The 67,722-nt window shown below is 45.1% G+C and overlaps 2 protein-coding genes and 1 pseudogene across 3 annotated transcripts; 2 read left to right on the forward strand and 1 right to left on the reverse strand.

Annotated features, from left to right (window-relative positions):
- The first annotated feature begins 9,918 nt into the window (after positions 1–9,918).
- On the forward strand, positions 9,919–10,839 carry LOC146351307 (G-protein coupled receptor 55-like). Its single transcript, XM_084845681.1, has one exon. The coding sequence runs from the start codon at positions 9,919–9,921 to the stop codon at positions 10,837–10,839; it is 921 nt and encodes a 306-aa protein (XP_084701807.1).
- Positions 10,840–17,161: 6,322 nt separating this feature from the next.
- ITM2C (integral membrane protein 2C) lies at positions 17,162–60,391 on the reverse strand. 2 transcript variants are annotated; one of them, XR_014789575.1, is made up of 7 exons: positions 60,232–60,391; positions 36,871–37,044; positions 29,296–29,487; positions 27,076–27,186; positions 22,741–22,891; positions 18,882–20,998; positions 17,162–17,872 (listed from the first exon to the last, which is right to left on the reverse strand). XR_014789575.1 is itself a non-coding variant. In XM_084847049.1 (6 exons), the coding sequence occupies exons 1-6, from the start codon at positions 60,343–60,345 to the stop codon at positions 20,907–20,909; spliced, it is 834 nt and encodes a 277-aa protein (XP_084703175.1). In that variant the 5' UTR covers positions 60,346–60,391; the 3' UTR covers positions 17,162–20,906. The 2 variants fall into 2 exon arrangements, 1 of the variants encoding a protein (XP_084703175.1); XM_084847049.1 differs by having other exon boundaries at positions 17,162–20,998.
- A 3,674-nt stretch (positions 60,392–64,065) lies between these two features.
- Positions 64,066–66,174, forward strand: LOC146351309 (protein FAM83H-like; annotated as a pseudogene).
- Positions 66,175–67,722: the final 1,548 nt, after the last annotated feature.

Genomic DNA, 67,722 nt, shown 5'->3' on the forward strand with positions numbered 1-67,722 from the left:
CTGCCTCCACCATGTTTGACAGATGATGTGGTATGCTTTGGATCATGAGCTGTTCCTTTCCTTCTCCATACTTTTCTCTTCCCATCATTCTGGTACAAGTTAATCTTGGTTTCATCAGTCCAAAGAATCTTATTCCAGAACTGGGCAGGCTTTTTTAGGTGTTTGCTGGAAAAGGTTAATCTGGCCTTTCGGTTCTTGAGCGTTACCAGTAGTTTGCACCTTGTTGTGAAGCCTCTGTATTTACATTCATAAAGCCATCTCTTGACTGTAGATGTTGACAATGACATGCCTACCCCTGGAAGAGTGTTGACCTGGCTAGATGTTGTGAAAGGCACCATGAGCAGAATTCTGCGTCATCCACTTTAGTTGTCTTCCGTGGTCTTCCAGGCCTTTTGCTGTTGCTGAGCTTGCCAGTTGATTCCTTCTTTTTCAGGATGTCCCAAACTGTTGTATTGGCCACTCCCACTGTTTTTGCTATCTCTCTGATGGGTTTATTTTGTTTCCTCAGCCTAATGATGGCCTCCGTCACTCGCATGGACACCTCTGTGGACCTCATGTTGGGAGTTCCAGTGAACAGCTACCAAATGCAAATGTGAACTCAGAACCACCTCCAGGCCTTTTATCTGCTTGATTGGTCATGGGGTGCCCAGGGAACAGGCCACACCTGGCCATGCAGCTGCTTGTCAGCCATTTGTTCCATTACTTATGAGCCACCAACGATGGGGGTGTGTGTATGCCACTGGCTGTCCTTCCTGAATGGGTAGTGCCCCACTTTTGTCAAACCCCTTGAATTACAGCTGAAAGTCCTGACTTTGCTCCCATCTGGGTGTGTTTCCTTTCAACTTCAATGTGGTGGTGTACGGAGGCCAACTGCCAAAACAGTTATCCTTGTTCCAATATTTTTGGCCCTGACTGTAGGTAAGTTAAGTATTTCATTATAGTGGAAAACAGCAGAGGAGAAGCAGTATGCATTGATAATCCCCACTGAGGCCTGCCTGACACCAACACTGTCATCTTTTCAGCACCAGGTTAAGACTGCCCTCTACTCCCAGGCATTTCATGGCATATGATGGGGATACATACGTCAGCTGTCTTGAACAGGCCTGTTACTGAAATTTATGGAAATTGTTTTTAGTTATTTAAACTGTTTTTAAATTTTGTATGTTCAACCATTTTTAGATTATGTTTTATTTAATGTTGTAATGTTGTGTAATGTTTTAATGTTGTAGGTTTTTTTTTTCTGAACTGCCCAGAAAAAAAATTGGCTATTGGGCAGTACAGAAATTAAATGAGGTGTCTTTGGAGAGTAAATTTGGAGTAGGTGCTACAAGCTTTAACTGATAATACTGTTGATCATTGGTATAGACCTTTTAATATGCAAATGGTTTAACACCTCTATTGCTGTTGCTCCAGCTTTGCTAATACCTGTCTTGAAACAGAAAGATGGATACTGGATGTAGCAGTCCAGCTTTATATTGTGCGTGTGTGAGAGAGAAACACACAGACACACAGCAAGACCAAGGGATGTGCCTAGCATGGACCAGGAACCCTGAGCACAGACAGGTGCTCTGTGAGCAGTACCAAGGACTAAATGAGGACCTGTATGTCCTTAGCCATGGAGAGATGGCTGTCATTGTCATCTTTGACCATGATGATCACTAGTTTGGAAGTTATGGGGGACTGAATCTAGTCTTCCCATTCCACCATCCCAAACAGAGGACTGGAACTGGTGAAGTTAACAGTGCTGATTATCTAACTGGTGGATAAGGCACTGGCAGTTACACCCACGCATGACTAGATCAGGGTCATCGATTGCACTTTACTTATGCATAAATCCTATTAAAGTAAATGAAATCTGCTCATGCATATCTGAGTGGAGAATTGCAGTCATAACAATTGCTTTAATTTGGGTTATCTATTCTTTGCTTTGCAAGGGTCCATTGAGGCCCTTGCACCACAGCTCTACTGGAGGGACTAGAGAAGGAAATGGCAACCCACTCCAGTATTCTTGCCAAGAAAACCCCATGGAACGTATCACAAGGCTAAAAGATATGACGCCGGAAGATGAGCCCCTCAGGTCGGAAGGTGTCCAATATACTACTGGGGAAGAGCAGAGGGTATTTCCAAGTAGCGCCAGAAAGAGTGAAGCGGTTGGGCCAAAGCCGAAAGGACACTCAGATGTGGATGTGTCTGGTGGTGAAAAGAAAATCCGATGCTGTAAAGAACAATATTGTTTAGGAACCTGGAATGTTAGATCAATGAATCAAGGTAAGCTGGAGGTGGTCAAACATAAGATGGCAAGATTGAACATTGACATCTTGGGAATCAGCGAACTAAAATGGACAGGAATGGGCGAATTTAATTCAGGTGACCATCATATCTACTATTGTGGCCGAGAATCCCTTAGAAGAAATGGAGTAGCACTTATAGTCAACAAAAGGGTGGGAAAAGCAGTACTGGGGTACAATCTTAAAAATGATAGAATGATCTCAGTACGAATCCAAGGCAAACCATTCAAAATCACAGTAATTCAAGTCTATGCCCCAACCGCTGATGCCGAAGAAGCTGAGGTTGATCGGTTCTGTGAAGACCTCCAACACCTTCTAGAACTAACACCAAAAAAAGATGTCCTCTTCATCATAGGGGACTGGAATGCTAAAGTAGGAAGTCAAGAAATCACCGGGATAACAGGCAGGCATGGCCTTGGTGTACAAAATGAAGCAGGAAATGAAGCAGGCTAATAGAGTTTTGCCAAGAGAACACGCTGATCATAGCAAACACTCTTTTCCCACAGCACAAGAGACGACTCTACACATGGACATCACCAGATGGTCAATATCGAAATCAGATTGATTATGTACTTTGCAGCCAAAGATGGAGAAGCTCCATACAGTCAGTAAAAACAAGACCTGGAGCTGACTGTGGCTCAGATCATGAGCTGCTTCTTGCAAAATTTCGGCTGAAATTGAAGAACGTAGGGAAAACTACTAAACCATTCAGGTATGACCTAAATCATATCCCTTATGAATATACAGTGGAGGTGAGGAATAGATTTCAGGGATTAGACCTGATAGACAGAGTGCCTGAGAAACTATGGACGGAGGTCCGTAACATTGTTCAGGAGGCAGCAACGAAATCCATCCCAAAGAAAAAGAAATGCAAGAAAGCCAAGTGGCTGTCTGATGAGGCTTTACAAGTAGCTGAGGAAAGAAGGGAAGCGAAAAGCAAGGGAGAAAGGGGAAGATATATCCAACTGAATGCAGAGTTCCAGAGAATAGCAAGGAGAGACAAGAAGGCCTTCTTAAATGAACAATGCAAGGAAATCGAGGAAAACAACAGAACGGGAAAGACTAGAGACCTTTTCAAGAAAATCGGAGATCTCAAGGGAACGTTTTGTGCAAAGACGGGCATGATAAAGGACAAAGAAGGCAGGGACCTCACAGAAGCAGATGAGATTAAGAAGAGGTGGAAAGAATACACAGAAGAACTATACAGGAAAGATCTTAATGTCCCTGATAGCCATGATAGTGCAGTCACTGAACTTGAGCTGGACATCCTAGAGAGTGAAGTCAAGTGGGCCTTAGGAAGCATTAGTAACAACAAAGCTAGCGGAGATGACAGTCTTCCAGCTGAGCTATTTAAAATCCTAAAAGATGATGCTGTTAAAGTGCTGCATTCAGTATGCCAACAAATTTGGAACACTCAGCAATGGCCGCAAGACTGGAAAAGGTCAGTTTACATTCCAATTCCAAAGAAGGGCAACGCCAAAGAGTGTTCAAACTACCGCACAATTGCGCTCATTTCACATGCCAGCAAGGTGATGCTCAAAATCCTACAAGCTAGGCTTCAGCAGTATGTGAACCGAGAACTACCGGAAGTACAAGCTGGGTTTCGAAGAGGCAGAGAAACTAGAGATCAAATCACCAACATTCGCTGCATCATGGAGAAAGCAAGAGAATTCCAGAAAAACGTCTATTTCTGCTTTATTGACTACGCTAAAGCCTTTGATTGTGTGGATCACAACAAACTGTGGCAAATTCTTAAAGAGATGGGAGTACCAGACCACCTTACCTGTCTCCTGAGAAACCTGCACGAGGGTCAAGAAGCAACAGTAAGAACTGGACATGGAACAACCAAGTGGTTCAAAATTGGGAAAGGAGTATGGCAAGGCTGCATATTGTCACACTGCTTATTTAACTTATATGTAGAGTACATCATGAGAAATGCCGGGTTGGATGAATCAGAGGTCGGAATTAAGATTGCTGGGAGAATTATCAACAACCTCCGATATGCAGACGATACCACCCTAATGGCAGAAAGTGAAGAGGATCTAAAGAGCCTCTTGTTGAGGGTGAAAGAGGAGAGTGCAAAAGCTGGTTTGAAACTCAACATTAAAAAAACGAAGATCATGGCATCTGGCCCTATCACTTCCTGGCATATAGAAGGGGAAGAAATGGAAGCAGTGACAGATTTTACTTTCTTGGGCTCCAAGATCACTGCAGACGGTGACTGTAGCCATGAAATTAAAAGACGCTTGCTCCTTGGGAGGAAAGCTATGGCCAACCTAGACAGCATAGTAAGAAGCAGAGACATCACCTTGCCAACAAAGGTCCGTCTAATCAAAGCTATGGTTTTCCCAGTAGTAATGTATGGCTGTGAGAGCTGGACTATAAGGAAGGCTGAGCACTGAAGAATTGATGCTTTCGAACTGTGGTGCTGGAGAAGACTCTTACGAGTCCCCTGGACTGCAAGGAGGTCAAATCAGTCCATCCTAAAGGAAATCAACCCTGAGTGCTCATTGGAAGGACAGATACTGAAGCTGAAGCTCAAATATTTTGGCCACCTAATGCGAAGAGAAAACTCTCTGGAAAAGACCCTGATGCTGGGAAAGACTGAAGGCAAAAGGAGAAGGGGACGGCAGAGGATGAGATGGCTAGATAGCATCACGGATGCAATGAATATGAAAATGAGCACACTCCGGGAGAGAGCGCAGGACAGGAAGGCCAGGCGTGCTATGGTCCATGGGGTCACGAAGAGTCGGACACGACTGAACGACTGAACAACAAGGGCCATGAGTCACTTAACCTGAACTTGAAGGGTTAATATGTACCTGAGTGAGGTGGAAGGGGATATCTGGGAGATCAGTTCTGCCTTTTCCTTGTCTGGTCCCTCTACTTTCTTATTCTCCTTCCTACTTCCTTCTGCAAGTGATACTGACCATGGGGCTGAAATGAGCCAGCTCACCTTGAGATGTAAGTTTGTTGTATCTCCAGTAAAGTCCGTTGCTAACTCACCACTCAAGTGTGTTTTGTCTACATCTGTGGCTACTGACGGGAAGCTGATTCAGACTTCAAGCTCACCCCATTCAGCAGGGTCCCCCTACTTTCTGTGTAGCATTTTCAGGGGACTGGAGGGGGGCTGCCAAGGGGAGGAGGATATTGGGAAGTGTGCTTCTGCCAGCCCAGTTGGATCCAACCTTATATGTCTTAGCTGAAATATTTTGCTGTCTTCTTTCAGAGCAGTTTCTATAATCTGTTCTCACAGCAAGGAGTTAATCCAATTTATACCCTCCTGCTCCATAGTTAGGAACATATCAGCATGTTCATTTAGTTTTACTTTTTCCACTTTACCAAGTACCCTGAATCTTGTACAAAGTATAAACATGCACAGTTAAAACAAGTCAAAACAACCAGTCTAAGATCCTGAGAGATGCCTGGCTGGATCAGAGCAAGTGTCCATCTAATCCACCCCCTTGTTACCAACAGTAGCCTGTCAGATGCCTCCAGGAAGCACACCACCAGGGCAAATGCCATAGCCCTTCCCCTTTACTTGTCTCTTTGCAATGGGTAATCTGAGTCATAATAACTCTTAACTGGAGGGTCCATTTAGCTATCATGGCTAATAGCCGCAGGTAGCCCTATCCTCTGCAAATTTGTCTAATCCCCTTTTCATGCCATCTGAACCAGGGGCCATCACCACATTTTGTGACAGCAAGTTCTATAGTAAGAACAATTCTGTAAGGATTATGTGAGTCAGTTCTGCATTGAGTAAAGAAGTACTTACTTTTGGCTGTCCTGAACTTGCTGCAAATCAATTTTATTGGATGATCCCAGGTTCTAAATATATGTGAACATAAGAACATAAGAAGAGCCATGCTGGATCAGACCAAGGGTCCATCTAATACAGCATTCTGTTCATATGAAAGAGGGAGAGAGCATCCCTATCCATTTTATCCACAATATGCATATTTTTTAAAGCTTTATCATATTCCCTCTTACCTTAAAACAGGGGTAGGCAGACTTCATGCTTGCAAGGTTTCACTAGAACCTTGAGGTCTATTCACTGGAGCCAGGTGCAAAGTAGTGTCTGGGGTTGGGGGAGGGGGCAGAAATACATTAAGAATTAAAGAACATTATGTCTCTGAGCACTTGTTCAACCTGGGAATTTGTGATCAGTACTAGAACCAAGATGACCAGTTCTTTCACACAAAAATCCAGCCCTGGTTTTCCCTCACTCAAGCATTATTTTTCAGCAACCTTTTGGGGGGGGGGGGCAGTGGGGGCAGAAGGAGCTTTTTAGTTGTTGATGCTATTGGGCAGTTGGGGGTCAGAAACTCTTGTTGATCACCCAGAGATCTACCAGGAGATCCAGATTTACCTTCTGCCCAACCCTGCCTTAAAATCAGAATAAAAACTCAATTTCTTTAGCATGCTTAGGGCCACAAAGCAGGGATGCATTGATTTAGATTCCTGCATTGACCAGGGGGTTGGACTCGATGGTCTTATAGGCTGCTTCCAACCCTACTATTCTATGATTCTAGGGCTTTTTCACAGCAGCCACACACAGTATTGATACCAGGACTCCAATATTTATTACAAGGCTGTCAAACCCACAGCAGGCCTTTTGGTGTTCCCAGTACAGCCCATGTACTTAATTCTCCCATTGATTACACATGCTCCATATATCTTGACATTAGCACTACTAATTTAAATAGAATGAAGGAGAGGCTGATGCTGAAGCATACAGTAGCAGGCTAGGTGGAATTTGACCCTGCTCATCTCATCTCCTAGCTCCAAGTATCTACACACTGTGGCACACTGACTTATACACAGAGTAGAGTCTCTGGGTTGGATACAAAGAACCATGAGCCAATGGAGAGAACACAAAAGCTGGCACTATTCCACAAACACACATGCAAACACTAGAATAGCTAGGGTCTATAGTAGTTCTCAAGCTCGCAGAAGAATTTTTGCAAGAGCTTGCACAAGCAGAACATCGTTTGATTTAGTTTCATTTTTATTGCACAACACTCCATCACACCTCTTCTGTCAGCTTCCTCTTCCTTTGGACCCAGCCCTCTGCTTCCTTCTATATTATTAACTAATCCAATTTCATCTACTTTTCTATCTGCTGGGTTGTCTCTCCCCCACCCTATACGCTACACAAAGTAAGTAACCACTGACATCTTAGAAATATAAAAGACATCAATAGAAACTGACTTCCCTCCATTAGAAAGTTTTCACAATAGAGGGATGTAAACAGCGAGGTCCCTCAAGGACCTGTATCAGAACCAGTGCTTTTTAATTTGTTCAAAAATGATCTGGAGTTGGAGCCAGTAATGAGTTGTCCAAGTTTGCTGAAAACACCAAATTATTAGGGTGATTAGAACAAAAAGGAAAAGGGAAGAGCTCCAAAAGGATTTCTCCAAACTGGGGAATGGGCAGTAAAATTAGGGATGTTGCGAGCGCAGTTCGGGGTTCGGGAATTCATTAAGCAACCCCCGGCCACAACCCCTGAACTGCGCCCGCCGAGACACTGTCTTTGTTCGCCCCCCACTCATGCCCACTCGCACTCCCCAGTGCTCACCACGAACCTGTTTGGTGAGCACCGCTATTTTCACGCCTGTGATTTCTGCATAAAACAGGAAGTTAAAAAAATGTGCATATTCAAGTATGTGCAGTTTGGAGCTGGGAAAGCTAAATATGCGCAATATTAGAGATATAATCCTTCTAATATTGCTCTTATTTAGCTTTCCTAGCTCCAAATGGCGCATATTTGAATATGCACATTTTTTTAACTTCCTGTTTTACACAGAAATCAAAGGCACGAAAATGGCGGTGCTCACCGAACAGGTTCGTGGTGAGCACTGGGGAATTCACCGAACTAGTGGGTGGCTCGAGTGCAGGTTTGGGGGGTGCGAGCAGGGGCGCTGCTTCGGCGAGTGCCTGGAGAACCCGAACTAGGGTGAGTTCTTACATCCCTAATTAAAATGGCAAATGCGGTTCAATGTAAGCAAGTGTAAAATGATGCATATTGGGGCAAAACAAACAAAAAGTCCTCACTTCACATATATGCTGATGAGGTCTGAGCAGGAAAGGGATCTTGGGGCTGTGGTGGATAATTCAGTGACACCACTGACCCAGTGTATGGCTACTGTGAAAAAGACAAATTTCATATGGGGGATCATTAAGAAAGCTATCAAAAATAAAATGGCCAATATCCTAATGCAAATATACAATGCTATATTGTGACTGCACTTGGAATACTACATACAGTCACTGCACCTCAAAAAAGACATTAGAGTTGGAAAAGTTGCAGAAGAGGGCAACCAAAATGATCAACAGGCTGGAGCAGCTCCCCTGTGAGCAAAGGTTACAATGTTTGGGGCTGTTTACCTTAGAAATAAGGGGAGGATGAGGGATTAGAAAATTATGCACGGTATGGAGAGAGTGGGTAGGGAGAAGTTTTTCTTTGTCTCAGTACAAGAACTCAGGGTCATCTCATGAGCTGAAGCTGAATGGTATGAGATTCAGGACAGAGGTACTTCTTCACACAGTACGTACTTAAACTATGGATTTTACTACCACAAAAATGTAGTGATGGCCTCCAACTTAGATGGCTTTAAAAGGGGCTTAGACAAATTAATGACAGTAAGGTTATCAATGGCTATGACGTCCAGGATCAGAGGAAGCATTCCAACTGCTGGGGAACATGAGCAAAAGGGCGCTGTTACACTTAGTCCTCCTTGTGGGCTTTCCAGGGGGATCTGGTTGGACACTATACAAACAGAATGCTGGACTAGATGGGTCTGTGGTCTGATTCAGCAGATCTCTTCTTATAGTCTTATGAATTTGTGGTTGTGGTGAGTTTTGAACTGTTTACTTCCCAACTCACAGTTCATTCTATAAACCATTGTCTGCACTAGCATCCAATAACCTTCACTTCATTAAAAACATGCTAAGCTCCAGAGAGCCCTGTGTTTCCCAAGTCAGATGCAAGCTTATTTCTATTGCTATGTAGCCTTTAGCAATGGCTAAGGCAACAACTCTCAGTGAGCTGGTAGAGCTTCTGTCATGTTCCCAGCAGGACAGAAGACATTTTGCTGCCCTAAGCTGTGAAAGAGATGTGACTGAAGTTTGCTGCAGCCTCCAGCCTCTCCTTTCCTCTGCAGGAGCATGCTGGAGGCTGGACCAGAGGGAAAAAACCATATAAAAGTCAGTGTGAGAGTCATGGGGGGGGGGGCAGTGGCTGCACAAGGTGAGCACTAAGCTGGCAGCACAGGGAACCCGGCAATCAGTGGCGGCGGTGAGTGACCTGGAGGAGGAGCAGTTAGCAGTGCCCAATCCACCAGTCCTTGCAATACCCACCTCATGTGGGCGCCTTGCTTTGCGTAATGGAAGGGCCAGCACTGGTTCCTAGGCAGGGGCTACTGGAAAAGAGATGGCTCAAAAGCCAACAGGAAATGTAGTTGGGAGCCAGAAGATGCATTCAGAAAATTGAGTAGATCCACTGAATAAAACTCTCGAGAATGTGTTACCTGACTACTTGCAGTTCTAAAATGCAGCTGGAAGCTCCACATTTCTGTGTCTGAACTGATTCTTTCCTTGTGTTCTCCCATTTTTAACATAAACTGAGTGGATGGCGACAAGCACCCTTCAAGCCAACTTTTCTACTCAAGCCAGCACTAGCCAGCCCTACCTGCCCATTCCAACTCATGTGGAGCTTCCCACGTTCTTCCTGGGCCTGCTGTTCAATGGAATGGCTGTGTGGTTTGCCTTCTGCAAGATCAAGAAACTGACCGGACCTGTGATCTACATGGTGTCACTTATGGTTTTAGATACCTTGGTGCTCTTTGCTCTTCCCTTTAAGATCATTTCCTATTCTAAGAACACATGGGAATTTGGGGGTGCCTTTTGCTCATTCCTGGAAAGCTTGTACTTTGTGAACATGTATGGGAGCATCCTCATCTCCACATGTATATGTATGGATAGATACATTGCTGTCCTGCACCCGTTTGAAGCAGCGACCCTGAGATCTCCTAGGAAAGCTGCCATAACTTGTGCTATCATCTCAGCCGGGGTGTGGGCAGGAACTGCATATACTTACCAATTCCATGAACAAAAAGACCATAGAGTCTGCTTCTATGGCTTTACTGGAACCATTTGGAAAAACACAATATTGCTCATCACCCTGGAGACAGCCTTTCTTGCCTGCATGACAGGTATGATCTTCTGTACAGTTCAGATCATCATATGCTTGCGTAGGAACCAAGGGGGAGATGATCCTCTCACCATCAAAAGCAAATTGATCAATATCATTGTGGCAAACCTAGCTATGTTTATGGTCTGCTTCACCCCTTTCCACGTGATACTGGTGTTCTATTATCTGGTGAAGAATCATATTCTAAATGATGATCAGGCAATCATTCGCACATTTGTTCAGCTCACCCACTGCTGGGCTAACCTCAAGTGCTTTCTAGATGCAATCAGCTATTATTTTGTCTTCAAGGAGTCTCTAAAACTTTCCTCCACTGAGACAAACACCACTAATGTTGATTAAACCATTTTAAAGGGTTTTTTAGGTGTCATAGTCAGGTCAAAATTGAGATAGGACCATAGGGGCTGTGGCTCAATGTGATAGAGCCCCTGCTTTGCATGCAGAAGGTCCCAGGTTCAATCCCCGGCATCTCCAGGTAGGGCTAGGAAAGAATCCTGCCTGAAACCCTGGAGAGCCGCTGCTGCCAGTCAGTGTCTACAGTACTGGGCTACATGGACCAAAGGTCTGACTCTGTATAAGGCAGCTTCCTATGTTCCTATGACCACCATTCTCCCCTTGGAACAAACTGATTATGGCTGTGTGATGGAAACATCCAGATTTCTGTTGGTCAATAAAAAAAATACGAAATGTCCTGGATTTCCTGGAAATCAAACCAGGAGCCCCATTTAAGAGGGTGCATAGGTGGCAGCCGTTGTACCCCCCCTCCCCCTCCAGTGTTTGAGAATACATGTGACTGATTATTCCTGATATTAGTTGTGTCATTTTGAGGAGGGAACACTTGTTGTTGTTTATTCGGTCAGTCGCTTCCGACTCTTCGTGACTTCATGGACCAGCCCACGCCAGAGCTTCCTGTCGGCCGTCGCCACCCCCAGCTCCCTTGCCTATAATACAAATTCCCTGCTTTTCTGCTAGTAAGATTGACAGCACAACCAATTCAGGCCCAATTTGCTGCCGTTAATCAAACTCTTCCCTAATCTGCAGAGCAAGTTGATAGTAGACAGACTTTACACTTGCAGAGCATTTGTTCTACTCTGAAATAAAACTATGGTGTGGCAGATTCCATTTTCTTTTAGCACACCTGCTTCAGTTTCACAAACACCATGAAGTATAACAATGGCTCTTGGGGATTTTCCAATCAGCTCAGTAGGTGAGCCTGTTGGAAGCCCCCGTTGTCCCCTGGCATGAGGAAATGGCCCAGGCAGTTGAGATGATAGCTCCTGGGCATCCTCTTCTGCTTAGTAGAGCCAAATGAGGTCCCTGCTTTTCAGAGGAGCTGGGAGGGATGAAATGGGCGGGATGACAACCAGCGCCAGCACCAGGTTTTTCAGGTCCCCTGGGCAACGTGCCTTCAGTGGCCCCGCGCCCTCAATGCGTCTGCCTTCTCACTGCCATTGTCGCTAGCTGCTACTGCTGCTCATCACCCTGTGCGTCATCATTGCTACCACTTGCTTGCTTGCTAGGCAGAGGGGCCTGGGCCTCTGACAGGTGCCCAACCATTCCCACCCTTGATGCCAACTATGACGACAATGGCAAAACACTTGCAGCGAATCCAACCAAACACAGGCTGGAACCCATTTGAAGGCCTATTCCATGGCAGTAACGGCAGAAAATCACAGAGTTCACCACCATTGCCTCTGCACTCTCCCACCTCTCCTATGTTCTTCAAATTCCCTCTCAACACTTATTTTCGTGATGCAAAAACCCCTAGTTCCCATACCTTCCCCAATGTGGCACCCTCCAGATGTGTTGGACTGCAACCCCCATCATCCCCAGCCAGCACACCCTACTGCAGCTAAGCCTGTAACCAAACCTACATGCAACTGCTTATTCTTTCCCTGTCCATTTCTGCCTCCACTTCCTGCCCCAGCCACCTTCTGTTTCACCTGCAAATTTTAAAATGCGAGTTCCTCGAGCAGGCAGCCTGCCCTCTCGTACTCTGTCAAGTGCTGCGCATGCAGATTTTTGTTTATATATTTATATCAACAAGATGGAGAAGTGCATCCCCATCCGGGGCTGCGGGTTGTTGCACATCACTTGATGTAGACTGGGGCCAATGTATGGAACGACCAGAGCTGCTTCAGAACCCACATAGATAAGATGTATCGGTGTGCACTGCTAACCAGTGCCACTAGTGGAAAATGAAGTCTTCCTTTGCCGTTTCCCCACTTCTGGGCATGGAACAGCAGCTGAGCTTATCTTGATGACCTCAAACATCAAGCATGCTCTGGCTTCCGGGTCCACTGGGAAGGCTGCACTCCAGCCTCCAAGGAAGAACATCATGTCTAGAGGGAGACCAGCCTGGCCACATCCATCGGCTAAACTTGCAGGGGTGGGCAACTTGTGGCCCTCCACATGTTTTCACCACAAGTCCCATCAGCCCTAGCCAGCATAGCCAATAGTGAGAGATCATGGGAATTGTAGGCCAAAACATCTAGAGGATCACAAGTTGCCCATCCCTGGGCTAAAGAAAGGGCAGCTGCAAGGAGCTTGTTTCCCCACTCCCCGCTCAAAAGAATGCCCAGCTGCTCCAAGTGCCAGCTGCCCTGGGATAGCAGAGCTGATGTGATACACGCTGTGGACCCACCCATCAGCCAGGGAGTAGGCCTACGGGTGTGTGTGTGTGTCATTGCAAGCCACCTTGAGGATTATTCAGTATAAATCTATAGCAGGATAAAAACCTAAATAAAGGGTCAAGGGCGATTAAAATTTAATAGAGCAAATATTCCCCAAGAGAAGCTTCTACATTTCAGAAACTTGTACACAGTATAGAGATCTGACTCCTAGATTGGAGTGCTGAACAGCTCCAAATATTGCCTGCAAGCTTTGGGGGGAAGAATATTTCAAAAGATGTTGGCCTGATCTCCCATATTTTGTTTTTCTTTCCAGCCTTCTCCCTGTTATTGTTCAGTCGTTCAGTCTTCGTGACCCCATGGACCATAGCACGCCAGGCCTTCCTGTCCTCCGCTCTCTCCCGGAGTGTGCTCAAGTTCATATTCATTGCATCGGTGATGCTATCTAGCCATCTCATCCTCTGCCGTCCCCTTCTCCTTTTGCCTTCAGTCTTTCCCAGCATCAGGGTCTTTTCCAGGGAGTTTTCTCTTTGCATTAGGTGGCCAATATTTGATTTGATATCAAAAAATATTTGAGCTTCAGCTTCAGTATCTGTCCTTCCATTGAGCACTCAGGGTTGATTTCCTTTAGGATGGACTGATCGGACCTCCTTGCAGTCCAGGGAACTCATAAGAGTCTTCTCCAGCACCACAGTTCGAAAGCATCAATTCTTCGGCGCTCAGCCTTCCTTATAGTCCAGCTCTCACAGCCATACATTACTACTGGGAAAACCATAGCTTTGATTATATGAACCTTTGTCGGCAAGGTGATGTCTCTGCTTCTTACTATGCTGTCTAGGTTTGCCATAGCTTTCCTCCCAAGGAGCAAGCGTCTTTTAATTTCATGGCTACAGTCACCGTCTGCGGTGATCTTGGAGCCCAAGAAAATAAAATCTGTCACTGCTTCCATTTCTTCCCCTTCTATATGCCAGGAAGTGATGGGGCCAGATGCCATGATTTTCGTTTTTTTAATGTTGAGTTTCAGACTAGGTTTTGCACTCTCCACTTTCACCCTCAATAAGAGGCTCTTTAGATCCTCTTCGCTTTCTCCCATTAGGGTGGTATCATCTGCATATCTGAGGTTGTTGATAATTCTCCCGGCAATCTTAATTCTGACCTGTGATTCATCAATCCTATAAATGTCTACTCAGAAGAAAGACCCACTGAACTCAATTGGCCTTAGTCCCAGTAAGTAGGTATAGACCAGTTTGAATGAGTTGTGGATCAGGTGCAGAACAGCTTGGTTTGAGGGTTTACAAGAAAGAGAAGATTATATTTTCATGCAAATATCATTAATAGGGAAGAGAGTGAACCAGATCCTACCAACAAAGCAGAATTCTTTCAAAGGAAGAAAGGTTTCACCAGTCAGCTTTTAGAAAATGGTGGTGGGGGCAGAGAAACAAAGATCTCAGGATTTTCTTAAACTGGCTTTTGAAGGCTGGGTTGTACATTGGCAGGTAACCAAAACTGGGGGTTCACATCTTATTTTCTTGAAATCAAACTTCTGTTCAGTATGCTTGAAGCACAGCTTTGAGAGAATTCTTAAAGATGGCCTTCTCTCTGTCCCATCAGCCAGGACAGCTAGACTGGTGGGGACAAGGGAGAGGGCCTTCTCTGTGGTGGCCTCCACTCTGTGGAACTCCCTCCCTAGGGAACTCTGCCAGGCCCCCTCTTTAATGAGCTTCTGTTGTGCATTAAAAAAGTTGTTCAGGCAGGCAATTGGGGTGGGTTAGGGTATTTTTTTAGAAATATGGTGTTTTTACTGTAGAATTTTATTGTTTTAAACTGTTTTATTATACACTTTGTACATCGCCCAGAGTTGCTGGGTGACCGGCCAGATGGGCGATTAATAAATTTAATAAATAAAATAAAACAGATTGCTTGCTCTGAACGTTTCTTTGCCACCACACCTTTGCCAGGCAAGGCAGGAAGTTTGGGGGGGACGGGCGGCAGTGGTGGGCGGGAGCCTTATTCTACAAAAGCATGTTATCATGCAAATCCAATAAGTACAAAGTGCACTGGATCAACAGACTGAAAAGTCTATAGATCTGCATCCAGAGAGAGAGCGAGAGAGAAACAAAGATCAACACAGAACTGAATAAAAAGGGAATTGAACAGTTACCGCAACCGTAACCAAGTTTGGCACATAGATGACAGGGAGCCAGGCATGGTAGTGCCAAGCCCAGCTATGGGCACTGAACTATGTCCATGGTACAAGGCACAGGCTGATACAAAGCAGTTGTTGATGCCCAGGGCCAGTGTGGGGGTGGAGTGGGGCGGCAGCACAGCTCTGACCTCTTTCCAGTTGTTAAGTCCAAATCAAGTTCAGATTCTTTTAAAAAGCAATCCCTGCTGAGCTCCAGACCCATAGTGCCCAATTCTTCATCCATCACGAAAGCAGCATAAGGTAGACAGCAGATGTGTGCCACATCACTGTGGGATCACTAAGACGGAGCAGAACAAAGCTGAGATCCCTGGGACAGTCAGGGCTCATAGGGAAACAAAATCTTTCTGGCCCCATTTACTGGTAGCTGATATTGGTCCATGGACAAAGGCAAATATATCAAATTAAAAGTACTCTATAAGGGCTAAACTCCTACCATCAAAAGGCAGCTTAAAAAAAGTCTTAAAGGAAACACAAAAGCAGTGGAATAGTAACCACTGAAAATGCCTTTGCTTGCACCACTAACATATGCTTGATGCTCATAGTCATAAGCCATAACGCAGCACCAATTCAAATGTTTAGAAAGCACATGGGTGACTGTATCACTTCATAATGCAGGTGAAGGGTTGCACAATGCATAAGCAAGAATGTTCTGCTTTGTGTGAACAAATATGCAATCTCCATTTACATTCTGCAGCAGTCTAGTCCGTGGAGGACCATATTATGTACCTTTTTTATTATGATCACATGTGAGAGGACCTTCTGTACCTTCTCTACAGTGGCCCCACGCCTTTGGAACGACTTGCCATTGGAGGTCCACCATGCTCCATCATTGCAGACTTTTAAGAAGGCCTTGAAAACAGATTACTTTACCGTGGCCTTCTCTTGATATGACTGCTGTTGCTGTTCTTGCCGTTGTTGTTGCTGGTTTTATTGCTGGCTTTTATTGTTGCTGGTTTTATTGTTGGCTTTTATTGTTGTTTTTATTGCTATTTTACTTTTAATCGTTTTTATGTATTTTATTGCTGTAAGCTGTCTTGGGAGGGCTTCTGCCCTGTAAGGCCAAGGAATATTCTAAATAAAATACATTTTATGAACTTTTGAAGAGACAAGCTTTACTATACACAGGATGCTAGTAATTTAGGGCTTTATATCTTCAAATGAGCACCTTATATTATGCACTTGTGGTGACCATTTATGCATTTTCTAAGAGGCCAATTTCTCATAATTCCTCCACCTTTTCTGTGGCCAAACTGTCCTGAAGCCTGCAGGAGGTCCCCAGCCACACCCAGCTTCCCCGGTCTTCTCTCTGATCACTGCTCCCTGCCCACACTGTTGAGCCCAACTGTGGCAGTAGTTTACTACTATGGTAGTAGCAAAAGAGATCCACGTACAAATACAATTTTATTTTGGAAATTGTCCATTCCCCTTGCTTCTGTTTTAGATTTAGCCCTGAGGGATTCCAATCCAATGATAGCAATCGTAGACACATGTAACTGCTAAAATGTCATCATTACTGACAGCCATTGATTGATTCAGATCAAGATGTGGACTTCAGTTCTTGGATGGGGAGGAGCGGTGTTCTCTAGCTCACACCCCAAAATCATTTAATTCACATTGTTTACCCTTTATGGTCTAGTGCCCATGTTCTGCACTGGAGCAGTTGAAGAATCAGGGTGAAGACATTAGGATAAATCAAAGCATACCAATAAGCACTATACCTAAGAAACAATTGTCAATATTATTTTTTAAAACTGTTTTTCCAGCTGTTTCTTCTTCGAAACAATATCCTTCAGGAACACACACACACACACACACGAGGCAACTTAAATCAGAATTAAAATATTTTATTATCATTCATTTTTCCTAAAAGGTAAGATTTCTTTCAGACAAAATATATAAAGCATTTAGGGCACAATCCTATGCATATTTAGAAAGAAAAAAGTCCTATAACTCTTAGCATGCCTCAGACAGCCATGTAGGGCTTTTTTCTGCCTAACATAGGATTGCACCCTTAATGGTCCTCCCCACCCTCCCCCACCCCCCCACCCCGAGTATTGATGTTCCAACATTTTCAATCAAGTTTAGTTCCAGCAAAGAACTGGATGTCCTTATGATCCAGGTTTTGCCCAAATTAAATACCAGTTTAAAGCATGCAGAACCAAACAAAGAAAGGCTGGATTTCTAACCTGAAGGCAGGGAGGTAGTGCAGAAGCAAGGCTTAAATTATCAGTCAGATGCAGGGGTCACTAAACAAGCTGTATGATGCCTCTTTCCCTCTAAACCTGTCTCTTCCACTTGAGCAATTCAGGTGAAGTCCTGTTGAATTCAACGGGAATTTGAACAAGGATGCTAACCCAGCAGAGTTTTCATCAATAGGAGATGAAAATGCAATGTTAGGTTAAAGTCATAATGGTGGTCATACATAATGAGCCCCCATGTTATGACTGCTTTAAACACACTGACGCTACATCCACATGGCAAGATGTGTGCACCATTTAGATTAGGGATGAACAACTTATGGCCCTCCAGATATTTTGGCCTACAACTTCCATCAGCCCTAGCCAACATATCCAATGATGAGGGATCATGGGGGTTGTAGGCCAAAATGTCTGGAGGACCACAAATCGTTTAGATAGATTATGACGACATGTCATTTTTCTTTATTGTTTAACACCTAGGCAACATTAGGCACTTTATTATTAACACTGATAGGTCACACCATCTGCCATGCAGGCAAGCTGCTCTTCACCACATTTGGGTGGGTTTGCAATAGCACAGTGACAGATCACTGTCAGCAAAAGCCTCACCACAAGGAAGCAGATGCCACGTGGACTACTTAAATCGGACACTTCGCAGCCATTTCTTCATGCACAGCTGCCGTTTGCCTTGTTCAGAAGTACCAGAAGTTCAAAATGAGATGCAGGCACACTTTTGGAATGGAGCCAGTCCACAGCTCAGATGCTTCTGCAAATGATCAAGATGCATTATGAAGATGCATTATGTTGTACAATTGGTATCTCCACTGTTTTACTGCAGGGTTTAAATAAAGCCCCATCTTTTCTTTCTGCCCTCTTTGGAGAGAATTTGGCTTTGCAGGAAAATTGAGGGAGACCATGCTAAATTGTGCTGATCGCAGCCTCTTGCACCAAGGGGTAACCTTTCATAATTGCAGATGTGCAATGATTGCCTGATGGTGCTTCAAAGACCTTGCCACTCCAGTTTAAAGAGAAGCAATTCAACCTGCTTTTGAAAGTTATTTCGGTTTATTTGCAAGAGTCTGTGTGAACTTCCTAGTCGACAGGAGTGGTAGTGGTCTCATTCCCATGCATCTCTGTCTCTATCATCCCTTGAACCCTACATATCTAGGGGCTTCTATATCACCTGTATCCCATCTACCCCCAGGGGGTTTAGCCAGCATGGCAGGAGCCAATCTATATTTAGAAAATAGTAATTTCTGAGAGAAGATCGCTACAGTTTCCGTGATGGGATGTGTCCTAAGGCATAAATGCATTCCAATTGCAGCTGAGTTTTGTTTTACCTATCTTGGCATATTTAAAAGGACAGAATTCTAAGAATACTGATCACCATCTGCTGTTCCATTTCTCATGTTTAGAAAGGCCTAACAGCTAGAATGGAACGGGAAGAGTCATTCTTTCCTCCATGCATAGGCCCTTGATCCTTTTCTCTTTATTATTATGTATAAGCAAACACAAACCCTGGCCAAACATAAAGGACTGATGATGCTGCACGAAGATCCCAGGTCAGCACTCTGGCTCCTTATTTTTGTCAGGTCTTGCATGGAGTCCTCATCATCATTTCAACTCTACCAACTTTTCCAAGCCAATCTACCCCTGTAAAGCAAGACCTGGGGTGGGGAAATGGGAGTGTGAGGATGACTCGATCAGACTCTTGCATCTGCAATCGTTCGACCATAGCCACCTGCTAAAAGTGAATCCTAAGTGATCTTCTGGAATACTGAATTAAGAACCCAAAAATAAGTCAACCAGTTTTGCAGGGGAAATAGTTGGTCCAACCTCAGTCATCACCAATCCAGCACTAAAAAGAGAAATGTCCTGTGTTTCAGTTGGAGATGTAGAGGAGACAAAACTGAGTTTGTGTTCATCATAACGGCCATGATATCCAGAAAGCATTGTTTTAATTAACACTAATGGAAAGGAGATGACCGGAATAATGTCACAACTTTGGGATCAGACTCCCCGCATTCTGCATATGAAGCCTGTCAGAGTGGAAGAGGCAATTTTTCACAACACTGACCCTGGACTTTCCCAGAAACCCTCTGCATCAGAAGCCCATCTTGCTACCACCTTCCCAGCCTGTGTACTTTGCGCTGCTGTCCTCCAAGTCCAAGAACCACTGCTTCCCCCGCACCAGCAGAGTCAACAGCTGCTGAACAGGCAAGTCCCCTTTAACTGAAAGAGGTCTCTCCACACAGAGGCATCCACCCATATTGAGCTGAAGCCCCACTTAGGTCTTAGTTTGGGGTTGCCTGTTGCTGAAGCAATATCTGAGCCTGCTCATATGAATCTCCAGCCTGAGCTCATGAAAAGCTATCCAGGGTGCTAGCTGAAACTTGATCTTTGCCTTGCCTTGCCCGAAACAAAACTTGGCCTTGCTGGAACCCAAACTCTTACCTAGACCTCTCCTTCACTTGGCCTGGAACCCCATCTGACTTAGAACCCCATCTGGGACAGAACAGATAAACAGTGCATAAGCAAGCACATCTTATTACTGGGATCTACAAACTTAGGTAAAGAATCTATGAAAGAAAACCAGTGAATCAGAACACAATAGCTAGTCCGTTTTGGCCCATTATTTGTGCTGGAAGTGTACTTGGGGATTAAGCTATTCTGACCAATATTGCATGCAGATGGATTGTACATGCACGCCTCACATCGTAGGATTGCATCTATTTCAGAGAAATGAGCAAAATCACAAACAAGCACAACAAAGGCCACATATGTTGCTTTGTAGAATAAATCAGTCTCACAGATCCATGAATTTCTACTTCAGGCTCCAGACATCATCTATCTAGCTGCAACTTCCTCTTCCCTTTAGTGAATTAATTTTATAGTGGATTTTCTGTTAACACTAGATTGATGCATATTAAAGGCTTTTCTATGTGAGGAGGTTCCCTTACAAGGAAGTGGCGCTTGGTACATTCAGCTCCAATGAGAAAGGCTAAAGGCATTCATAACCTTGTGTCTCTTGTGTCTTAATTTTTTTCCTTCTCTCTCCCTTTTCATCCCCACACTCTTCAGAGGGCATCTGAGAAGAGATTATTGTGCCAGTTTTCACAAGGGAAACCCTTTACTTACATTTTTGGGGTTAATGAGTAAATTTAAGCCCAGCAAAGTATTAATGTAAAGAAGCAAATGCAGCACAAAGACATCAAAGGTCCAATGACTGACCACAAGTGACCTGAGAAGTTAGTAATGCGCGAATAGTGGGAGCAAGAAGAAAAGTAAGCCAAATTCTCTCTCAAGAAGAGAACAAGAGCACCTATGCGGATGAGCAGAAGCAAAGCCCGGGAGGTTACATCTAGAGAGCAGCTCTCACAACTTCTGGCAAATTGCTGTGTCGACCACAAAGGTGTTTGCAAAATGGTGGATGTGATGGCACTTCTCAGTGGCTCGTCGATGGATATCTGGAAAAAGGGACCAGAAAAAAAAGCCAGATTAAGCTAGGTACAGAATGGAAGATAGGAAGCTGCCTCATACTGAGACAGACCATTGGTCCATCTACCCCAGTACTGTCAACACCAACTGGCAGTGGCTCTCCAGGGTTTCAGGCACAAGACTTTCCTGCCCTACCTGGAGCTGCCAGGGGTTAAACTCTGGACCTTCTGCATGCAAGGCATGTGCTCTACCACTGAACTATGGCCCATCCCATAGGTTGAAGTTAAACATTTATTTAATATGAACACAAACCTCAAAACCTACTTTCTAACACCAAATGATGCACACAGAATAAAAAGTTAGAATCAGAATACATTGTCAAAATACTACAACTATCACATAAATAATGAGTTAAGCAATAGGGTTAATGTGATCCCAATAACAACAAAAAGAACCTCTAAAAGGTCAAATAAATAATAAAAAGTGAAATGAGTTTCAACACGGAATTTTAAACCTGAAGATGAAGTCCATGGATTGCCCTTTGGTTCATGCTGATTTGCAGAGCAGAATTATTTTTTTGTTCCTCAGTCTCTGCAGCTTATATCAATAGTTTGCCATTTCCTATCAGTGGTTTATAAGGTTTCTTATTTACTTACAATGGAAGACTAAAATAGTTTGCAAACATGAATCCATGATGGCTGAAGGCAGTTTGCAAACCATTTTTTTCTTCTGTCATAGTTGAAAAAGAAACCTGATAAGCCACTGAAAGGAAATGGTGTGTAGTTGAAAATGTTTCTACTGAGCTTAGTATATAGAACTCAGTAAAAAAAATTGTGCCAATTCAAAAATGCAATTTCTGCAAGCCAACTGAGAACTCAAGAGATTTCTGTACAAAAAATAAGACACTGAAGCATCAGGCACTCAAATGATCTGTATCCTTTGAATGTTCCATCTTAGACTAGGCATGCTTATATCTGCATTACGAGAGCTCTTTGCTATGTATTACAGCCATTCCAGTGGACTCAATCCACCAGGAAACCTTCATGTGCAAAAGTCACTGAAATGAATGAGAGCTGTGTGACAGCACAGAACTCTCATTCAGTTTAATCAGGTATGTTGTGAGAATTTCCCAATGGGTTATACCATCAGCCCTAGCCAGCATGGCCAATGTTCAGGAATGCTGGGAGTTGTAGTCCAAAACATCTGAGTGCACCAGGATGGGGAAGGGTGTACTAGATGATCACAGTTTCAGTTCCAGATCTCTAATTAGCAAAACTGGGAAAGGCATCTACATGAGACTAGGGCAGTTGTTGCCAGTGAGAGTAGAACAATGCTAGGCTGGATGGACCAATGTTCTGACTACATATAAGGAAACTTAAGTGCTTCAGTGCTCAGTATAATATTTTCCATACATGCATACAATTTTTCAGATTTTTTTTAAAGTTGCCTGGGTCAATGCATTTATTCTACTGGGAGGAAAAGCTAACTAAAAAAAACATGAGGTGCAATGGACACAGTAATAAATGCAACCATAATAAGATCCTGTACAAATGCATATAGAGGTTCCTGCCATCAATTAATAAAGGTGGAATCAAAGTGATGTAGAGAGTAGTGGCTGTTTTAAAGTCTTGCACCCTTTCAGAACTGCCCATGTACAGTAATCGTCATCGACTGTGTTATTGCAAAAATAAGTGCTGCTCTAAATTCACAGCATAGTCAGATATCGTAGCATAAACAGCAGCAGCAAAAGCAAGAATGAGAATCTTCTTACGTCTCCTTGAAGTCCTACGCTTCAACCTATAGGTCTCTTTGCCATGGCACAGATGATATATAAAGGAGCCAAGCTGGTCCATGTCAGTGACGTATTCTGTCACTATCATCTCCTCCTGGATTATGTACGTACGTGGCAGGTATGCACCCTTCTGAAATAACAGAATTTTCAATTCACTGAGATATCGTGATGAGATTTCAATTGCAAGGGAAAACAATCCCTTCATAGAGCCCGACAGCCATGATTTTCACTCATCCGAAATAATTTCTCTGAACTTCAAAATTCAACACTCATTCATCTCCATCATCCAGGGACTTAATATATGTGAAACACACACGCACACACACACATACACACAGACCACTGAGAGTAGTGGGACACCTGAGATTAGAGATACAGAACAAGTTTATTTTTGTAAGCTTTCTGAAGGCAGTATCTCACTGCAAAGAGGTACTGGGTGATCTCGTCTCAAACAGCCTTAACTGGTCTTTGTAAATCAAAGAGCGAAAGAATGAGCAAAAACAAACTACACAGATCCAGTGAGGTCCTTTCTTCCCTTTAGTGGTCAACTTATGTCAACCTTCTTCAACCTGGTCATGCTAGCTGGGAATCATAGGAGCAGCGGCAGTCCAGCACAACTGGAGGGCAACAGGTTGGGGAGTGCTGACCTAAGTGGCATCCTCGCTCTCTCCCCAGCCTGCATTTCACTTGAAACTGCCTCAGAGCAGGATCCTTTCTTTTTCTTATGTTATTCTATAAAGTGCAGAAGTGGAGGGATAACAGCAATCATCTCGCCAGGTTTCGTGGGTAAAGGTATGCTTGAAACTTACCTCTGTCGTAACCAGCACAATTTATATAATTAAACGTTTTCCTGGCTAAGACTTTAAATGGAAAGCTAAGAGAATCCAACCAAAAGCTTAGCAAATTTTGTTTGCACTCTTTATTTAAAGCTCTCTATTCCCCCAAGAAAACAATAAGAAAACAATAGAATGGGAAAGACTAGAGATCAAGAAAATTGGAGATCTCAAGGGAACGTTTTGTGCAAAGATGGGCATGGTAAAGGACAAAGAAGGCAAGGACCTAACAGAAGCAGATGAGATTAAGAAGAGGTAGAAAGAATACACAGAAGAACTATACAGGAAAGATCTGAATGTCCCTAATAGCCATGGTAGTGTGGTCACTGAACTTGAGCCAGACATCCTGGAGAATGAAGTCAAGTGGGCCTTAGGAAGCATTACTAACAACAAAGCTAGTGGAGATGACAGTATTCCAGCTGAGCTATTTAAGATCCTAAAAGATGATGCTCTTAAAGTGCTGCACTCAATATGCCAACAAATTTGGAACACTCAACAGTGGCCACAAGACTGGAAAAGGTCAGTTTACATTCCAATTCCAAAGAAGGGCAACGCCAAAGAGTGTTCAAACTACTGTACAATTGCGCTCATTTCACATGCCAGCAAGGTTATGCTCAAAATCCTACAGACTAGGCTTCGGCAGTATGTGAACCGAGAACTACCGGAAGTACAAGCTGGGTGATGAGGAGGCAGAAGAACTAGAGATCAAATCGCCAACATTCGCTGCATCATGGAGAAAGCAAGAGAATTCCAGAAAAACGTCTATTTCTGCTTCATTGACTACGCTAAAGCCTTTGATTGTGTGGATCACAACAAACTGTGGCAAATTCTTAAAGTGATGGGAGTACCAGACCACCTTACCTGTCTCCTGAGAAACCTGTACGAGGGCCAAGAAGCAACAGTCAGAACCAGACATGGAACAACCGATTGGTTCAAAATTGGGAAAGGAGTACGACAAGGCTGCATATTGTCACCCTGCTTATTTAACTTATATGCAGAGTACATCATGAGAAATGCCGGGTTGGATGAATCAGAGGTCGGAATTAAGATTGCCGGGAGAATTATCAACAACCTCCGATATGCAGACGATACCACCCTAATGGCAGAAAGCGAAGAGGATCTCAAGAGCCTCTTGTTGAGGGTGAAAGAGGAGAGTGCAAAAGCTGGTTTGAAACTCAACATTAAAAAAACGAAGATCATGGCATCTGGCCCCATCACTTCCTGGCATATAGAAGGGGAAGAATTGGAAGCAGTGACAGATTTTACTTTCTTGGGCTCCAAGATCACCGCAGACGGTGACTGTAGCCATGAAATTAAAAGACGCTTGCTCCTGGGGAGGAAAGCTATGGCCAACCTAGACAGCATAGTAAGAAGCAGAGACATCACCTTGCCGACAAAGGTCCGTCTAATCAAAGCTATGGTTTTCCCAGTAGTAATGTATGGCTGTGAGAGCTGGACTATAAGGAAGGCTGAGCGCCGAAGAATTGATGCTTTCGAACTGTGGTGCTGGAGAAGACTCTTACGAGTGCCCTGGACTGCAAGGAGGTCAAATCAGTCCATCCTAAAGGAAATCAACCCTGACTGCTCATTGGAAGGACAGATAATGAAGCTGAAGCTCCAATATTTTGGCCACCTAATGCGAAGAGAAAACTCCCTGGAAAAGACCCTGATGCTGGGAAAGACTGAAGGCAAAAGGAGAAGGGGACAGCAGAGGATGAGATGGCTAGATAGCATCACGGATGCAATGAATATGAACTTGAGCACGCTCCGGGAGAGAGCGCAGGACAGGAAGGCCTGGCGTGCTATGGTCCATGGGGTCACGAAGAGTCGGACACGACTGAACGACTGAACAACAACAACATCCTTAGAAGCAAAAGAGCAGGGGTTACATTTACATCCCACCCTTCATCCAAGGAGCTCAGGACTGTGTCCATGCCCACCCACCATTTAATCCACCTAATAACCCTGTGATGTAGGCTAGTCTGAAAGACAGTGACTGGCCCAAGGTGACCCAGTGAGCATTTATAGCTCAGTGGGGATTTGAACCAATACAGCACCCTGGCTTGACCAATCTTCAGGAGTATCAATATTATCAGGCATAAAAAGTAACCACAATATTGTTGTTTAATTTGGAATATAACCAGCAGATCCTTTGGGCCTCAATGGGAACCTTGTTCCCCAACTAATATACTAATATCCCCGCTCTTGATGGAGGGGTGAGGGGCGCTACCACTGCAATCCAATCTTTCCAGAAGAGTTATCTGCAAAAGAGCCAAAAATTGCCAGTATAGTTTTAAACCATCAGCAACAGGGAAAGAAGGGCCAAAGACATCAGACATCTAAAGATCATTATGAGCATGGAATCATTTCCATTGGGAAACCTTTAAAGCTATCATGTCCCTGAACTATTAGACCTTATAGGTCTACGGCAAGGCTAAGCCAGCACAGCGTGACGATCAGGACTGGTGTAACAAGATTTTCATAACAGGATGCCAGCAACTCCCACCACAGCCAAAAGCTGCATAGCAGGCATCGCTCAAAAGCTGTGATATGGCACAGAGACAGTTGTTCCCGGGGAGGGGCAACATACTTCTGTTTTTTGTTCAAATCTACGCACCCGATATGTGATAGGAACCTGTTCTACGGGTGTTGGCTGACATCAGCAGAACAGATGCCAGCCAACCCAGTAGGATAAGCTTGACCCTCACACCTCTGAAGAGATGCTGCTCCTGCCACACTTATGCACAACCATATGTCCAAAGGTAGCTACATGTACCTGTAGGCCTGAATTGTAGGCTAGGGGTGAGCAGACTTGAGGCTCCTGCTATTAGAAAGTGAGCAATGTTTTGTTGTTCCACTTGTAAATACTAATGCCATTAAAAAGGAGGGAAACTAGAGTTTCAACTATTTTATTTATTTAAAACATCTGTATCCTGCCCTATATCATTAAGATTTGAGGGCACTGTACAGATAAAATCAATTTAAACAATGAATAATTTAAACAGCTAAAAGCATATTAGACCATTAAACAAGCTATACCAATTAGAAAATCTAAAACAATAAAACAGTGAAAACAGTGTGCAACTGTAGGGAATTCAATTAGCCCGCAAAGGCTTTGATTAAAAGTCGCATTTTAACTTGGCGCTGAAATGAGACCAATATCTGTGCCATTTGGGCCTCCAAGGGGAGGGCATTCCACAACTGGGGTGCCACAGCAGAGAAGGCCCTTAAAAGACCCATTCCAACAAACTATTATTTTACAGTTTTCAAGCATACAAGTCTAGTAATTTTCATTGATTTGATTTATATACATGATTTGCAAAATGCTATAAAAATATACTGTAAATACATACCTGAAGTGACTGCAGTTTCTGTTCCAGGTATTGGGGTGGGGGGTCGGGGGGGGGTAATTAGCCACAGGAGCCAGGTTCATAGAACTTCAGTATTTCAATATAGAGAATAAAAAGTATTACTCACTTACCTTTAAATTAGCCAGCAGCTCTGAGAAATTTTGAGGCGTCATGACAATGGTGGTGTTCAGCTCAATGACATAACATTTATCCTGGACTAGATCATGATAGGCTGTCAGACCCTAAAAACCAAACCAGACAGGATGGGCTCAAAACGGACTCAAGAATTCAAATAGAAAGATCCGTAGACAGATATGCCGGTTTTGGTGAGTGCAGTAGAGGTTTATTCAATCAACCTGGGATTCTTCTGGCCTAAACTGAGTTAGCGCCTCTTGGTACCACATCATGTAACATACGATATTAATGTTCGATGAATCCTCTTCCTGAAATCTCTCTCTTTAGTACAGGGGTGGGGAAAGTTTTTATATTGGGGGATGTAATAGTCTGTCAGGGGTAATCAGTTGGGGCCCATATACTGGCAGTGGACAGAGCAAAACAGGGTGGGAACCCTTTTCTCTCTCCCTCTCTCTTTTTCCGCCATTTCTCTGTCACACCCTTTTTCCTCCCTTTTCTTTCTCTCTCTCTCTGTGCCTTTTTTTGCATGAGAGTACTAGGGAAGAGGCCAAGACCCACAGGGGCAAATGAGAGTTGACACCATAACACAGGTGCCCCAATCTCAATCTTTGCACTTGGAGGTCCACGTCCTGGCTAGGGAAAGAAACGAGCGGGTTCCACTGATGGCTGGGGCTGCAGCACTTTCTGTCTCTCTGCTCTGCAGTTTCTCAAGGCAATGGGAGAAAGGTGTGGAGGAGAAAGAGGCCTATATTACTAAGGCCAGTCACAGCCATTGACCTGACAACCCCAAAGGAGTGCCTCACTCTTCCCAAAGACACACACGCACCGCTGCTGCTGCATGTCAGCCCTCTCTTCTTTCCTCCCAGCTGCCATTAAGTACACGTGCTGAGCAGACTGGGGGCGGGGGCAGCGGGGAGGCAAGCGGGCACATGTGCAAGCTTAGAGGCCTGACCATAGAGCACAGTGGCCAGAATGTCTTTCCAAGGGCGTTTCACCACTCTAGCTCCCGTACTTGTGGTAGGGCTTCCAAGCTCGTGCATGTGCAAGTCCACCTGTCTCTCTGCCTTGTTCTCTTCATGGCAGCCACCAGTCTTCTGAGGAGAACCAGAGAGAAAGAGAGAGAGAGAGAGAGAGAATGGGAAGGCAGGATGTTCGCTGTGGCAGAGGTGGAGTGAGCCACTGAGGAGGGAATAGGGCTGAGGAGACAGGGCAGGGTTAGGAGGAGAGGACACAGGCCAGATAGGAAGGTGCAGCGGGTCAGGCACCACCAGTTGGGTCCAGCTCAGAGGTCAGCAATTCCCCATCCCTGCTCGAGTACAACCCTCTGTTATATGCTGGTTCTTCTGGAGGAAGTGGGCTGTACAGGAGACCCTTTCTACATCACAAAGTCTAAGGCAGGCTTCTCCAACCTGGGTCCCTGTAGATGTTGTGGACCACAACTACTATCATCCCTGACTATTCACTAGGCTAGCTGGGGCAGATGGGAACTTCAGTCCAAAACATCTGGATGAGCCCAGGCCAGGGGAGGCTCCTTTAAAGGAATAAGTCTCTTTTTACCCACCTATGGAAGAAGGTTTTCCAGCACTCCATAGCAGGACATGCACAGTTGGACCCCACAGCATGTGCTACATATCATCCCTCAAGTTAATTGGAATTTTTGATACGTTAAGGCAACCCTTTGTACAACTACATATAGTTCAGTAAAACAAGGAAGGGGGAGGAGCAGAATTAGGGCCCTGGTTCACATGGCATGATTTCCTTCAACTGTCCCATCTCAGAATGCATTTGAAGGAATAGCTACACTGAAAGTGCTGCCTGTGCTTTCTGTCTCTTTGCCTAGCACTCATCATTGCAGGGAAAGTTCTGAAGACATGACCGCTCTAGGTCCCTTCAGCAGGGTTTCCTAAATGTTCTTATCTGAATGTATATTTCAGGCGTATATTGTTAGTTTGTTCCTTTGCCGGCTATGGAGCTGCAGTACCAACTTATTGTGCTTCCCTGAGAACTATCATTGGTTCCTGTTCTGTTGGCCTTTAGACAGTGTGTGAAGATGCATCTTTTCAATTTAGCCTTTGTGATTATGTAACTATTAACTGTTTCTACGATTGACTGTATTTTGCATCAAGATGTGACCCCCAGTGGCTACTGGAGTCTTCCTGGCCCAGCCTTTTCTCTGTAGCCATCACAGTATCTGTAGCCCCTTTCCAATTCCTTACCCGCTGAAAATCATGGATAATATCTGCAGGATCACTTTCCCCAAAGTGGGGCGTTGAGACGTTAATCCGTTCATAATCCTCCTCGAAGTTAATCCTCACATCTTCGTGCAGTTTCAGTTCTGCAGTTAATTCTGAGTCAAAATCATCTTCAAAGGTAACGTCACACTCCCACTCTATGTAATCTAAGTCAGTCTGTGAAACATTAAATAAAAGGGTAGTGAGAAACGCTGCGCATTACACCATTGTGGCCTTACTTGCAAGACTTAAGAGAAAAAGCTCTTGCGCAGGATTAGGAACACAGGAAGCTCCATTATACTGTGTCACACACTTGGTCCGTTTAGGCCAGTATTCTCTTAGACCTTACGGATGCAAAAGACAAGCCTGAAAGTGGGTGGACATACCAGGTGAAACCTCAAAGGAGGAATGAAGCAGGACTGTGGTTAGTGCTCTGTATAGCATTTCAGCACTCCTGAGGACTAGCAGAATAAATTGTAACAAAATTCTGTGCTATTTTACTAAAGTTTAAATTTATAACAGGTCACAGAATTCAAGTTTTCCTAGCACAATTTTTTTTAAAGTCACTAGGCACTGTTAAGCTCTAGACTGCAGCCAATGGGTTGGATCATGACTAAGGGTGCAATCCTATGCATGTTTAGACAGAAAAAAGGCCTACAATTCCCAGTGTGCTGGGAATACTAGGCCTTTTTTCTGTCTAAACATGCATAGAATTGTGCCCTAAGTTAGTCACACTTTATTTCCACTGTCATCAGTGGGACTTAAGTTAACTAACTTGTCTCATTAATTTCAACAGGACTAAAGCATGATTAACTTAGTTTGGAGGATCCAACCCAAAGTCTCTTTATTGGCTCACTGTCTGTTGGCATAGGCCCACTAATACAAGCCTGCAATTTGACCATCACGTCTTGTGTTGCCACAAACAGTCTCCAAGATTTTGCTAGTCAGCATGTTTGAGGCATTGGCTGCTTTCTATCTAGAGCACCTGAAAATACTTGCATTTGCAACAAACCATGCTCTACGGAGACAAAGCACACATAACATACAAATACCCATCACAAACATTGCCTCAACGTTTTTCTTAAATGAAAACCACAGGAGCCTGCAAATTTTGGCTACCAAATGAGCGGTAGGAATGCTTAAGCCTTTCCCCAGCATCTCTTTTTCTGCTCACCCCCAGCTGTTTTCCCCCCTGCATATTGCCAAATGAGCAATTAACCTTGTAAACATGCATCTGGGATCCCATGGTAGGGGAAATCAGCTTGCAAAGAGAATGTAAGTGCAAGAAACAGCCCCTTCCTCAAAATGGCAGACTCCAAAAGCTGCTTTTCTTGTAAATCAACTATTGGGACTTCATTACATACAGTTGTGTAAGGTGTGCAGAGCACCCCCAGTGTGACCAAGGAAATGCTGTCTTTCTATTCCATCTGAGAAGAATTCTGTGTAACTCACAAGCAGGCTTATGCTTTCTCCAAAGCAGTTTGTGGAATAAGAAGCACCATCTTACCTATTTTTCTTATCTCCTGTTCTCTGGAACCACCTGTCTACATCTCAAGTGTCAGCCTCTCAACTGTTTAGTTAAGATATCACTTCACGGAAGACTTTTCACACAGCCCTCCCAAGGGTATAAATACAGAGCAAACCTGTCTCTGGCAAGCAAAAAGAAAGCCATTGCTCAAGAGGCCAATGGCCAAGTACTCGGAAAATGAAAATGGCACATCAATGTTGTAGCTGAGAAATGTATCGTGCAAAGAAACCTATATGAGAGGCGAGTGCTGAATGGATAAGTGCTGTTAGCCAAATATATCTTGGACTCCACTCTGTATTCTCATAAAATTATTTATTAGGAGCAATTTAGAAGGCAGATTACTGTTAACAAGAAATCATAGTATAGGGATGAAGAACCTCAGGCTTGGGGGCAAAATCCAGCTCCCTGGGATTCCCCAGAGGGCCACGCCCCATACCCTGGCCCCACCGCCTTTCTCCCAGCCACCAATCAATTGGTGGCTTCCTGGCTGTTGTGCAGTTTTCTCCCCATTCTAAAAGGTTGAATGAATGAATGAATTCATGAATCCTTTATTTACGATCATCTGACTGCCAGCAAAAGATACAAAAGTACACAACAATAAAATATATTGATCTACATCATAAAATTAAGTCACAGTGCCATAGAGGAGTTAGTTAAAACAGCAACGTTCAAAAATTTAGCAACTTGCTCGGTGATTAATCTGTTGGATCCTTCGAGTAAGATACACATAAGAGATTCTAAAGACTGACCTGGAAAAGACTGAGTAACTGGAAGTACCAAGGCATTTCTAACCCCCCGATACTAACAGCGATTAAACAAAACATGTATTACAGATTCCACTTCAACACTGTTACAAGGACAACATCTCTCATTTACCAGTGTTTTGGAATATCTTTCAGCTAAAGGTTTAGAGGGTAAAACATTAAGCCAGGCCACAGAGAATGCTTTCCTATATTTAGGAATTGATAGTCAGTTTAAATAAACTATTCTGTCTTTGGAGAAGGAGTCTGGCAAACCTAAAAATCGGGGGGAACATTCTAAAAGGTTGAAATGCTTCTCCTAAGAGCAGTACAAGCTTTAAGCTAAAATACAGTGGTATCTTGGCCCCAGCCCGTTTTGCCTTTGGCCCTGCCCACCACTGGAACGCAGCCCCCCGAGAGCTTCTCCCAAATAGAATTTAGCCCTCGGGCTGAAAGCGGTTCTGCACCCTTGACATGCTAGACTGATATAGGACAGTCCCCTCCACATGTGTATCTTATATGTAAAGAGGGACATCAGACGGCACCTTCTGCCCCCCTCCCCCAAATTCAGGCCTTGGACAGAATGTCAGGAAGGGGAGCCTCTATGCCCACACCACTCTGTCCATGTAGGGTGCCCGTGCCAGCAGGAACCAGAATTGCACAGCATTTCTCCCGGCAGGGAGAGCCAACACGCACACAGCTGTACATGCGCAGTCCCCACTTCTCAGATGTCCCACTCAACACGCAGACATAAAGGTTGCTGAGCTGCCTGCGATGCGCACAGATACTGGAAGGCAGGGCCAGGCGGCAAGGACCCGCTGCCTCCTCCTCCACATATTGTACATTTGCAAAGCCCGCCTTCTTACGCTCTGATGGGGGATTCTAGCCTGCGAATCAGCAGTACATTGCAGAAGGAAGCATCGTTCCCAAGAAAGAGGTTTGAAAACCCCTTCTTCCTTAGCTCAGTCTCCCCCAGCCTGTCTGGTTCCCACAGAGAGGCTATCAGTTTCCTTAGCTGCAGTCATGTCGTTCAAGGTTGAAACTTGCAGCTCGTCAGGAGTGTTCAACTCCACTGGCCTACGCCCCTTTGTGAAACCTTATATCCTGTTGTGAAACAATATATCCTTTATAACTGGAGATGGCAGGGATTGAACCTGGGACCTTCTGCGTGCCGAACACGTGCCCTACATGCTGAGCTCCAGCCCCTCAACCTCACTGCTTGCTTGTAAGCTTGAGGAAACACCGCGCTGACCACTACCGGAGAATGAACGCTAGACCAGCAAAATCTTTGTTTGACCCAACACAGTGATTCTTACATTCCCATGAAAGGAAATTGGTGGTATGTACAGTGGGAGGGGTAGCGCATTGTTACAAGCCTAGCAAGTACTGCAGCGGAAGGCAGAGAAAGCGCATTGGAAAAGGAGACAAAGGGGGCTAATTCAAGATGCGCCTCTGAAGAGCAGACAGAGAAGTAGTAAGATGATGAGACACACAAGGAGATGTAGCTGGAAATGAAAGGGGGATGGATGGATGGATGGATGGATTTACTAACTGCATTTTCAACCCGTTTTCAGACAATTATTGTCTCCCAAAGCGGCTCACATCAATAAACGAGAGAGAGGCACCCTGCCATCAGGCTTACAAACTAAAATGACAAGCTGCACAAGGAAAGGGGAGGGGAAGGAAAAGGAATAGGAGGGAGATCAGTTTTTCAGGACAAGAACAAGGTAGTGAGCTATAAGCAGGCATGTGGCCCAGGCTGATCTTCCCTTGCTGTTGCTCCTGCATGAACAGTGATTAGCGGCTCTTCTTCCTTCAGCCGATGCGTGGTGCCAGAGCGTTCTTTCCTCGTCCTCCTGCACTCCCAGCAGGGCAACTGGCTGTTAGAGCCAAGTGTTATTTCTGGCAGGGAGGGGGAAGCGAGCCCCTTGCAACTGCTCCTTCCCTGGCTGATGGATGGGCCAGGCTGGTCTCCCCCTTGGCTTGATGTTAGTCCTGGAAAGCGGGGGGGGGGGGTGCAGCCTCCCAGTGGCCCTGGGTCCACTGGCTAATGGCAGAAGCCAAAGTGTGCTTCCCTACTGCCCTCCATCCCAGGGCAACTCTGGAGAAGAAGCCTGAATGTGATGTTGTTGTTGTTGTTCAGTCGTTAAGTCGTGTCCGACCATTCGTGACCCCATGGACCATAGCACGCCAGGCCTTCCTGTCCTCCGCTCTCTCCCGGAGGGTGCTCAAGTTCATATTCATTGCATCGGTGATGCTATCTAGCCATCTCATCCTCTGCCGTCCCCTTCTCCTTTTGCCTTCAATCTTTCCCAGCATCAGGGTCTTTTCCAGGGAGTTTTCTCTTCGCATTAGGTGGCCAAAATATTGGAGCTTCAGCTTCAGTATCTGTCCTTCCAATGAGCACTCAGGGTTGCTTTCCTTTAGGATGGACTGATTTGACCTCCTTGCAGTCCAGGGGACTCGTAAGAGTCTTCTCCAGCACCACAGTTCAAAAGCATCAATTCTTCAGCGCTCAGCCTTCCTTATAGTCCAGCTCTCACAGCCATACATTACTACTGGGAAAACCATAGCTTTGATTATATGAACTTTTGTCGGCAAGGTGATGTCTGAATGTGATGTAGGGAGAGCCAAAAAACCAACTTCCAATTTGATACTAGACAAGCAAGACAAGGGTGGAGAATGAAGTCAAATAGCTACTGAGGATGGAGAGAGAGCCATATGGTGAATCAACGTCCATGGCCTATTACATGCTGGCCCCAAGGACCCCGTAGACCCATCAGAGGCCCGCTGTAATTCATTTGCTAGGCACTCCCAGGATAAAATCTCTTGCATCCGCCGGGACTTAGACTCCAATGTTACAGCAGGTGAATCCGGTGAGGTGTCCAGAGCACACCCTTGCCCAGTTTTCTTGGATGAGTTTCAGTTGGTACAGCTCGAGGATGTTGACAAGGTGCTTGGACTGGTTCGTGCAACCACTTCCACACTGGATTCTTGCCCCTCTTGGCTTATAAAATCTGGCAGGGAAGGAACAGGTGGCTGGGCCAGGGAGGTGATAAATGCCTCCTTGTGAGAGAGAGTGGTCTCGGGCTGCTTCAAAGAAGTGGTGGTGAGACCACACCTAAAGAAAGCTTCCCCGGACCAAGAAAATCAATAATTTTAGGCCAGTGGCAAATGTTCCTTTCTGGGCAAGGTTTTTGAGTAGGTGGTTACCAATCAGCTCCAGACACTCTTGGATGAGACTGATGATCTAGATCCATTTCAGTCGGGGTTCAGGCCAGGTTTTAGCACAGAAACAGGCTTGGTCGCCCTGTATGATGACCTCTGTCGGGAGAGAGACAGGGGGAGTGTGACCTTGTTGATTCTCCTTGATCTCTCACCGGCTTTCAATACCATCAGCCATGGTGTCCTTCTGGGACGATTGTCAGAGCTGGGAGTGGGAGGCCCACTTTGCTCCTACTTGGAGAGCCAGCTCCAGAAAGTGGTGCTTGGGGAACATTGCTTGGCCCCATGGATTCTCCAGTATGGGGTTCCACAGGGGGCGGTTTTGTCCCCCATTCTATTTAACATATATATGAAACCGTTGAGTGCAGTCATCCGGAGTTTTGGAGTGTGTTGTCATTAGTATGCTGATAACACACAGCTGTATTTCTCCTTTTCATTTCTTCAGGTGCGGCTGTGGATGTTCTAAATCGGTGCCTGGCTGCGACAACAGACTGAATGAAGGCTAATAAACTGAAACTCAATCCAGACAAGACTGAGGTGCTCTTAGTGGGTGGTTCTCCTGATCGGATGGAGGGTGCTCAACCTGTTCTGGATGGGATTGCACTCCCTGTGATGGAGCAGGTTCGTAGCTTGGAGGTCCTCTTGGAGCCATCTTTGTCATTTGAGGCTCAAGTAGCCTCAAAGGCATGGAGTGCCTTCTACCAACTTTGGTTGGTGGCCCAGCTATGCCCCTATCTGGACAGGGATAACCTAGGTTCAGCTGTCTATGCTATGGCAACCTCCAAGTTAGATTACTGCAACACAATCTACATGGGGCTGCATTTGAAGACGGTTCGTAAGCTGCAGCTTGTGCACAATTCAGCAGCAAGATTCATAATGGTGACCAGAAGGTCCGAACATATCAGACTGATTCTGGCCCACTTGCACTGGCTGCCCAGTTCAGAGCCCAGGTCAAAGTGCTGGTTTTGACCTATAAAGCCTTAAATGGCTCAGGACCACAGTACCTGACGGAATGCTTCTCCTGGCATGAACCAACCCGTACACTACGCTCTACATCTAAGGTCCTCCTCCGGAAGCCTCCTTGAGAGAGGCTCAGAGGCGGCAACAAAGGAGAGGGCCTTCTCGGTTGTGGCCCCCCATTTTTGGAATAATCTCCCTGATGAGGCCTACCTGGCACCAACATTGTCATCTTTTCGGCGCCAAGTTAAAACTGCCCTCTTCTCTCAGGCATTTGGCAGCATATAAGGAGTCTCTTTGATTGTCTCTGGCCGATTGTTTTAAATTATTTTAGATATATGTTGTTGTTGTGTGTGCTATTTGTTCTATGTCATTACGTGAATGGTTTTATACTTTATCTAATGTATTTTAATGGTTTCTTAATTTTTGTGAACCGCCAAGAGAGCTTTGGCTATGGGGGCGGTATAGAAATATAATAAATGCAATGAAATGCAATGAAACCTTGAGAATCCTGTGGAGGAATTTTAAGACATCAATCTCCGATACTCTCAAGAGCTGGTTTACTCGCAAAACAACAGCTGTGTGGTGGTCTCAAGCCTAGGAAAGAGAAGACACCCCATTGCCACATTCCACAAGGTTATATACTTTTCTTTACATAGCATAAGTACATCTGTGCATGTTCAGAGATTAAAACTGCACAGCAACAGCATAAGCAAGGGAAGCAATTCAGTATACACTAGCCATTTCTTGTAGACAAGTTCATCAGTAAAACAAAAGCACATATTCTTAAGCAACTCACTAACCTCAATTTTTCCAGTTTAGGGTACATCTTGAGCCCCAAACAATTTCTGGTTATCAGTTCTACTCACAAAGCAACTCCTTCTACACTCTCCATGTAACTCTCACTTGGCCTTCATTAGTTCACCATGCTTTGCAACATTTTTATCACACTCTGGTCTTGAGAGAGAGACTTTAGTTCCTGTTTCATATTGCTATACACTTTCTGGTACTTTTCCACACTTCTCCACAAGCCTTTACTCCCGCTTTTCCCAGCCTGGTGCCCTCCACAATCCCAACCACAAAGAACCCTTCACGCTGCATCATACGTACCATGTCTAAGGCAGTAATGGAGTTGGTAACGGAGTCAGTCAGGGAAAAATATCTGGAGACGTACATTGAAGTTAAAATCAGGCCAAGGAGCAGCAGCATCAGGATCATGGCCAAGTAGAAGATGTGACTAAGAAATCTCCTTCTCTGCATCGGCAAAGGCAAGAGCTGCTCCTCCTATTTAAAGCAAAGAGACAGGACTACTAGTCAAAACTGTTTCAAGGGCACTGCAATAAACACTTAAACGGATAAGGATTTCTCCATGTTAGAGGGAATGCAGGCGTTCCAAAAGAACAGGAGTCATCATGGCCATAGAAAGCCAAAACATTCAGAAAGTCTGCTTCCTACAATGAAGAGTGGAACCTTCAGTTTTGACTTGGGGGGGGGGGTGTACATGGATATAATTTTATTTATTATTTCATTTATATCCCGCCTTTTTTCCTTTTGCAAGGAACCCAAGGCAGCTTACATGGCCCTCCTCCTCTCCATTTTATCCTCAGAACAACCCTGTGAGGTGGGTTCGGCTGAGAGTCAGTGACTGGCCCAACGTCACCCAGTGAGCTTCATGGCAGAGGGGGGGCTAGAACCCAGATCTCCCGAGTCCCAGTCCAACACTCTAACTGCTACATTGGCTCTACACTACACTACACACACATATACATATACATATAATACATGCATATAGTGTGTATATATATATCGCGCATGGCAAGCAAACAAACAAAATCTGAAAATACCAATGTCACTACTGGAGTGTGATTAATGTCATGTTTTCTGTTGTGTGAGAACTAGTGGCAGACTGAGCTCTAAACTAGGAAGGCCCCAATTCAAATCCTGCCTATGCTGCAAACTCACTAGATGGCTTTAGGCCAGGCACTCTCTTTCAGCCTCAGCTCCCCTTCAGCAAAAGAGGTATAATACTACTGACTTACCTTTAAGCAGGGATACAGAACTTCAAGCCAGACCTGGTTCTCCTAGGATTCCCCAGATGGCCACACCTCTTCCCCTGGCCCCAACCCCTGGCCTCCAACCACCAATCGTTTGGGGGTTTCATGCAGGTTTTTTTCCCATGCCAAAAGGTTGAAATGTCCCTCGTTTGGGTGACTATTGGCAGCAAGAGGTTTAGGCTAAGAGATGCTGACATTTTTAGCCCTGCCCCTTTTGCCTTCAGCCCTGCCCACTACTGGAATGCAGCCCGTGAGAGCTTCTCTGAGAGGGGATTCGGCCCTCCGGCTGCAAAAGGTTCAACACCCCTGCCTTAAAGTAGTATTGTAAAGGGCCACTGAGATAATGGGTTGCATGTAACAGTGTTGTTCCACCAGCAGAACAGACACTACTAGCTGATTGAATTATTTTCTTCCTTCCTAGTGTTGGATCCTACCTACCTACCTGACACAACCTCGCCTGGCTAGACCTCAGTGTTCTACCTAGACTGGACTCGCCTTCCTTGCTCAGATCTGACCCTGTCAAATGCCACTGGCTTCCCCTGTGGGCTTCCAGTAACCACAGAAGGGGCCAGTGTCAATCCTTGGGGCAGGCAAGAGCCATGCTGAAAACAAATGAAACAGAAGTAGGCTGATCAGATGAAAAGGAGTCTACTGTGTCTTTTATACTTGTGCATAAGACAAAACGTCAGCAAGATACACTTGCCTTCCCCCTACATAAGCTGTACCTGCTAAAATGCCCTCTTCAAGCACACTACATTACAAACTAATACCACGGTTCATTTGATTTAAATCAAACTGATTTAAATCATGATTTAAACTGCTTCTCTGAAGGACTCAATTTTAATGATTTAAATCACAGTTTAAATTACCAGTGAGGAAGATTCTATTTAATCATCATTTTTAGCAGCAGTACATTATTGTTTAATATAACCTTAATACATATTCGGGGATGTAGGTTTCATCAGAAGCTAGGTACACAGTGGAGGACACATGCAGAAGTTTCCAGGAGTCAGGACTGCATGAATATGTTCTGTTCACTTTTGGTTTCACTTCCTATTCTCCACCCCTATCCCTTGCATTTATATCCAGACTCCTCCTTGTTCAGATCTACTCCATCTCCCCAAATTCTCTGTTCATTGACCTTCTCTACCTTTGCACTTAAAGAGAGGCAAGGCAGAGAGAGAGACAACGTGCAAGCATGTACTTCTGTACACCACCTGCAGTGCAGAATAGGACTGATCAGGTTATCTCCCATTTCCATAAACTGCTGCTAACATATTCATAGAATATAATTAGAAGTTGTTTAGAATCATAGAATCATAGAATAGTAGGGTTGGAAGCGGCCTACAAGGCCATCGAGTCCAACCCCCTGCTCAATGCAGGAATCCAAGTCAAAGCATCCCTGACAGATGGCTGTCCAGCCTCGTCTTGAATGCCTCCAGTGTGGGAGAGCCCACCACCTCCTCAGGTAATTGGTTCCGTTGTTGTATTGCTCTAACAGTCAGGACGTTTTTCCTGATGTTCAGCCGGAATCCGGCTGCCTGTAACTTGAGCCCATTATTCCGTGTCCTGCACTCTGGGATGATCAAGAAGAGATCCTGGCCTTCCTCTCTGTGACAACCTTTCAAGTACTTGAACAGCGCTACCATATCTCCCCTCAGTCTTCTCTTCTCAAGGCTAAATATGCCCAGTTCTTTCAGTGTCTCTTCATAGGCTTTGTTTCCAGTCCCCTGATCATCTTCGTTGCCCTCCTCTGAACCCTCTCCAGTTTGTCTGCATCCTTCTTAAAGTGTGGTGCCTAGAACTGGACACAGTACTCCAGATGAGGCCTAGCCAGTGCTGAGTAGAGGGGAACTAGTACTTCCCAGGATTTGGAAGCTATGCTTCTATTAATGCAGCCCAAAAGAGCATTGGCCTTTTTTGCAGCCGCATCACATTGTTGGCTCATCTTCAGCTTGTGATCGACAACAATTCCAAGATCCTTCTCGCTTGTAGTGTTGTTGAGCCACGTATCCCCCATCTTGTAACTGTGCATTTGGTTTCTTTTTCCTAGGTGCAGAACTTGGCATTTATCCCTATTAAATGAATGTCTAATTAGCATTCATTATGATAACTTTGCTCCTTGATGGATCACTGCCTTGTTGTGGCAAAGGGGCTTACGTAACTCAGTGAAGCCATAAGCTATGCCGTGCAGGGCCACCCAAGACGGACAGGTCATGGCAGAGAGTTCTGAAAAAATGTGGTCCACTGGAGAAGGAAATGGCAACCCACTCCAGTATTCCTGCCAAGAAAACCCCATGGAACGTTTCACAAGGCTAAAAGAGATGACGCCGGAAGATGAGCCCCTCAGGTCGGAAGGTGTCCAATATACTACTGGAGAAGAGCAGAAGGAATTTCCAAGTAGCGCCAGAAAGAGTGAAGCGGCTGGGCCAAAGCTGAAAGGACACTCAGCTGTGGATGTGTCTGGTGGTGAAAAGAAAATCCGATGCTGTCAAGAACAATATTGTTTAGGAACCTGGAATGTCAGATCAATGAATCAAGGTAAGCTGGAGGTGGTCAAACATGGGATAGCAAGATTGAACATCGACACCTTGGGAATCAGTGAACTAAAATGGACAGGCATGGGAGAATTTAATTCAGGTGACCATTATATCTACTACTGTGGGCAAGAATCCCTTAGAAGAAATGGAGTAGTACTCATGGTCAATAAAAGGGTGGGAAAAGCAGTACTGGGGTACAATCTCAAAAACGATAGAATGATCTCAGTACGAATCCAAGGCAAACCATTCAACATCACAGTAATTCAAGTCTATGCCCCAACCACTGAGGCTGAAGAAGCTGAGGGTGATCGGTTCTATGAAGACCTACAACACCTTCTAGAACTAACACCAAAAAAAAGATGTCATCAGATGTCATCAATCTTCATCAGAGGGGATTGGAATGCTAAAGTAGGAAGTCAAGAAATCACCGGGATAACAGGCAAGCATGGCCTTGGTGTACAAAATGAAGCAGGACAAAGGCTAATAGAGTTTTGCCAAGAGAACACGCTGATCAAGGCAAACACGCTTTTCCAACAGCACAAGAGGCGACTCTACACATGGACATCACCAGATGGTCAATATCGAAATCAGATTGATTATGTCCTTTGCAGCCAAAGATGGAGAAGCTCCATACAGTCAGTAAAAACAAGACCTGGAGCTGACTGTGGCTCAGATCATGAGCTGCTTCTTGCAAAATTTCGGCTTAAATTGAATAACGTAGGGAAAACCACTAAACCATTCAGGTATGACCTAAATCATATCCCTTATGAATATACAGTGGAGGTGAGGAATAGATTTCAGGGATTAGACCTGATAGACAGAGTGCCTGATGAACTATGGATGGAGGTCAGCAACGAAATCCCTCCCAAAGAAAAAGCAATGCAAGAAAGCAAAGTGGCTGTCTGATGAGGCTTTACAAGTCGCTGAGGAAAGAAGGGAAGCGAAAAGCAAGGGAGAAAGGGGAAGATATATCCAACTGAATGCAGAGTTCCAGAGAATAGCAAGGAGAGACAAGAAGGCCTTCTTAAATGTACAATGCAAAGAAATCGAGGAAAACAATAGAACGGGAAAGACTAGAGACCTTTTCAAGAAAATCGGAGATCTCAAAGGAACGTTTTGTGCAGAGACAGGCATGATAAAGGACAAAGAAGGCAGGGACCTCACAGAAGCAGATGAGATTAAGAAGAGGTGGAAAGAATACACAGAAGAACTATACAGGAAAGATCGGAATGTCCCTAATAGCCATGGTAGTGCGGTCACTGAACTTGAGCCAGACATCCTAGAGAGTGAAGTCAAGTGGGCCTTAGGAAGCATTTCTAACAACAAAGCTAGCGGAGATGACAGTATTCCAGCTGAGCTATTTAAGATCCTAAAAGATGATGCTGTTAAAGTGCTGCACTCAATATGCCAACAAATTTGGAACACTCAACAATGGCCACAAGACTGGAAAAGGTCAGTTTACATTCCGATTCCAAAGAACGGCAACGCCAAAGAGTGTTCAAACTACCGTACAATTGCGCTCATTTCACATGCCAGCAAGGTGATGCTCAAAATCCTACAAGCTAGGCTTCAGCAGTATGTGAACCGAGAACTACGGGAAGTACAAGCTGGGTTTCGAAGAGGCAGAGGAACTAGAGATCAAATCGCCAACATTCGCTGGATCATGGAGAAAGCAAGAGAATTCCAGAAAAAACGTCTATATCTGCTTCATTGACTACACTAAACCTTTGATTGTGTGGATCACAATTGATTGTGTGCATCACAACAAACTGTGGCAAATTCTTAAAGAGATAGGAGTACCAGACCACCTTACCTGTCTCCTGAGAAGCCTGCATGAGGGTCAAGAAGCAACAGTAAGAACCAGACATGGAACAACCAATTGGTTCAAAATCGGGAAAGAAGTACGACAAGGCTATATATTGTCGCCCTGTTTATTTAATTTTTATGCAGAGTACACCATGAGAAATACCGGGTTGGATGAATCACAGGTCGGAATTAAGATTGCTGGGAGAATTATCAACAACCTCCGATATGCAGACGATACCACCCTAATGGCAAAAAGCGAAGAGGATCTAAAGAGCCTCTTGTTGAGGGTGAAAGTGGAGAGCGCAAAAGCTGGTTTGAAACTCAACATTAGAAAAACTAATATCATGGCATCTGGCCCCATCACTTCCTGGCATATAGAAGGGGAAGAAATGGAGCAGTGACAGATTTTATTTTCTTGGGCTCCAAGATCACTGCAGACAATGACTGTAGCCATGAAATTAAAAGACACTTGCTCCTTGGGAGGAAAGCTATGGCAAACCTAGACAGCATAGTAAGAAGCAGACATCACCTTGCCGATAAAAGTTCGTATAATCAAAGCTATGGTTTTCCCAGTAGTAATGTATGGCTGTGAGAGCTGGACTATAAGGAAGGCTGAGCGCCAAAGAATTGATGCTTTTGAACTGTGGTGCTGAAGAAGACTCTTACGAGTCCCCTGGACTGCAAGGAGGTCAAATCAGTCCATCCTAAAGGAAATCAAGCCTGACTGCTAATTGGAAGGACAGATACTGAAGCTGAAGCTCAAATATTTTGGCTACCTAATGCGAAGAGAAAACTCCCTGGAAAAGTCCCTGATGCTGGGAAAGATTGAAGGCAAAAGGAGAAGGGGACGGCAGAGGGTGAGATGGCTAGATAGCATCACTAATGCAATGAATATGAACTTGAGCACACTCCGGGAGAGAGCGCAGGACAGGAAGGCCTGGCGTGCTATGGTCCATGGGGTCACGAAGAGTCGGACACAACTTAACGACTGAACAACAACAACAATGATATCTTTGACCTAGGCTCTTTTTTTTAGTAATTGTTTTAAGAAAATTTTGAAATCTGATTTAAATTTTTAAAAAATCTGATCTAAATTTTAAAAATCTGATTTTTAATTAAAAAAAAATGATTTTTATCAACCCTGGTTAATATTATACCACTCCAATTAACGTGGCCAAAGAATCCTGAAAACCACAGTTTGGCAAGATGCTGATAATTCTCTTTGGGAAATCACTGCACGTGTTTAAAGAACTACAATTCTCAGGATTTCCTGGAAAGGAGAAAGGATTGTTAAGACGGGTTAAATCCATAGCATGGATAAGACCTAACCACCATTAAGGATATAGGAATCCTGTTCTCCCTTGCAACTGGCCACAGAAGAAAGAAGCGGGAGCAAAATGAATTGACGTATTTTATATTAAAAAATGTGATTATTTATGCAGCACTAACATTGTGCACAGCACTATCCTGAGTAGCGTAAGCACCCAACATCAACAACTCAGGTAGTTCCCAAAGAGCTTACATGTGAATTTTGACAGTGAGAGAGAGAACAGATGGAGGGAGGGTGACAAAGAAAGGGGATGGATCTATGGAAATTCATGCATATCTCATATTTTCAGTTGGGGATGATGACTGTCTCAATAATGCATTGAGATGGCATGAGAGAATTAAAAGAGGCACAAAATCCATCTCACTCATGCTAAGCTGGCTGAATTTTGTGGAGTCATGATAGCAGGGGCAATTGCCCCCAGAAAATGTTGGGGTGACAGAGTGCTCTGATAGCACACTGCCTCAAAACTCTTCCAAGCAGCTGCTAATTCCCCACCCCCCACCTCCAAATTCCCCCAGACAACATGATACAATGATATACTATCACTCTGACAGGGGGAGAACGGGTCACTGCCCTGCAATATTCAGGTACTCCAGCCTTCCTCAACCTGGTGCCCTCCAGATGTTTTGGGCTACAACTCCCAGTATTCCTGAACATTGGCCATGCTGGCTGGGGTTTATGGGAGTTGAAGTCCAAAACATTTGGAGGGCACCAGAGTGGTGAAGGCTGAAGTATTCTGGGCCTTTTCAGCGAGAGGGAAAAATCCCCATCTCAGAAATGCAAACTGGGCATTAAATTCTTCTGTGCAGCATAGTTGGTTCACAATAACTACAGTTCCTAGGCCTTGGCAGTGCTTATTAGCAACATTAAAGGAAACATTTCCATTTAATTACTTTGGGGAACAGTTAGCACTAGGTTAGTCACAGTCATAACCCTGTTTAATTTGAAAACAACCTAAAAGAGAAGAAAACAGAAGAACAACTGCATAGGAATGTCCCAGCTATAAAGGCATAAATTTCTTGGCGGTACCTCACATGCCTGGTTTGGTATTTTCACTTGAGCAAGAAGTTAGGGAGCAGAAACATGTTATAGGGGGTTTGCACAACCTCTACCTGCATAGATGTGATGTTTCTGCAAGGCACTTTGCAGATGAAGATGCTTGTAATTGATTTGATTTGGATGCTGCCATCCAAACCTTGTTGATTCTCTTGGACCTCTCATGAACCTTTTAACATATTATTTATTGAAAACATCAGTAATTACACAGACATCAATTTAACTTTTCTTTGTAACCATGTTCACATGATGCCCTGTTACAAAAATCAGCAAAGTACATATAACAGCATCTAAAACATATCCAGGATTTGTCTTCCTTAATTCACACAGACATAATTTGCTATTTTTGACATTACTGCATAACCTTGCAATTTGCCGGTGTTTGATACCTTATTGTTTCCAGTATTTAGCGCATAATATTTTAGCTGCTACAATTATAAAATTTAGTGGCAGGACTTGGGTGTAACAAGAAATCATTTTTTCTACTACAAAAAAGTATTGTGGTAAGCCTAGGACCTGCACAATTCCCCCTGGCCTCCCCCTTCACATGAAACAGAAGGGGACTGAAAGCCCGTTTCTAGTTTTGAATCAAGTTCAGTTTCCCATTATGTCTAGATTTGGGAAACCATGGTGTACTCTAATTGTAGTTACTGCAAACAAAACAAACAAACTGTGGTTTCATATCCTGTTTTGTTGACTAACTTCTAATTTAACTTTGTATGCTGCCTCAGACATTTGTGGAAAAAAAGACAAATACATTTTAGACAAACAACTGGTATCCGGTGCATGACATTACATCACTGTCCCAATGCCAATGAGATCAGCGTACAAAACGATAATGTTAATTCAACGTTGTAACATCAGGCACACCATCTAGTAATACAGCAAAGGGACACTGCAAATAGCTAGCCTCTGAATGATAGCACCTAAGCCAGGGGTAGGCAACGTGGCCCCTGTGGGCGCCAATGTGCCCCTGGACAGTTTTCTTGGCACCCATCAAGGTGTCCTAGCCCTCCCACTCTTTAAAAAAACAACAGCACACATTTTCTTACCACCAACTGGGATTGTTGTGAAATATGTTTCAGTTGGTGCTGAAAACAGTGGATTCAAAGGAATCGTTTAGTGTCGGGGCTCACCTCTGCCTTGAACTCAGTCTTAAGAACATAAGAAGAGCCATGCTAGATCAGACCAAGGGTCCATCTAGTCTAGCATTCTTCACACAGTGGCCAACCAGCTGTTGACAGGAAACCCACAAGCAGGGCATGAGTGAAATAGCACCTTCCCGCCCTGTGACATTTATTAACCTTGTCCAGTGCAGGTGAAATGTTTTCTATTACCCTTCTGCTTTATGATGAGTTTGAGAAGCACTGGTTTGTTGCATGCCAGATTTTGATTTTGAAATTAGCATTCTGTATATGCCTTTCTGGAGCAGACTGGGCACTTTGAGCTGACTACCACATTATTGGATTGTATATCCCAGTATCCTGTCTGCCAACTGGGACAGATTGAAGATGCCTTCAGAACATGTTTCCTGCACATCAGCCAGTGAGCCTGTTGTCACCCTCCTTCCAGGGCCACTAGCTCGCTCTGCTCCCCCCACCCCCTCACTGATCTGTGGCGTGTTAATGGCAAGACACTTGGCCACAAGCCAAATCGTACAGCTTGCCTTGTTTATCAACGTGTTGTTTTTCTTCTATGCCTCCTGGTCGAGCACATGCTTTTATTCTGCTGGATTCTTTATGTTATAATATAAGCCTATTACAAATAAGGTAGTTTAATTTCTTCATCCAGTGTACCCAAAGCCATGCACCGGATGGTTTAGGACAGGCATAGGCAACCTTTTTGGGCTGTGGGCACATTTGGCAATTTGAGAAACTGTCCTGGGCATCACCACAAAATGGCTGCCATGGGAGGTATGGGAAAGGACAGATAACCTGCCCGAAAGGCAAGTAAGGGGAGTGTGTCGTCCCTGCAGGGGACGTTGAACTCTTAGGTTAGAGGTGCCAAGATAGTGATAAATCAGACTCAAAGGTTTGCTTACAAGGAGACTTTACTGAGTAACTTACAGCACACAGGCATACCCAATGGTTGGATCAGACAGCTTCTCTGAACCCCGAACCACTGGGTACAATGGGTCTTATATTCTACAAGTTAGCAATAAGCAGCAAGCGCCCCTAGCATTCATTCTCAGCATCAACCAACAGCACTTGGTTCTCAAGCATAGCCACCTGCAGCTTTAAGGTAAACAACCTCTGCTTCTCAGGCTCATCAGTGCTAAGACATACTCCTCATTAGCGAGGAATGTTCTGAGAAGGCTGTTATCGGCCTTTTGACTCATCTGCACATGCTCAGAGGCTTACTAGCATGGGAAATGCACCACTAATGAACGTAAGCAAGCATTATGGATTTCTAGGCCTCTCTAACACTATAAATGACTTGGCTACGCTCCTGGGGCCAATACAGGGAGACATGATAGAGGTGTACAAAACTGTGCATGGTGTGGAGAATGTAGATAGGGAGACATTTTTCTCAATCTCAACACTAGACCCAATGGGGTCATCCCATGAAGCTGATTGGTGGGAGATTCAGGACAGATAAAAGAAAATATTTCTTCACACACCGCATAAACTATGGACTCTGCTACCATGGGATGTAGCGATGGCCATCAACTTGGTTTGGCTTTAAAAGGGGGTTGGACAAATTCCTGGAGGAGAAGGCTATCAACGGGTACTGGTCCTGATGGCTATATGCTACCTCCAGCCTCTGATACTGGAGGTACATATGCCTATGGGCGCCAGTTGCTGGGGAACGTGAGCAGGAGGCTGCTATTGCGGTCATATCCTGCTAGTGGGTTTCCCACAGGCACCTGGTGGGTGAAAAGAATGCTGCATTAGATAGACTCGTGGTCTGACCTAGGATGGTTCTTATGTTCTTATTGCACAGACACATAGGCACACCAGACGTTTTTCAGAGCAGGCGTGCTTCCAGTGGGGTGGCTCTTATCCTGCCATCACCCTGCCTCGTTAATGGAATGTTATGGGAGATCCAGGTGTTGTTGTCTTCCATTTGTAACCCTCCCATGTATTCCCACCACCTCTTCAGTCTTTTTTCTTTCCACAAGGAGAATAAGATGGAATGCATGCATAATGTTCTTTGATTGGTCGCATTAGGAATCCTCTATCTGGAAGCGTCCCAGATCTTTCTTCCCACCCACCCACCCCTTAGAAAAGATGCTAAACTTTAAACTTCTAGGAGAAAATAAGGATGGAATTATTTTCAGTATTAATCTGAAATAGATCTACAGTGAGTCTCTCCCAAGACGTTTTGCTGCTTGAGGTGGAGGACCAAATCCGCACACCCTGCCCCAAAAGTCAAGGTGCATACTACTCGAGGCCAATACAGTTATTTTAGCACCTGGGGCAAAAAATCCCACAAGCGCCTATTCCCCACCCACCCAGCCTGCCTGGCCCAGCAGTAAAAATACAGTAAAACAAATTAAATAACTAACAATTTGCTGCCTTTTCATGACACTGCAAATCAGCTACCTGAAGTAGCCACTTCACTCTGCCTAATAGTACGGCCAGCCCACAACTCTGACCATAATCATGGGAGAAAAGGAACTGCAAAGACCCTGTAAGAGGAGGGGAACTCAATGTTGTCCTCTGGCTAGTTAAGGAAGAGATGCTGTATTCCCAGGTTTTAAAAAAGGATGCTTGTGGAGAAGGGCTATAAATGACAACAAGACCTCCTCATGTGGTAGGTAGTTGAGTGAGTGTGTGTGTGTGTGTGTGTGTGTGTATGCATGTGTACTGAGGGGGATCGGGGGGGGGGACAGCTGTAATTTATACAGTAGAGGACAGAAGGTAAATAAGCGATGTCCCCGCTTACTTTTGCTTAACACTATCTGAACCAGGACAGGTTTGAAAGATTACATATTTCATCTGATGTAGAAAAGAGGAAATCAACACTGTTTAATCCCACAACAGTACATCCATGTTCAGTCCAGCCAGAGAGGAGCCCATTCCTTCTCCCCCCGCCACAAAGCCCCCACTGTCTCTTTAGCTTTCAAAGAGTGCTCCATGTGTTTCATTTATCAGCTGCTCCCACACCAGATCAAAACAAAACTTTCCCCAAATAAGGAGAAAAGGACATTCAGACCTTCAAATCTTATCACATTTTAGTCATCTATATGATGACATTCAATTACACAGAGAGAAGAGCATCATTATTTATGACCTCCCCCTGAAGTCTTCCAATTTCTCTTCTACTGGGACCTCAAGGCTCTTTTCCCATGTATTTATTTCTTCTACTACAATTGGCAATTCCCAAAGGACACATCCATTGCACCAAGACTGCAATATGAAAATTCTCTGAACAAAAATATGCTCACATGTGGGCATGTGAAGTATTTGGCTGATTCTTTTCCTTTCTACTCTGGACTGAGAGTTTTGTATGCAATGCTGGTTAAGAGAGTCCCCTGCCTGAAAAAAACTAATGGTTTTGGGCAGAGGCGTTGCTACGGTCTTAAAAGATCCGGGGCACAGGCCCATAACACAAATTTGCATATATATATATATTTATACACACACACAAGTCTAAGCACAAGTCTAATATATGTGTGTGTGTGTGTGTGTGTGTGATGCGTGCATGCAGTGTGCTTGCGTGTGTGTATAGATTACATACATACATACATAAGAAGTGTGCACTGACCCCCCACGCCACTTCAGCTCAGACTCAACTCACTTCAACCCCGATTTAACATTTTGGAAAACATCCCACTTCTGCTCGGGCCAATTTGTAGTTGGACCACTTCAGCTCAGCACCAAACCTGAGTCAAGGTTTAGAAAAATGAGTCTTTATGCTTTCTGTTGAGTACCATGGGAAATTAGAAAAAAAACCTGTAACTTTTTTCTCTTGGTCAGAAATGGATAATTTCAGGCAGAGTAGCCCCCTTGAAGGGGATTACACCTGCCCAATGTCAGAAAAATAGGTGCAGGGCTTATATTTTGATTTTCTTTTAAAGGAAACTGCCAATAACATTTTAATTCCTTGGAAGAACTGGATAAAAAAATTCAGGATTCATTGCCCCATCAGAGGAGATCATGTCTGCCAAATTTCACAATGATAGCCACAAGGGTTTTTGTGCAAGGGTGGCCTTGACATTTTGAGGTCTCCAAAAGTGGACATACTTATCTCCCTATGTTCCTTGTGGACCATTGTTCTGAAAATTACAGACAGCCTACAGTTGTCCCTAAGTAAGAAACCAGCAAAGTTTCAGAAGGATAGGTCCAGCAGTTCATGTGGAAGGGGAGTTCTCCAGTTTGGGGGAGGGAGTGATTTGCTTTCTCTTCCATTAACCCCTTCCCCAATAGTTTTTGGGTAAATTTGTATGAAAATGCACAGGTCATTAGAGGTGTCCCCCAGGCAAGAAACCTGCAAAGTTTCTGAAGGATATATATGCATTCTAATTTAGAATGACTAGAATTTATTTACATTTCACCAATGTTAGCATCAGGGGAACATGGGTGGGAAGGTGCTATTGCACTCATATCCTGCTTGTGGGTCTCCTATGGGCATCTGGTTGGCCACTGTGTGAACAGAATGCTGGACTAGATGGAGCTTGGTCTGATGCAGCATGGCTCTTCTTATGTTCTTAAATAGAGATTTCCTCTGAGCATGTGCAGAATGTTCTTCTTTCACCACTGAGCACTTGCATTCTCCCCCTACCAATTCCATTCCCCTCCATGCAACCATCCCTCCTCATCCTACCATCCTCCAGCAACTTTTCATAAAAACAGATGTCTTGTTTTGTGCAACTCCTCTCTATGCACAAGCTCTCATTGTATCTTCCTCCCCATAACTTCACTTGTGCCAAGACTTCACTAGGATTCAGCCAATGAGTCTGTTTTCAAAACTAGGGCTCAGTTATGGAGAAACCCTGAGCATGCACTAGGTGCCTTTCCCTCACCACTGTAGCTAGAGTTCATGCAAAAAACAAAACAAAACCCACAAATGACAAAACATGCATAGGACTGAGCTGAAAGGGCAGTCAATTAATTAGACAGAATTGGGTAGGCACTGTATTAAACCTGCAGGATCATGCTCACAACTCAGGACTTATTAGGGAACAATATCAAGATGATTCCTGAAGTGACAGACATGTCCACAACTTCAGCAGCACTGCACGAATTTTTGTGATGTACAAAGCATGGCTGGGTTTCTTTTCCCCAAAATGTGTTTTCCTTTGCCCAAATAAAGATTCTGTAGCAGAAATGGAGTGTCTCCCACAAGACATGGCCACTTATTTTGCAAGTGATATATACTATTTTGATTGTTCAGACCATGTTAACAATAACAGGTAGGAAAGAGAAAGGGGTGGGTGCTAACAGCTCATTCATCCTAGCCTAAGAGGCAGTTGTTTTTAATATGGCTAGCAGGAAGGGCGAGGGTGTGAAGCTATTTGCAGCTCTATCCCACCTGCTAATGCAAAAGCAATTTAAGGCAACAGTTAGGCTTGAAAATAACCATTTACTTGGTCACATGCAGCAGAATGAGATGGCAGAGTCTTGAGGTAGTAGAATGAACTACACTGCTTCAGACTGCAGGTCAGGAAGAGCGGGAGGGTCATCTTCTTGAATGATCCCTGTGTAAAAGGTTTCCCTGTAAGTAGAAAACTAGTACATTAGGATGCAGTCCAGCTATCTCCCTGTTGTACTAGCTTTCTACTTTCAGGAAATGGATAAGGTGTTAGCGGGAGTATTCAAAGATGCAGTCTGTCACTGTATTCTGAAGCAGTACATTCTACTGCATCAGGAACTCTACCATTTCAATTCCTCTGCATGTTTAAATGGCTTCTTCTATCTCACCTGGCCCTCCCTAGCGCCCAAGAATCTTGCTGGCACCTAGGGTCTAGGTTTTTGAGCCGGACCCGTTATTTCTGCCCCCCACCCCACTGCAGACCACAGAGGGGGTAGGGGGGAGGTTTCTGTGAATATTGTTTCCAAATAGCAACAGTAAATAGGCCATGGACACATTGATGCACGCGAGCTGTTTTGAAAGCTTTGATCTGAAACAGAAGATACACCATGGGCAGTCTTCATGGCAACAAATTTCTCAGCAAAGAACATATGAAATAGGGCACTTGTGCAAAGCAACATGAGTTGTTAGGACAGTCTCCCCCAACCTGGTGCTCTCCAGATGTGCTGGACTACAACTCCCATAATTCCCAGCCAGCCTGGCCTGGCCTTGCTTGCTTGCTGAGAATTATGGAAGCTGCAGTCCAACACATCTGGAGGGCCCCAGTGTGGGAGATGCCTGATATATACATTAGAGCTGTGTACAAATGGCTTCTTGAAATTATCCACCTTATTTGTGGGCAGAGACATTTGGGAGACAATTTCACTATATTTCTCAAGGGGGAGGAGAAATTCTCAACAGTTTCTCACAGGGAGGGCTCCCCACTTGCAAGACTTGTAGCACAGCTCCCTTCTTTTTTGGTAAGGGGTTCTGGGTTTTCCGTGCTGCAACAGCACCAACTTTCTTGGCAGGCCGGCGCTGTGTTGGGTCTGGCTCCAGGGATGAGGTAGAGCTAGTGCTCTGCCAAAATCTGTCCTCCAAATTCCTGAACGTTTTCTCTCCTCATTCTCTTCCATTATTCTGCCTCATTCAGGATGATTTATAGTTTATTTTGTGGTGTTTTTGAGCATAACTAATCACAACTAGCCCCCAGGCTGCCTGCACGTCCTGATCTGAAAAAACCCTATGGGAGGAATTATCTCATAGTGCCTTAAACTGGACTTCAGTTGAAGCGCAGGAAGCTGAGGAGGCTACAGGCTGCAAGAGATGATTGTACAATGAAAAACAGGACACTTGTGTTCACTCCTCGGCCACCTCCTAAGTAAGGTAAGCCCAAGAAACCCAAACCCAACCCATGAGAATTTCTCCGAAATTTCTTCACCACTGAATTTCTTTTTGAAAGCCATTTCTCTTCTATCAAATTGAATGTGAATGGTTTAAAAAAATGTGGGAGAAATTTTCAGCACAGCACTAATATACATTATGTATTGACAGCGGGTTGGACTATATAGAGACAGACAAACAGCTGGGAGTAGGCATATGGATCAAATTAAGATACTTAACAAGAGGAGTCACAATGATGCATCTGATTGCATCTCAAAATAAAACTAGTCTCATGCTTTATAAACAAATCTCAACCACCTGTCCTAAGCAGAGATGGCAGGCAGAATATCTCCTATCTAAAATAGCTGCTTCTCTAATTAACACACCGCTTTGTCGCTATACGACAGAAGTGTCAAGACGTTCAGTGTGCTGATTAGTGTGGGTGTGCAATCAGAACAAGGGAACTCAATAAAAACAGGATGCTTAACTCTTTCCCCCTTTCAGAGATTGTACATAATTGTCCTTATTAACTCAAGGTGGCACATGAATGTCAACTCTGAGGAAAGGGGAAGGGGCTGAGAGGAAACACAGCATATGCAAATTCCCAGTAATAAAATTTTGCCCAGCCCCAGCCTCATGGTAACTCCAGGACCATTTTCAACAGTAGGCTGGGAGGGTGGAAATAGCACAAATTGTATACATGGCTTAAGTGGCCATAGCTGTCTTCACCTCAGAAGCCAGTTTAAAAGGCCCAGTGGACCATAAAACATACACCTTGCCAGCAAACCCTGGTCAACCGTGAGCCTCAACTGCTAATTGATCAGATATCAGACCAGACCATGCATTGGGCAAATGGTATGTTTTTTGTGGGTTTCTGCAGACTGACACAACAGTCAGTTCAAACACAGATAGCTTCCTATCAGGGATTTTGTAACAGTGGATTTCCTGCATCAGCAGGAGTTTAGACTAGATGACTTTTGAGACCCCTTCCAACTTTATGATTTCTATTGTAATAAGAGTGCAGCATAGTTATGGGCAGGTAAGGAGGGAGAAAGGCAGAATAAGTGGAAGCGGTGGAAATTGGGAGAATGCAAGGAAGGAGATTGGATTGCATAACCTCCAACACTTCACAGGTTAAATTTGAAACATTTATTTAACATGTTTAATTATATTCTAATCACCCCTCCACTCATGACTGCTCATGACAATTTACAATAAAAAACAATAAAATGTAAAACTCACAAAAAGCTAAAACAAGGCAGATAAAATACAGACATTACAATAAAACAGAAGAACACTCTGAAATGGGTATTAATCACTGAAAGCTCAGTAAAATATTACCTTATGAAATGGAAGAATAAAGCACTGGGGGAAAAAAACTCTGGAAAATGTTTCATCCCACATTACTGTCCGTGGCTTTCAATGCTTTGGCATAGTGGTGCTTCGAGAGCCCTATTCAGAAACAATGCTCACACATTAAATCAACACATACGTGGGGCCGTGCCAACTAACCCCACTCCCAATATTGCATACACCAACTTGCCCTATCCCAACTTGCCCTATCCCAACTTGCCCTATCCCAATGTTTATCATGAATGTCTGGAGTAAGGCAGCCACTGTATGTAAAGCCGTGCACATGGCAGGCATACACATGGAATGTGCAAAGGCTTCCCTACTGTTGATGTTCATGATGAATATGTGGACATCAAGGGCTGGGCAAGTTGGCATCTGCAACATCTGGGGCACAGCTAGTCAGCATATCCCTGATCATGCGCTGATTCAATGCACAAGTGTTCTTTCCAAGTAGGGCTTAGGTTTCCCAACCGTAGGTGCAATTCACTTTGAATTTCCTTCTGAAATACTTAAATCTACCAAAGACCCACACCAATCCTTTAGTTGCAACTTGAAGTGGAACCTTTTTATTTTATGGATTTATACGCTATACTTCAGCAGAAATATTTCCGGGAAGGTTTAAAAAATAAAAGTCATAAAATTAAACAAATACTGCAATATAAAAGATAAAACAGCAGTTACGATCAAGCAGCATTAAAACAAACCTTCTCAAGTGTTAAAAGGTTGAGAAGATAAAAGTCTTTGACTAGTGCCGAAAAGACACTACAGTAGGTGCCAAGCCAGCTGTGTCTATGCCAGTTGCTTTGTTATTTTGCTTCTAGTCAAAAGATGAAGTCATCAGATAAACAAGACCTCAAGTACTGATCCCGTCCCATCTGCACAGAGACATAACCTATTCATTCATAGGAGCGGGAGGGTGCTACAGGACAGAGGAGGGAGAACAGCACGAACCTAAACCATGTTGTCCATAGCATTTTCTGCAGCTGACAGGAATAATGGTATCTAGTTTCCAGCAATTAATCATAATAATGTTATCTAGTTCCTGCAGACTCTTTAATTGTGTATTGCATGCTAACTCAATTTCTTTATATGCCCATGCCAACCTGCAAACATTCTGTAGCAAACAGATGGGTCCACAGACATTTTAGATACAGAAAAGAAAGGACAAGAAGTTTAAATCAAAATCAGACATTATCAAGATATCCCACACCCACAAAAGCTGAGAACATAGACTTCTATACTTGCAAAGGAATTTGGGTCAACATCTTCACAGCAAAACTATGTACCTGTTTTGGGGCTGCCATATGGGATGTGGGGAGGGATAGGCTGAATTTCGATTGGCTTGTGCTCACAAACATCAGATCTGGAATGGCTTACACTCCTAAGTCTAAAAAATCCAAGGAGTTCCAGCTTGCATGTAGCTCTTCAGAAGGAGGAAATTCAGTTATAGCCTGATATGTAAAGACTATTTTGTCAAAAAGAGTAAAAAACAGATGTAAAAAAAGAAAGAAAGAAAGAAAGAAACGCTTAGCTCCAAATCCAAAAACTCAAGCAAGTCTGAAGTGTTTCAGTTACATGTTGTAAGGCCCCAGGCTTATAAGCAAGCTAATAGTAGTTTAGAGAGGCTTAGAGATCCATAATGCTCTCTGCTTTGGTTCATTATTAGCTGCAATGCGTTCGCAAGTGGGCCTCTTGGCTTGTAAGATGAGTCAAAGTTGATGTGACTGCGTCAGCACATTCCATGCTAATGAGCTCTGGTACCATTTATCTATTCAGAGTCTCGGATGTGCCTGAGAAGTGAAGTTAGTATCGTTTATCTATTCAGAGTCTCAGTTTATCTATTCAGAGTCTCAGATGTGCCTGAGAAGTGAAGTTATATTTGTCTTAAAGCTACAGGTGGCTGTGCTGGGAATATTATGATAGTCTTGCTTCTGCCAAATATGTTACTAAGCAATGTTGGGCTATGCTGCGAAAGTTGTAGATGAACCATAATTAACTCTTGCTCCTGTCATACCACCTCACTACTATGCCTGAATAACACGTACGGTATAAAACCCATCTTGCACCACAGCTCTTTGTTCAGAGCTGTTGTCTGATCCAATCATTGGGTGTGCCCATGCGCTGCAAATACTCAATAAAGTCTCTTGCAAGCAAACCTGGATCTGGCTTATCACTTTCTCAGCACTCTAAATCTTGGAAGCCCATGGCCAGGGCATACACATGTGCTTCAGCATTCCCTTAAACAATTTCCAGAGGGGCAGCCATGTTAGTCTGTTGTCCATGTTGGGGGCCTCTGCATTGCTTGATAAAAGAGGAAATGGAGGTCACAAGAAGGCTCAGGAGTCCAGCAAGACACAAAATGATAGCTAAGCTATCGTAGTACTAGAAAATAGTAAAGTCTTTTCATCAGTGTCAAGTTTCCAATTTAACTCTCATACTGGCCATGAACCCGTTAGGTGACCTTCAGCGAGCCATCAAAGACCGTGTGCTCCCATATTTCCCACCTAACCTCACTTGGCAGGGGAAGGGAAACCTCTCACACAGCAAGCAGACAAGCTTGTGACAGAAGACTGAACGTTCTCAGTGGTGGTAGGAAGTTATGTTGTTTTTATCTCCAGCTGCCAGCTGCTTTGGGGATTTTTACTGAGTTGTGGTTTCGAGACCATTAGCTGTGTTAGCCAGTTGCAACAAAAACAAAGAATGGTCTTGTGGTATCTTAAAACAGATTTCCCCAACCTGATGCCCTCCAGATGTTTTGGATGACAACTCCCAGCATTCCTGACTATTGGCTATGCTGACTAGGGCTGGTGGAAGTTGAAGTCCAAAACATCCAGAGGGCACCAGGCTGGGGAAAGCTGCCTTAGGGCGCAATCCTATGGGGTTAGGCAGCTGCCCTCAAACTCGGAGGCGACCGCCTATCCAATGCAGGGCAGGAGAGGCACAGAGGGGATCATTCCTTCTGTGCTTCTCCTGCCCTGCATTTGCAGCTAGACAGCCAATTTTGCCTGTCTAGCCACAGGAAGGCAGAACGGTGGAGGAGGCTGAAAAACCCAGTTTTGGTCGCTCCGTGCTCCTCTTCCAAGCAGGGAGCACAGGGCCGTTCCGCACTGCTTGCGAGGCAGTGCTGAGGTAGGAGGGAAGGTCGGTTCTCCAGGAACCGACCTCGGAGCACAGGCTCCAAGGTCGGTTCCAGGAAAACCACATATCCTATGGCCATCTAGCCTTTGACTAGCAGCCATAGGATTGCTCCCCCCAAGACTAGCACATTTATTATGGCATAAGGTTTTGTGAACTACAGTCCATTTTCATCAGATGAGATACAGGTATCTATGCATGTGGGATGGGGGGAGAGGTGATTGTCTTTCAAAGAATTCTGTTGCTGTTCATTGTTTTTATAGATTTATTTTATTTGCAATTTGTGATGCTTCATTTGTGTTACTGTTTTTCATTTGTGAGTTGCCTTGAATTTTTTTTATTTAAAAAAGGCAAGATAAAAATGTATCAAATAAATAAATAAATTTTCTGTGAATTCTCTAAATTCACGCCATCCCTGCAATGTAAAACATAGGGATAATACTACTGACATGCTACATGGATTGTTAGTCTCCCTAACAATGCAATGCTATACATGTCTACTCAGAAGGAAGTTCCATTGAGTTCAGTGGATCCTACTTCCAGGAAAGTGGTTACAGGATTGCAGCCTAAGATAATGTATGTGATGCACGCTAAAGCTAAATATTATTATTGTCACCACTCCTCCTGAAACATACATTATACCATAAGGCTATGGAAGGGTTGTGTGGATTCCATAACTGCACTGCACAAGTCCAGGAATTCAAGTGTCCTACAAAACAGATTTATGCAAGTCAATCAGTTACATGCAAACTTGCTTACTTTCCATAATTTTGGATGTCACAGCTTTTGGCTTTTCTTGAAGCAAAGTAACCCAGATTCTGATCCTAAAAACATTGAATTCTGCAACCACAATGACTTATACAAAGGAACATAGTTCTCATAATATATTCAGCAGGGTTGATTGTTGCATGACTTATTCTGCTTTTGCTTATAATGGAGAAATGCAGCAGCTCTTGTTTGTTTCTTTGTTTGTTTGTTTAAAGCACAGAGCCTAGAGCTGTTGGGAGGGGGGCATCCACCTCAGGGTCCTGCTTGGGGAGAGTGGGTGGAGATACCTTTGGAACAGGGGTGTTGAACCTCTTTCAGCTTGAGGGACCACTTCCATTTCAGAGAAGCTCTTGGGGGCCGCATTCCAGTGGTGGGCGGTGTCAAAGGCAAAGGGGGCGAGGCCAAAATGCCAGCCAGTGTGGTATAGTGGTTAGAGTGCTGGACTAGGGGCTGGGAGATCTGGGTTCTAGTCCCCACTCAGCCATGGAAGCTCACTGGGCGACTTTGGGCCAGTCACAGACTCTCAGCCCAACCTACCTCACAGGGTTGTTGTTGTTGTGAGGATAAAGTGGAGAGGAGGAGGACCACGTAAGCCACCTTGGGTTCCTTGAAGGAAAAAAGGCAGAATATAAATGCAATAAATAAAAAATATTGCCAGTAACTAAGCTGAAGGGGAGGCATTTCAACCTTTTAAAATGGGGGGGGGGAGACTGCACAACAGCTGGGAAACCACAAACAATTAGTGGTCAGGGAACAGGGTTAGGGCTGGGAAAGGGGGCATGGTCATCAGAATGCATATTTTTCATGCAGAAGATCCCAGGTTCAATCTCTGGCATCTCCAGTTAAGAAGAATCAGATAGCAGGCAATAAAAAAGACCAAGACCCTGGGGAGTTATTGCCAGTCAGAGTAGACAATATTGGGTCAGATGGACCAATAGTCTGCCTTACATAAGGCAACTTCCTATGTATGCACAGTCCTGGCAACAGGAGAGGCAACCCACTTCGTTCACTTCCTGAACATATGAACCAAACTGAGAGTGCAGAAAACTGTTATCCTGATGCCCCCACCAACAAAATATTAAGGATGAATGCATAATTGTGGTCTACTACTCAGTGTAATAGAGTCCTCATCACCCAAATCTCCATTATACAAATCTCATTTTTATCTATTTTCCTTGTTTTCCTCGTAACAGTGAGAGCCTTTGCAAATGCTCAGAAATATGACTCAATGAGAACATTATCTGAACATTCTGGATGTCCCGCAGGCCATGCAAGGGAGCAGGGAGGGAGAAAGAGAAATTGTACTGCATAAACAAAGAGGGGGCACATTGGAATTGCAGAAGGAAAGCGGAGTCCCTAGTGTGATGAAAACAGACCAGATATTATCCGGCACATACAAACAACAGAGTCAAGCTCCCATTATTTTAGGAGAGAATGTGAAGGCAGCATAACACTCCCTGGATAGGGGCTGATACACAGAGAAAAACCAGCAAAGTCTCTGTGGCAAGGAACAAAGCTGCTTGCCCAAATTTCTCTGGCCTCATTCCCTTGGCTTTGTAACTGGAGATACTGAAGAATCTAAGAATGCCAACCATTTATTTCAAGGGAGCAGGAGGGGGGAGGAATCATCAGCAGATACCAGCCCCAAGAGATCTGCAGGGCAAACTCCAGACTTGGGGCGGGTGGGGGGGCATTCAGATAGAGGCTCAAAGCACTGTCGAGGTAACAGTAGGTAATCTGGCGCCCTCCAAATGTTTTGGACTACAACTCCCATGCTCCTTCACCATTGGCTATGCTGGCTGGGACGGATAGGAGTTGTAGTCCATAACGTCTGGAGGGCGACGCGTTGCCGACTCTGTCTAAAGTGCAGATGAGGCGCACAGCTTTTGTCGGAACAGCTCTTGTCCTAGGCCCCAGCCTGGAGTTCAGGGCCTCAAAATCAGGAGATATCCGGTTTTAGTTTTGTAAATTAAAGGCAGCAGTACTTTAGCAGGGTCTCCGCTGGACCCTGCAGCCCACATCCATCTGCCTCAGTTCAGAAGCCTTTCCCAGATATGGAAGCGCTGGCTATGATTATTCTGACGACATCTCTCTGTTCACGTCCAGAGGCACCACGACATACTTCACATATCCCGGAGCAGAGCGTGAGCACTTGGCAACCCACTTTAGACCCTGAAAGGGGGCGGGGAAGATGGGGGGCTCCTGGCTGACGCCCACCCTCGCAAAGCATCCAGCAGGTTTTCCGACCGTGCATGGTTCAGTCGGAGGGGAACCCGACATACGGCAACCCCAGTGATGATCCCATGCAGAGACCGGCGAGCGATGGACTAAGCCACGCTTGATTCTGCTTAAGGAAAGCCTGCACAGTGAATGGGGCTTCCTCTTACGTCGCTCTGCACGAGCCTACAGCGGCTGGGTTTAAAAACGAACAAACCACTGAAATATGATGTCAGCGACTCTTCACATCAAGCCCTTGCACTGCAGCAGCGTATCGTCCTAGCGCCAGATTCCCCCTCCGGCCCCTACTCACCAGGTCCCGGGGCAGGAGGATTTCTGCTCTGGCCACATTGCTCGCTCCCGTTGCTTCCGCCGCCTTCTCCGGCTTGAGCCCGGCCGTCGGCTGCTGGAACCCGATTCTCACCATCCTTGCAGGGCGAGCGCAACGCCTCGCCCACAGCCCTCGTTACTCTGGCGTCGCTTCTGGCAACCCCGCACGCCAGCCCGCGGAAGGCCCCGGAAGTTCAGATATGCGCGTCTTTTGCTCTCCCGCGAAGCGCGGATGCCCTCCGTGGACACGTCCGCCCGCCCCGCTCGCTCCACTTCTACGATCTAGGCGTGATTTTTAAAGCCCAGAGAGCCGCCGTGGCTGCCTCCTGCCTCTTTTCTGGAAGTCCTTCCCCTAATTCCCGGACACGCAAGACACGGTTGGTCGATGTTTCTCTTGCACCAGCCACGCGTGCGCTTCGCCCATGCTCAAACAAAACGTCTCTTTAATCTTTCTTGACGGGTATGCACGCAGGGCAGCCTTCCCCTATCTGGTGTCCTCCAGATGAACTACAACTCCCAGCATGCTCCAGCCAACGACCCCTTATCCTCATCCATGACTTCTGCTACGCTCGGATGATCTGCCTTTTCCCAGTGCCCACGCACTTTCTTCAGTTGGCTCTCACTATTAGGTTTAGAACAAAAGAAGAGCCCTACTGACTCAGACCAAGGATTGTATCCAACGTTAGTCCTACTTAGAGTAGACCCATTAAAATGAATGGGATTTTAGCGTAACATGGGATACAACCCTGTGACTCTATTATCTTGCTCTTTGGTCACTCCTCCAAGTGTTCCAAAGTCTTTGGGAATGAGAACTGTGAAGCCCAGTCTTTATGCGTGTTTACTCAGAAGTAAATCGCCCTGATTTCAATGGGGCTTTCTTCCAAGTATGTATGTTTCGGAGGGCAACACTGGAATCAGAATGCACTGTGCAAAGTGAACCAAAATATGTGGGTCTTCATATGCAGAATTGGGGCTTCGGAGCAGATTTTGGCTTTGATTTGGTCAACGAGTGCACACAGCCCTAACCACACCTGTATTACTTTGCCTCTCTTCTACCTTGTAGTCAAACTGTTTTTCTTTTGTTGCACCACACATGAATGATAATGGTGCGATCTAAAAATGTGCAGCAGTCGTTCTTATTGGGTAGGGCAGAACATATATACAGATACCTGCTGACAAATTATAAAGCCCCATAACTGAACTTCCCCTTCATGGATCACTGCCTTGTTGTGGCGAAGGGGCTTGCGTAACTCAGTGAAGCCATAAGCTATGCCGTGCAGGGCCACCCAAGACGGACAGGTCATAGCGGAGAGTTCTGACAAAATGTGGTCCACTGGGGAAGGAAATGGCAACCCACTCCAGTATTCCTGCCAAGAAAGCCCCATGGAACGTATCACAAGGCTAAAAGAGATGACGCCGGAAGATGAGCCCCTCAGGTCGGAAGGTGTCCAATATACTACTGGGGAAGAGCAGAGGGAATTTCCAAGTAGTGCCAGAAAGAGTGAAGCGGCTGGGCCAAAGCTGAAAGGACACCCAGCTGTGGATGCGTCTGGTGGTGAAAAGAAAATCCGATGCTGTAAAGAACAATATTGTTTAGGAACCTGGAATGTCAGATCAATGAATCAAGGTAAGCTGGAGGTGGTCAAACATGGGATGGCAAGATTGAACATCGACATCTTGGGAATCAGCGAACTGAAATGGACAGGCATGGGCGAATTTAATTCAGGTGACCATCATATCTACTACTGTGGGCAAGAATCCCTTAGAAGAAATGGAGTAGCACTCATGGTCAATAAAAGGGTGGGAAAAGCAGTACTGGGGTACAATCTCAAAAGCGATAGAATGATCTCAGTACGAATCCAAGGCAAACCAGTCAACATCACAGTAATTCAAGTCTATGCCCCAACCACTGAGGCCGAAGAAGCTGAGGTTGATCGGTTCTATGAAGACCTACAACACCTTCTAGAACTAACACCAAAAAAAGATGTCCTCTTCATCATAGGGGATTGGAATGCTAAAGTAGGAAGTCAAGAAATCACCGGGATAACAGGCAAGCATGGCCTTGGTGTACAAAATGAAGCAGGACAAAGGCTAATAGAGTTTTGCCAAGAGAACACGCTGATCATAGCAAACACGCTTTTTCAACAGCTCAAGAGGCGACTCTACACATTTACATCACCAGATGGTCAATATTGAAATCAGATTAATTATGTCCTTTGCAGCCAAAGATGGAGAAGCTGTATACAGTCAGTAAAAACAAGACCTGGAGCTGACTGTGGCTCAGATCATGAGCTGCTTCTTGCAAAATTTCGGCTTAAATTGAAGAACGTAGGCAAAACCACTAAACCATTCAGGTATGACCTAAATCATATCCCTTATGAATATACAGTGGAGGTGAGGAATAGATTTCAGGGATTAGACCTGATAGAGTGCCTGAGGAACTATGAACGGAAGTCTGTAACATTGTTCAGGAGGCAGTAACTCAATCCATCCCAAAGAAAAAGCAATGCAAGAAAGCAAAGTGGCTGTCTGATGAGGCTTTACAAGTAGCTGAGGAAAGAAGGAAAAGTCTTTACAGCATCGGACTTTCTTTTCACCACCAGACACATCCACAGCTGAGTGTCCTTTCGGCTTTGGCCCAGCCGCTTCACTCTTTCTGGCACTACTTGGAAATACCCTCTGCTCTTCCCCAGTAGTATATTGGACACCTTCCGACCTGAGGGGCTCATCTTCCGGCGTCATCTCTTTTAGCCTTGTGATACGTTGCATGGGGTTTTCTTGGCAAGAATACTGGAGTGGGTTGCCATTTCCTTCTTCAGTGGACCACATTTTGTCAGAACTCTCTGCCATGACCTGTCTGTCTTGGGTGGCCCTGCACGGCATAGCTTATGGCTTCACTGAGTTACGCAAGCCCCTTCGCCACAACACGGCAGTGATCCATGAAGGGGCATTTTGGTTAGTGCAATAATTAGTGCAATCAAATGCAAGTGTCAGTATTTGAATATAAGATGTCTGCTTTGTGAGTTGCATCCCTGAGTTGAACTGCCCAGCAAACACCCAGAGAGCTTCAGCTATTGAGCAATATAGAAAAACTGGCTGGGGCATGCTGGGAATTGTAGGCCTTTTTTTCTGTCTAAACATGCAGAGGACTGCACCTTCAATAGTCTTATTCCCCCCCCCTTTAGACAGCCATGTGTATTACTTCATTTGTGAAGTATACAACTAACATATCTCTTCTCCCTTCCCCACCCCTCCACCTACATTCTATGATTTACAATTGCCTCTACCTTACTAATACATTAGAGCAAACAATAACAAATTATTGCCATCCTTGGATCTCTCTTAAATCATAGCACCATCATCGCTACAGGAATAAGATAGTGTTTGCTTCTCCTCCCCTGATGCGAAACACATTTCCTTGGGGGAAAGCACCATTTTCTTGTAGAAAAGGGCAGTATCTTTTTGAAGCATAAATAAAAAACAAGCATCTGTAACTATGTACATGCTCAGCCAGTTGCTTTAAACTCACCCCTCTCAGTCCCACCCCCAGAAATCCCTTTGTTAGATACTCTTTCAACTGGGCTCATGCCTCACACACCCACAGAGCCTCCTGCTTTCTGACCTTTGAGCCCCTTTGCATTGCATGGCTGAGAAGATGACAGCATCCATCCTTTCTGTAGAAAATGAAAGCCTAGTTTTGCTCCACGCTCTTGAGTCTGGGATGGACTCCTGGTCTCTTTGGGGGCCGCAGGGGCACAGGTGGGAGCTCATGTTGGCAGAGGGAGGAGAGGTTGTAGGGGCGGGGCGGGGCGGGGCGATGGCCCATGAAGCTAGCGTTCCTCAGCCCTCCATGTGCTTTGGAAGCATGATGGTGGGTGGGTAGGTGGGTGGCCAGCTGAATTGGGGGGAAGCAGCCTTCTTTCTCCTGGGACTCACTGCCTGCTCTCTCTGTTGCCTTGCAGTTCCCGCGGGTATGGACGGTTTCTGGCCCCACCTACTACTGTTGCACAGGGATGTCCTTCAAAGGGCACATGAAGGAGAAGTTCCTGCTGGTGGATTGCATGGTGGATTGCATGGTGGCAGCTACAGGTGAGCAGAGGAGAAGATCAGAAGAAGGAGACTGTGTGCATTTGCTCCCTCAGTGCTACAGCATACCAAGGCTAAGACCCCATGTGAGCAGTATTAGGCTAGGCCTGGGAAGGGAGAAGAAGCATGGGCACCAGCCACCAAAAAAAGCAGGAGCCATGGAGGGGGAGTATGTGTTGACCATGGGAGGGGGAGGTTGGGCTTCCCACGGAATTCTTGCCCAGGGCTTAAGGCCAGGAGGCTGAGCAGAGACAAGAACTTCCATATCTTGAAGTAAGTGGGACAATGCAATCTGGGCTTTCCAGCAAATCATTTTTGTCCAGGATGTATCCCTCAAGGTGGGTGCTGGAGCAGAATGCAGGCCTTTCCCTGTTCCTTTGCCATGCCGTTGGGTTAGTGATGTGGCCCTGCTGTCCACCTGGTAAGCTCCCACAGAGACATTGTCCCATATGTAAGCCAAGAGATGTTCTCCTGTAAGCGCTGAGAAGTTCATGTGTGTTCTGAAAGACAGAGTGGCCACCCATGACAATAACGTGTCCTTCTCTTGCCTGTCTCTCTGCAGCTTTATGTGGTCATTTGAGAAGATTCATCGGAGCATCGCTCATATCTTCCAGGGAGGGTTGGTAGCCAGGTTTGCTGAGGAGTTCTGCATTCTTTTTGCACAGTCAGACCCACTGCTTCCTCCAGCCAATGTCTTTGTGAAGGTGGAGATGCCCATGGGGCATTTTGGCATGGTGCCTTTCTTCTTAAAGCAGCCCCACTTGCTGTTCTCTTGGGAAGGCAACCTTTTCTCGCCACTAGTGGACAGAGTGACCTGGACAGAAGCTTTCTGTCTTCTTTCTGAAGAGATGACATGCTGTGCCTCACCTTGAAGGGTTCAGCCATGCGAATGAAGGTGAAAATGGAGAACACCCAGGCGGATCCTGTCCGGGGCCACCTCCGCTCCAACCAGCTGGAGTTGGACTCCTTTAAATGATACAGCTTTGCAGAAGGGATCTTTGAGAACTTTTCATCCTCAAAGCAGTTTTGCAGGCAGATGTTCCTGAACCATTTGGGTGACTTTAAAATTCAGTCCAGCTATTTTCAGAATGACCAGTTTTCTCAGTATCAGTTTGAATACTCCTATGGTGCCAACAGACCCCAGGGCCTCTTTGAAAGGATGCGAGGGGGCTGGCCAGGTTTTAACGAACTGGAAGATCATGCAGATGGCTTCAGGTGCCGAGAACTGGAATCCAATTTCTGCCAAGAGGGCTACCTCCCACGGCTGGATTATATGCCTTCCAATTCTTCCAAGGAAGTCTGTCATGTCTCTGACCATGTGAACCCAGGAGGGAATGCTCTCCTCAGGCTAGCTTCTCTCAGAAGGCAAAACATGGGACAGACGTTCATGTGCCAGATGTGCCCTGCACAGAAGCAGTGCCTGGAGCAAAGGCTGTTCCTGCACGACTAAGGTCTGGATGCAGACCAAGACAAGAAAGTGCAGGAGAGCCAGATGGGCCTGCACAACCGGAGAATCTCCTCATACCTGAGCAGGTACCAGTCTGAACCAGGAGAGGGAGGCCTCCCAATGCCAGTGGAGACAGAGGCCTATCATGAGATGCTTGGTCCGGCGGAGTCCCTCACCAGGCACCCCAGTGACCTCCTTGCCTCTTCCAAACCCCAAGTCCCATTTGCAAGTGCCCAAGAAATAGCTGGAGCTGAGGGACTGGCTGAGGAGCACAGGAGGGAGAAGGGAAGACTTGCACACAGCGACCAGCAATGGCGACGACAGTGGCGCCACTGCTGGCTGACAGTGGGTGGCAGCAGCAGAGACTCCTGCCAGCACCACCTGAGTGCGTAAACCCCTCGCACTCTCCTTGCCAATGTTGGCAAGGAGAGTGCGAGGGGCATGTGCACAGTGGCACTGGGCCACCACCACCATCCAGCCGCCGCTGCTGGCACGGCCACCACCGTCCGCAAGGCCCTCACACGCTCCTCGCCAGTGTCAGCATCAACAAGAAGAGCGCAGGGGGTTTGTGCACAGCGGTGGCAGTGGTAGAAGTCCATGAGCTGGCCCGACTCGCACAGGCCAAATCGGGTCAGCTCATGGACAAGCGAGACAGAGTCTGGAGGGTCGAGCCACCAAAAGCTTGGCGGACTTGACCCCCCACCCCCCTGGACAGATCCCTCTGCCATCCCTAGGATGGGGTTGAGAGCAATCATGCAAGACTTGATCAAGCAACTCAGTTTCTAATGGATTTCCTAAAATGCATTTTCCAAAGGCAAAGGTGTGGGTGGGGTGGGGGGTAGAAACTGAGCAAAACAGGAATGTCCTGGATAGCAAGAGTGATACCTGGTTAGGTACCTGGTCAGCTCCCTGCAATGTGCTCCTACTGTTGCACGCCAGTCTTGACACTTGTTATTAAGTTGGTTGTTAGCGTGTAAGGTCATCTTTTGTTAAAAGAATGTAGACAGTAAGAAGGACCTAGTAGGACTTTTGTTTCCAATAAGCAAGTATGACCATTTCCAGTCAGTGCCTATGAGCATTGTCTGGTTCTTCAAAGTTGTGATGACACAACCTTTCTCTGAACTTTACAAGAACCCTCAGGTTTGAGCAGCCAGAGTCCCCCTATCCTCCCCTTCCCAGAGGCACGGGGCCATGCTGCTGAAATCACGAGGTGCCTTACCCACCCACCCAGGGCAAGGTGCCATACTGCTGCTAAAATCATTCAGAGGGCATTTCTACACCAGCCTAAAATCCTGCATTTAAAACGGGGCTTTCTGCTTCCGTTTTAAATGCTGGATCACAGCTGACTCCCTTTACACACGCTCCCCTTCCCCCCCTCCTTCCCTTTCCCCCCTCCTTCTCCCTGTATCTGAGTCTTCCATTGTCTTTCATTGATCTTTCTCCTCTTCTTGCTGCTCTAACTCTTTTGACTGTAGAAGCGGAAACTGAAGTGGAACACAAGGGGGTAATTTGATAGCTCATTATGTGCGACCTATTTAAAAACGGAACAAAGGGCATTTAGTGCAGGAGGGTCATGGCAGAGTCACTGCATCATGGGAAGAGCCCGCAAACTTCTGTGAAGGAGCAATCTCAATCGCAGGATAAAAGCCCGGTGTGAAGGAGCCCAGAGTCCTTCCAGAGGAAAGGCTCCATGCCGAAATCACTGAAGGACTAGCCTCCTCCCTGCTGAAATCACTTAGCTCCTTGCTTGCCAGAGTGGGTGCCTTGCCTCTCATAGTCAAGGCTCCCTGTTTTCTTTCCTCTTCACCCGAGACCAGGAGTTGCAACATTCGCTAGTTCTTGTCTGCAGGAAAGGGCTTCAACCCAAGGAAAAGTGTATTGCTTTTGGAAGTTCTTAGTACAAATTGTAGCTCCCACCCCCTCTTTCCCTTCTCTCTCTCT

This window comes from Heloderma suspectum, chromosome 3 (assembly GCF_057233095.1).
Source record: "Heloderma suspectum isolate Gila_16-S chromosome 3, 16-S_ref, whole genome shotgun sequence".
NCBI lineage: Eukaryota > Metazoa > Chordata > Lepidosauria > Squamata > Helodermatidae > Heloderma > Heloderma suspectum.

Excerpts from the sequence above, each read along its gene's own strand:
- ITM2C (XM_084847049.1), bottom strand. The coding sequence starts at position 60,345 with ATGGTGAGAATCGGGTTCCAGCAGCCGACGGCCGGGCTCAAGCCGGAG. Across the intron at positions 22,892-27,075 it reads AGCTGCTGGCTAATTTAAAG|AAGGGTGCATACCTGCCACG; the intron begins GTAAGTGAGTAA and ends CTGTTATTTCAG. Across the intron at positions 20,999-22,740 it reads GCGTAGGACTTCAAGGAGAC|ATATCCATCGACGAGCCACT; the intron begins GTAAGAAGATTC and ends CCCTTTTTCCAG.
- LOC146351307 (XM_084845681.1), top strand. The coding sequence starts at position 9,919 with ATGGCGACAAGCACCCTTCAAGCCAACTTTTCTACTCAAGCCAGCACT.